The sequence below is a fragment of the Telmatherina bonti genome, assembly GCF_933228915.1.
Source record: "Telmatherina bonti genome assembly, chromosome: 18".
Lineage (NCBI taxonomy): Eukaryota > Metazoa > Chordata > Actinopteri > Atheriniformes > Telmatherinidae > Telmatherina > Telmatherina bonti.
In genome coordinates, this window is record NC_136616.1 from 32686607 (window position 1) to 32737754 (window position 51148).

Sequence of the window (51148 nt, forward strand, 5' to 3'; positions counted from 1 at the left end):
CAAGCCAGATCACAGGGGCTGACGTCTACGGGGCTCATCAGCATCAAGGAGACGAGGACGACGGATCAGCTTCGCATTTCATTCACACAGAGCAGCTCAGAGATAAATGAAGAGAAATGAGTCGTCTCGTCTCTGTTGGTTTCCAGAGTTACGGCTCTGTGACGTCTCACGCCGACCGCCACCCGCCTCTCCTTCTGATAACGTCTGCTGTTGATTCACAGATCTATTTCGGGCCCTGCTCCCTGCCCAGTCGCCCCCCATTGTTGACATCCCACCACACATGAAACACGTGACTCATGCGTGACACACGTCTGCTGCTGTTCACACACCACACACAGAAAGGAAAAACCCGCCAGATCTGGATCACTGCTCTGATCTGTCGGCGTCTAAAAACTATTAAAAAGACATCAGTGAGCCTGTTGCTCTGCATGACGTGTGTATTCATGATGATTAACGCTCACACACACACAAACTATGCTGCTGAGTAAAACACACACCAGAGGATCGAAAACTCTACAAAAAAGACAACATTTCCTCCGGTTTGAGAAGTTGCCCAGTATTACAACCATTTGGTTCAGATCGCTGCCGTTCATCCTCTTTTCTAACCTCATAAGACATCGAAGCAGCTTGAAACGTTGCAGATCTGATCATCATTACAACTCTACAACTGTAGCTCAGGAGGAAGAGTGCCTGACTATGTGCCGAAGTGTCCTTCGGCAAGACACTGAACCTTAAGTTGTCCCCCGATGTGCCTATTGGGCTATGAGTGTGTATGTAAGTCGCTTTGGATAAAAGCGTCTGCTAAAATAGGACTTCAGCTGTGTTATTAGACCTTCCTACCATCATCCAGCCGCCGCACAGCTTAGACTCCTGTTCTGAATGAAAAGCTGAATGAGACGAAAAACAGATATTAAATCTATATTCATCCATTTTCTTCTGGTTATCCATGGTTGGGTTGCATTGGCAGCAGGTAGCGAGATCCAGACACCCCTCTTCCCAGCGGCACACTCCAACATCTCCTGGGGTATCTTATGATGTTCCCAGGCTAGAAGAGATATATAACCCTCACAGCACGTCTAGGTTTTGTACTAGGGTCTCTTCCCAGACAGAAGTATCCAGAGAAACTTCCAAACAGAGGGTACATAAAGCTCAGATGCCACCCTGCGATGGACTGGTGACCTGTCCAGGTTGTACACTTTCCCTCACCTTCTGATTGCTGGGATGAACTCCAGTCCCAGTGACCCTAAGGTGGATTAAGGCGGGACAGAAAATGAATGAATAATCAGATACCTGAAGCACCTCAGAGGAGGAGCTCCATCCACACCGAACCCTCTACACATGTATGAGCAGCTGATCACTCAGGATGAGCCTGGCCCCTCCTGGACGATGCTCATCAGCTGATTGATCTTATTCTTTTTTTTTTTCCAGTATCTTAACCTTATTGGCACGAGAGAGGGTTGGACCACAGACACACCAGTTTCTTGGCCCAGTTCACCCCAACGGACTGGTGCTTCGCCATCATTACTGCTAAAAAAGACCCCATCCATCTGTGAGAAAAAGGTACCGTCATGATCCTGAGGGCATTAGATCCTGGTAGGAGCTCCCAAGGCAAGGCGGTCTCAGGGAATCAGACAATGAGCGATTGGTAGAACTCGGCGAAACAATCACTAAATGGTTCGGAAACATCGGGAAAAGGTCATCTACAGCCTCTTCCTGGAACTGGGCCTGGGAGAGGAGCTTACCAGTCAGCACCTGATGGTTGAAACTGGCACCTGGGGCCTGAAGAAGCCACAAGCTGCCACCTCCAAGCGAGCTCAACACCTGCAGGGAGGGATTTCGAGGTTGGGTGCAATACAAAATGGGAAGCAAGCAAAGGTGGGGGGGCCTGAGCGTGCTGATTCCCAGTGCCTGACTGGTAAAATACAGAATTTGAAGGTTAAATTTGACTGAAAGTTGCCTTATTGTTGCAAATGAAAAGAAACAACAGCACCGTAAGCCTTCGCAGTGAGACTGAGAGGTCCTTTGTCATGACTGAAAACAGCAACATGATAGAAACAGAACCGGCTCCAATCTTTCATGAGTAATGAACAAAAACAGCATAAAATTCCTTTTCTACTCGGTTCATTATTACATCCATGTCATTTGTTGATTTAAGGACATAAATTAAACACAGAAAAACAGAAATAATGTGAAATTGGCAGCATTAATTGACTTTCTTGGATGCAATGAAAGAAACTGCCCCAGCAGACGGGTACAGGTTACAGTTTGTTCTGTCCTCTGGAACCGTCTGAACCTGCAGGACACTCTTCGTCTCTGCCGCCGCTAAGCTTTATTTATTTTTTTTATTTCCAACTCTGCTGCAATGACCCAGTTTCGCCCTCAGGGATCAATAAAACATCATCTCCTCTCTTTATCAGCGCCGTGTCGTCGGACGAAGGCAACAAAAGTCCTGGTGACAGTCAGGACGGAAGGCAGACGGGACGAAGATGGATGATTTCTGTTTTCCTGCTTCTGTGTTTGTCTCCATATCGATGTTGATCAGGATACTTAATACCTTTTAATGAGATTGAAGAAGCGTTTGCGCTCAGATGCTGTAGGAACTTGTGAAATAAATAACATTTTCATCGATTTCGTTTAGTCTCTGTTGAGCAGCTGCTGGAGTAAAAATCTCAGAACAAAAACACTGATTTAGCCGTTTCTCAAATGGTTTATTATCAGACATATCCAGGTTTTAAACACACACACTCACACACACTGACCCGTTCAGCTGCTTGTTTACACACATATCTAATCAGCCAATCACAGGGCAGCAAATCAACACATCTAGTCACGTAGACATGATGAAGACGACTCGCTGAAGCTCAAACTGAGCATCAGAACAAGGAAGAGAGGAGTGATGAATGCAGCATGGTCATCTTCGTAGTATATCTCTCAGTACACACAACCATCTGTAGTGTTTACAGGGAAGGTCTCAAGAAGAGAAATCCAGTTTTGATATCAGAGGATAAACCAACAGGAAGTCCAGTAAGCACTGGTTCCAACCAAGACATGCAGAACATCGTCTCTGAACACGCAACACGTCCAGCCTGGAAGCAGATGGTCTCCAGCAGCAGAAGACCACAGCGGGTTCCTCCTGTCAGTAAGAACAGGAAACTGAGGCTACAGTTCACACAGACTCACCAGAACTGGACAATAGAAGATGGAGAAACTGGTCTGATGAGTCTCCAGTTCAGCTCCACATTCACATGGTAGGATCAGAATCTGCTGGAAACATCATGACAACATGGATCCATCCTGATTGGATCAACGCTTCAGGCTGCTGCTGGTCCACGTTGGGCTCCTCATGACCAACATGACACGGTACTTAGGGATTTATTGTTGCTGACCATGTCCATCCCTTTCTGAGCACAGTGTAGCATCTTCTGATGGAAACTTCCAGCAGGATGATGCACCATGTCACAAAGCTCACATCATCTCCACCATGACGATGAGTTCACTGTCCTCCAACGGCTCCACAGTCACCAGATCTACATCCAGCAGAGCAGCTTTGGGATATTCTCATCATGATGTGAAGCTACTGTGTGATGCTTCACGTCAACATGGAGGAAAATCTCTGAGGGATGTTTTAACACCTTGTTGAATCCATGAACCAAGAATTAAGGCCGTTGTGGAGGACAAAAGGAGTGCAGCCCAACTTTATTTTGGCCTTGTGGAAGTAAAAGCTTCATAATAAAGTTGACTGGTGAAACAAGAGAGATGATGGTGGTTTAATGACATCTTTCTACCATTAATGGATCAGAACAAAATGATCCTAAAAGCCGAGAAGCTTGTAAAATTTCTGATTCATTCATAGCATATTTCTGCGTCTACAGACAAATTCATTGATCGTTTATTAATTCTACAGAAATAAAGGAACATTTCACCTTTTTCTTGGCTGAAACACTGAAACTCCTGATCCCAGAGAACCCAGTAATCCTTCCTGACCCCCCCCACTGCCTCCCGCTCAGCCCATAATGAGTTGCGTTATCAGTACGTGAATGTTCTTCACCCTTCCCCACATCAGTCTGTCGCTTATTACATCTTACCAGAAGCCAAATTACTGGGCTTATTAGAGAAACTGCAGAAGCTCAGCTGCTGGGACATTTTGTGATGGTTGTCATCAGTCTAACAACGTGGTGCTTAGAGCCCGGCAGAGGATGAGGCACAGCAACAGAGATCACAGACAAGCCTGAACGTCACTGAAGAAATTAACTTAAAACTGCCACGAAGCTGACAGGAAGCGAGGCGGTCTCTTAGCAACGGTTTAGAGTATTCACACCTCACCGGCTAAGCTATCCAGTCCTCCATCCATCCACTTCTACGACCGCTCATTTCGGTTCAGGTTTAGGTGGAAGTTTCCCAACAATCAGCATGAGATGCAGGACACACCTGGACAGGTGGCCGGTCCATCGCAGCGCCAACACACGCAGACAAAGAGTCACTCACACTCGCTTGTAGGGAGAATACAGAGGGCTCAACTGACCGCACATGCATGATGAAGCCGGGATGCACGAGGGAACCCTCAAAAAACACGCGGAAAACATGCAAACTTTGCTCAGGAAAGTTACAGTTCGATACATCGTGCGTCTTTCAGACCGACATGAAGAACGGAAATCCCGATCCAGATACCAGGGTTGTGACGATACGCTTTTTGTCCCGATTCGATTCCGATTTTTTAGGTGTCGATTCAATTTAAATTGTGATTCTCACAATTCTTTGATATTGTTAATTTTTGTAGATTAAAAACAAAATAAATGTATAAAAAATTTTTTTTTACTCTTCATTTTTCTTGATTTCAATGAGGAAAAAAACAACCCAGTAGCCAGATGATCATTCTGCTGCTATAATGCCCAAGAAGAAAAGTAAAAAGATCAACAAAAACAATAAAAATGACAAACATTTTAGAATGGATTATTTTTATTTATTTGAAAAAAAAAAAAAAACTATTTTAAATTGTGAAGCAAAAAAAATCCCGATTTTCAATCTTTCGATTAGATTTTCTAACCCCTACCGGATACACTCGCTAACTATCACAACGGCTGCTGCGCTGGAGTTTTCCTGAAAAAAACACTTGTCTGCCTTCTGTAACAACCTAGGAGAGACTCACAGCAACAACTGTATGTTCCTTTTAACCTGTAGTCATGACAACAGGATGCTTGTCCGTCCTGCTGAGACGCTGACAGTCGAGTCACAAGCAGCAAAACGGCAAAGCTGTAATCAGCTTCTTATAGCAGATGTAAAATCCCAGCTGTGTGCGATCTTCTGCTTGTAGTAACATGCTATATGGCATTTGTCTTCATTTGGACATCTTTTTGGACATATTTAGTCTCATGTAGGGACAGATATCCCCACCATTCTCATCCACTTCTGCTGTATGGGAAGGTTTGGGCCAGATCTTTGCACCTCCATTGCTGTTTTGTTACAATAAACTGATAAGCCACCGTTGCATTAAAAATGCTAACAGTTACTATGGCGATGTGTTGTGTATGAATGCTTCTGCTCCATGTCTCTGCAGTGTTTGCCAAAGAACACGAAGATTCATTACCAACTGCGGATCTTTACCAGGGCTGGATTAAAAGTGCACAGGCCCCTGGGGCCAGAGTGTTCCAGGGGCCCCCTTCCCCACCGCAACATTGTGAAAATTGTGAATGATACACTGTGAAACGACATTTCTAACATCTCTCAGCCAGTGGTACCAATAGCAACAGACTGGACACTGTGGTGTAACTATCTGGCCTTTATGTACATTTTGTTTTATGTCCAAACTGCTGGTGTATGCCCTACTTGGGCCCCAAGTGGGCGTGGGTCCCTTGGCCTGTGCCCATACGGCCCACTGGGTAATCCGGCCTTGTCCTTTACTCACCAATGTGCACCTTGCTCTACGGTTAGCTAAGGTTAGCTGGACGCTACGGTTAGCAGGACGCTACGGTTAGCTGGACGCTACAGTTATCTGGACGCTACAGTTAGCAGGACGCTACAGTTAGCAGGATGCTACGATTAGCTGGATGCTACAGTTAGCTGGACGCTACGGTTAGCTGGACCCTACTGTTAGCTGGACGCTGGATGTGCTCGACTTCTCGGTGTTTATTAACAAAACAAGTCTGGGTTTTGTTGCCTCCTTTTTATCTCGTCTTTTAGCGTGGAACTCAGGAAGACACGATGTGTGACGTGTGGATGCTCTGCACCATGTTGTCCCCAGGCATTTAGCTTTCCAACAGCTTGCATGAGGATTCTCCTTCAGTCTGAACTTCGCTTTGCTACGCTAAAGGAGTTTAAAACTCCACCTTGTCTGTGTTTACATGTTTTATGTGAGCATCTTTTAACGTTGTAAATGTTACAGTAAACATGTGTTGTTTACTGTTTTGATGCTGTGACCGTCTTGGCCAGATGATCCCAAAGGGACCAACCAGTAAGCTGCTCGATTAAGACAAAAATTATAATCACGATTATTTTGACTTGAGATCTCAATTATTTAACACAATTATCCAGTATTTTTAAACAACGCTGCACGTCGTGGTGTTCTAGACTCCGTGTCGTGCATTATAACCGTCTAATGTACGGTTCCGAATAGTTTAATCCGCTTTTACCGCTTATATAGGAACTATTTTATGTTGGCTTCGATGTACGTTTTATGCCAAACAACCGCTGTCAGGCTGCAGCGCGTTTCTCTCATTCACCTGTTAAAAGACGGCTGATCTGAACCAGCTGATTAACACGTTGCTATGGTAACGCCCCGTAACGGAGGGATACTACAGTGTTTAACTCGCCGAAATATGTATAGGAAAATAAAGCAGCCAGTTGTCAGTGACAATGGTATAAACTATGTTTAGGTGAACTTCCACAACCTACTGCAGTTATTCTACATTGACCTGCAGCCGGAGCCGACTGAGACTGGCCGCCTGGGAGTGCTTTAGGACGGGAGAGGCTCCCGCTGCTCCTTCCTTACAGTAACTGCAGAACAATATGTGCCTTCAAGTCAGTCGCCAAAACACCAGAAAAGTCTCTAATAACTCCAGTAAAAGTTGCTAGATTTGTCGCTTTAAACAAAAAAAGTCTCCAGATTTAGCAAGAAAGTTGTCAAGTTGGCAACAGTGTCTGAATGAAAGCAAAGCGGCTGTGGGAGGAGTTTACAGCACAGCGCTGCAACGCCAGAGACGCTCGATTAGCAGCTGAAGACAGCAGGAGAGGAAACTGCAGAGAGAAAAATAATCACACCCTTTTATTTTTATGATCGTTGAAAGCCCACATCATAACTAAGATTAAAATCCGATTAAAATCTCTACCAACCAGGCTAAAGGCTAAGTTCATAAAAGTTACATGATGGTTGCTGGTGGCGACTTCAAAGCCTCTGCTTTAGTCAACATTGAAAGGCTCAACTGGACACAATTTCCATTAAAACATCACCAACAGAAGCAGTTTGGTCTCATCTCAGAGTGACTCTCCATCCAGCAGCATCAGGAGAAGTGAGACTGGATGGAGGCCAAGCGGACAGACGTCAGGTCAGCTCCATGCAGCCCGTCTCTGCCTTCATCTCACGTACAGACACAACGTCAACAAGACGCGCCGACCGCTCGCAGGACGCCTCCTTTATCTCTCTTGTTGTTCTGCTCTGAATCAAAAAGGCCTCCAAAGCATCAACGTCCGCTGCTGATCGCCGTTATTCCCAAGCAGCCGCCTGGTGGAAGGACGCTCCGGGCAAAAAGCTCTGAGTCGGTTAAAAGGTTGGAACGGGGGGGCGATGGAGGGATGCATTCACCGATGAAAAGCATCAAAGGGAATGTAAAAGGAAAAGGGACAGAAGAACAGACAACAGGAAGCAGAATGATAAAAGGGCGCTGAAAGAGGATGGAAACGGAGCGGAGGGACGGGAAGTTGGAGACGTTTCTAGAGAAGTTAAAGGAAACAAAAAGAACAGAAAGATGGATTGATTGTAGGATGACAAAGAGATGGATGAGAGGAGGAAAGACAGGAAAAGAGGAGGGATGTAGGTACAACCAGAGTGGATGGAGAGATGAGAAAACAGATGAATGATGAAAGGATGCAAAAGAAGCGACGATGGAGGTGAAAGAGGCAGAAGAAAGCGAAGAAAGAGAAGGATGAAGATAAACGTGGGATGACTGATGAAGAGGAGATCAGAGAAGAGGGAGATGAAGGATGGAGAGATGCTTCGGGTGGTGATGGATGGATGATAAACGGAAAGGAAGAAGAGATGTGATGGAGGGACGTATGTGTGGAGAGAGAGATGAAAGATAAAGGATAAGAGGAAGGGAGGTGAAGAAGGAATGAATGTTTACCAACATGAAGACACAATGATGGAGGGATGATCAGGGAGGAAAAGAAGAAAAAAGAGTGGAATATGAAGGTATAGTCTAAAGAAGGTAGAAAGAAGGTGAAGAAAGGAAGGGAAGGATGGAGGGATGGCTGCACAGGGGCACGGAGGAAGACAGGTGAAGATGGAGGGATTTGGAAAAGTATGAAGAAGAACGATGGAAGAAAAACTGAAGAACGAGAAGATAAGAAGATAAAGGGATGATGATGGATGAAAAGCAGAGAAAAGGGCAAGAAGTACCGGTTAAAGGAAAAGAAGGGAAGGACGCAAAGAGTGGAGGAAAAGAAGAGGAGAAGATGTTGGGCTGAGGATGGATGATGGATGGATGAACGGATGGATGGATGGATGGATGGATGGACGGATGAACAGATGGATGGATGGATGGATGAACGGATGGATGGATGGACGGATGGATGGATGAACGGATGGATGGATGGACGGATGGATGGATGAACGGATGGATGGATGGATGGATGGACGGATGGATGGATGGAGAAGTAAAAGGCTGAAAAGATAAACATGAAGTAGATGAGATGGAGGGATGGAAACACCCTCCATCTCATGGAGGATGGAGAGATGAAAAGAAGGACGACTGACGGAAGGACGGAACGGGCCGATTATTAGAGGTGGAAAATCAAATCTGAAAAATCAAATATCGGGATTTTTTGCTTTAAATCTTAAAATAAATATTTTTGTTTAAAATATCGATTATATATATATAATCGATATTTATATATATATATATATATATATATATATATATATTTTATTTTTATTTTATTTTTTTTAAATGAATAAAAATAATCCACAATAAAATTTTAGTCATTTTTACCGTTTTTATTCGGGCTGTGACGAAATGCTTTTGTTCCGATTCGATTCCGATTTTTTCGATTTAAATTGCGATTCTCACAATTCTTTGATATTGCTGATTTTTGTAGATTAAAAACAAAATAAATGTATAAAACTTTTTTTTTTTGGTTGTCATTTTAAAAAAAAATTTCAATGAGGAAAAAACAACTCAATAAGTCAGAGCGTCATTCTGCTGCTTTAACGCCCAATAAGACGAGTAAAAAGATCAATAAAAACAATAAAAATGACAAAAATTTTATATTGGATTATTTTTATCTATTTGAAAAAAAAAATTTCTTTAAAGAAAAAAAATCGATTTTAGAAAAATAACGAACAAATAAAGTTTATTTACCTTTTTTTTGTTTGTTTTCAGTCAACAAAAATCAGCAATCATCAAAGGATCGTGAGAATCGCAATTTAATTTGAATCGGCACCAAAAAAATCGGAATCAAATCGGGATAAAAACACATCGAAGCCCAATTGATTAGACTCATTAGAAGAAGAAAAGGTGAATAGAGGGATGGAGAAATGGAGGGACTATTCTTCACTGACATCAAACTGAGATGGCGGTAGAGATGACGGAGGGATGGAAAGTTGAAAAATAAAGGAAACAATAAAGAGATTAAATTTTGTTTTATTAAAATGACAAACAGAAGGAAATGAAGAGATCAAAAGTTGAAAAAGAGGAAGTTAGTGGATGAATAAGATACAGGATGGATGGACGAAAAGAAAACAAAAACACGAGGAACATTGAGGGAGAGATGAAAAGGGGAAACTGGACATGATGGAGAGATAAGTACAATGACAACCGGAAGGATGATGAGCTGCATGTGATGAGAAGATGGAGGGATGATGGAGGAATGTGTAGGAGGATGGAGGGAATTCCCTGTTGCGTGTGGCAACAGCCAATCAGCTCTGCAGACTTCCAGCTCATACAGTTACATAATATTACATCCCAACTGTGTGTGTTTGGGGGGGGGGGGGGTATACCCTGCTTTTCCAAACCAGCCAGAAACAAGCGAGAAAAATGTCAATATTTCACCATAAATCTCATTTCCACGCCACGTTTTAGTCCAATAAAAACAGAACATGATGTAACTCATGACAAACTTAATGAAATGTAAAGAAATCTACAGAAATAATAGTTCAAATCTTTACATTTACTGAAACAAAACAAAACATTTCATGTGTAAAAAGGAACCCAGTGTTTCCCTTCACGACTTTTCAGTGGTTCTTACATTTTCCATCCACATTGAACGTCTCACAAGTCTGAAAAACCTAATATAATAATAGCAGTAAAACAAAAAAAACAAAAAAAACAATTTACAGGACGTCACATAAGAATAAAATAAAAGACAATGAAAGCAGAGGTGTTTGTTCTTACCTGGGTGGCTTTATGGAACTGCTTTTTCAACCCCGCGACAGACATCTCTTCGGATGCGGAGGCAAAAACAAACCGGGAAAAAAACAACAATTAAACTGTAAAATACAACAACTTCACGCGGACAGGTGGTTTAATAAAAACAACCGGGTTTAAACCCAAAAATATGGCGGTAAATCCTTCGGTAAGCGGTCACCAAACGTCGGTCTGGTCCGTTTATTGAGATGAAACTGGTGGAAAGAGTAGTCGGTGACTGGCGGACCAAACCCAGCTGGATCTATTTTCAGACAGGAGAGGAGGGACGGAGATCGTCTACTCATACGATGCGTCACTCGAGCGCGAGAAGAAAATACAACGTGCTGCGACCTTTTTCCTACTTGGTGGCAAAAGAATGACGACTATTACCTTAAACAGGAAAAGAAAAACAGCTTACTTCGCAGAGTATGTGGTCTATTATTATACTTGGAGCGAAAACATCACAGTTACAGTTTTAACAAAAATGTTCTTATCAGCTTGTTATTAAAAAAAGAAAAACAACCATGTTATTATTTTAACATCTAGACTAAACTGGGCTCAGAGGCGATTCTAGGATCAGAGGTTTAGGGGGCTGAGCACACACACACACACACACACACACACACAATTATATATATATATATATATATATATATATATATATATATATATATATATATATATATATATATATATATATATATATATATATATATATATATATAATCATCTCAATGATGATTCATGTGATACTTGACCCCTAATTGATTATCGATTGATGAACATTAGTTTACTGTTAATTCATCAAATGTTGACAAATTTGACGTATTATTTATTTACCTGATACTTTTTTCTTTTTATTTAATGCAAGACACAAAGAAGTTTACTTGGGTGAACATGGACGTGTAAAAGCACTTGAAGTGACTATAAGGGTTTTTAAATGAAGGCATTAATGATACTAGTAAATATGGAAATGATTTATATCAAATACATAGCTGCTTTAGAAACAACAAAACAATAAATAAACATACAGTTAACCTTTATTAATAGTCACTGAAAGAGCTTTTACACTTCCATGTTCACCCAAGTGAACTTCTTTGAGTGTCTTACATAATATAAAAATGAAAGAAAAATATCAGTAGCAGGGAATTAAACTATATATCTCTATCCAAACTGACAAATATGTCAAAATATTGAATGTTCATCAATTGATAATGAATTAGGGGTCAACTGGGGGGGGGGGGGGGGGGGGGGGGGTGTTAAAATGACTTAATAAACCCGGTAATGTATAGTTTCTACACTTTTATAGTTTGTTTTTTATTTTCAAAAACGCATACACTAAAAAAAAAAAAAAAAAAATAGCTATTCAGATTTTACGGGTGTTTTGCTTCAGCACCTCCAAAAAGTGCTAAAAACGCCTATGACTGGGTCACTGTAAGAATTTGAACAGTCACAGCACGATTCACATTAAAGAGAAAAAAGTTAATTGATACTTTTTCTTCAAATGAAATTTTCAAAGAAAGTAAGAGTTAATCTTGTTAAATAGCTGCTCATTTCTCAAAACTATCCCTCAAAGCAAAGTTCTCCAATATAAATCGCTGGACTTACAGCATGGAGGGTTGTAAGAGTAAAAATCTTCATTTAGCTGACACTCACAGTCCCCTGTGTGACTTTGGAGTGATGGTATTTAGAATCAGAGGCGATTCCCGAGGACTCGACTCGTGACTCGTGGAGACAGAACCTTTTCTGCAGTAGCCCCCAAACTATGGAACAGTCTCCCTCTTTCAGTGAGGTCTGCTGGGACTTTAAGTGGTTTTAAATCTCTTTTGAAAACTCATCTTTTGGCTTTTAACTCCGGAGAGCAGGAGCACTAGGTCTTATCTGTCTTATTTAGTCTTTATTTTAGTGCTTTTAATGTTGATTTATTTTATTTTTGTTACTTTGAGGTATGTGAAAGTGATCTACAAATAAAGTTTGATTGATTGATTGATTCCAGGGACTTGCAGGCAAACTGAACCGCAGACCCCTCCAACTAGCATTTTGGCCCTTTTAGAGTATTTCAAAAGGTTTTTTTTTTTTTTTTTTTTTTTTTTTTTTTTAAAATTGGATTAACATCTTAAAATGCAGATTTTGAGCACTGGAGCAATATGATTAATGGTGATTTCAAGACAAAATATGAGATTATGTACTGAAAGCTGCATTATGAATCTTTAGCATTACATTTAAAGTGGTAAATTTCAGATTTAAACTCACAGTTTTCATTTGATTTTACTGATTGTTTTTTATTTTCAGCCAACTGACATCTTTTCTTATTTCTTTTGTTTGACCGAAAGCTTATCAGTGTTTTGATAAACCTGCTCTCACCTGTTGTTTCAGAAGATGCACCACTGAGACCAAGAGGCGGGAATGGGACCCATTTGGGGCAGAGGTGTCCAAAGTGGGTCCTTGAGGGCCGCTGTCCTGCAGGTTGGTATTCCAATACACCTGACTCACATTAATCAGATCCAACAGTCAATAAAGTTCTGCACAATGACTGATTAGTTTGGGTCAGGTGTGTTGGAGCAAGGATACATGGAAAACCTTCAGAATTGTGGCCCTTGAGGACCGGAGCTGGACACCCATGGTTTAGGGAGTTTTCCACTAGCAGACCACTGTTATTGTGCACAGAAGGTCCCTTATGGCAAGGGTGTCAAACTCCAGCCCTCCAGGGCCGGTATCCAGCAGGTTTTTGGTTGTTTCCCTCTACCAACGCAGCTGATTTGAATCAAATGGATCCAGCAGCTTCTTGTCAACCTATTTTTAAGTTTTAGTCAGGTGTGTTGGAGCATGGAGACAACAAAACCTTCAGGATATTGGTCCTCGAGGACTGGAGACACCTGTGCCCAATGGCTTTGGGCCCCAGGTATTTGCCTGTTATGTCTGTTGGCAAGCTGCTCAGAATGACCAAAACTAGGAACATTGAGGAGCTACACATACAGCGGTTTGACTTAGTTCCTGAAAAAATGGGCAGAGTGAGAGCTCATGTCCCTGTAAAGGTTTCTAAATTACACCTTTTATCTATTTTTTTTTTTTTTTTTTTTTTTTTTTGCCAAAACAAAAACACGAGCTGGTTTTGTATATTTGTAAATCTAGAAAAAAAAAAAAACCTTTTTAAAGAAAAAACAATTATTCAGAAGTTTTTGTTTTTTTTTTAAAATTATTTTAACCCTACGTCGTTAAAACAGAGACGATCTTTGTTAAGGGAAGCGCCTCACGCTTTCTGTGACGCCATCGCGCTACCTTCCTCCATCCACGAGCAACCCCGCGACGCCCCAAATCACGACAGAGACGTCGGCTTTCAGGGGCTGGTGTTGGTTTCAGACAAAATCATATTTACTGATAAACACCAGAATTAGGCACATTATTGATAAAGTTAAGTCTTTAATCAGGTATCGATGAGAAACAGAATCTGAATGAAAGAGAAAAGAAGGACAGATTGTTGGGGGGGGGGGGGGGAGGGGGATGTCTGTGTTTCAGTACCACGGACAGCTCATTCGGGGTCTAATGCTGCATTCAAGTACAGATGGGACATTGGAAGTTTCGTTAAGGCAAAGACAAAAAGCGAAGAAAAAAAATAAATGTTTAGTTTTGCGTGTATTTGGGTCAAATGTAGGAAATATTCAATGGAAAATTTCTGAAAGGAGAATCAGTTAAAACTAAACTTTGACTAAATACAGCTACACAGGCTTGTGTCTTAATAAAGACTGTGGCGTTGTACAGATTCAGCTGTGATGTTTTTTGCACTCCTTTCTAAATAATGAGGTAAATGGCATGTGCGAAAGAAAGCATCATGGTAGGTAATTTTTTGAGTTTTGAATTAATAAGTATTATTTCATTTATCTGAATAACTTATATTATTATATTTGGATTGCCTTAGACAATCCAAATATTTAAAAAAAAAAAAAAAAAAGTGTAAAATAAATAAATAAATCTTGTATTCTTTTGGACACTGAGCCTTGAGGGAAATTTCTAAATTTAAACTTGATATGAGTATTGCACCCCCACTGCCTACCTGCTTTGTTGTCAGCCCCAAGATTAGGTGTTCCAAAGAAATGTTCAATAAAAAAACAAAAAAACAAAAACAAAACAGGATTAAACACGTTTTAAACTTGAGTACTTGAGGGAAATTTATTAATTTAAAGTCGTCCTGAAAGCGTCACAAAAAACTAAAAACAAAACGTGGATCAATGCTGCCATCTAGTGGTTGATTTAGGTATTGTAGTTGTATTAAATACCGGCGTTTAAACGGGATTAAAGAGTTTGTTAAAGAGCTAAAGTCTTGAGGCAAATTTTATTTTTACACATATTGAGAAAACAAGGAAATATATGTAGCAATTTATTAAAATGTTTCATATCACTGACAATACATCAAATAATAAAACAAACAAATTAATAAATTAATTGGAAATGCAGTATGAAAGGCTTTTTTCTTTGCCAAATATTGTTTTATAAGGTAAAATTTGGGATTATTGCTTCTATTTTCTCTTTTTCAGTGCAGGTCAGAAGTAAACATTTGCTTGAACTGTAAAATGATGAGCTTTCTGCTGGACAGACAAGTTAATTAAATCCAACAGTGAATTTTATTTTGGGGTTATGTTAGGAACAAGGCAGGTAGTCCAGCAGAGTTGGATCATTTACTGTTACTTGCTGCATAAAATGGCTGAGATGCTAATTTGTTAGCTTGCAGTGGAAAAGCTCTGTTGCAACAGCTTGCAGTTGCTTTTACTCTTCACAGAAGTCACACCAGCAGGCCACCGTATGCTTGTATTTCAGCCTATTTGCCAAGAGGAGGTTGGGGATGAAGGCCATTCACACGATTTAATATGACATTAGCTGTTAGCAGTATTTGGTACCAAATACACAGAGGACATCCCTACAACTTATCGGCATCAGTATCAAAACAGAATCATGTTTCGTTTTCCATCTCGTCACCTGACGGGACACTCCAACTTATTGACATTTTCGCGTTTATGACCCTCCCTGGCCTCGGTAGTGGTAATGTGTTTAAACGGCGAGGCGCCAGAGAGCACTACTCAGCTGATTGCATTCAGGAAACAAATCACTACATGGGAGTAATGGTTACACACTGGGGCTTTTTAAAGATTACATGAGAATTTATGTGCTGTAGCCATGTGTCTTCGAAAACTTAATGATCTGAACTTTATTAAATTAATCTAATTATTCTTTTCCTTTTATGTGATACTGAAAACATAAAGCGAACAAGTATATTTTGCTTCTTTGGTAACAGCGATCTGCAGGGTCATCTCACCACATGGTTCCTGCCCTACCATGTCTCTGTTGCATTCAGGAAAACTGGGGCTTTCCAATTGCTTCTTACTATCATAATACGGGATATTTATGGGAAAATATAGGTAAAAAATAGACGTTTCCAGGTCAAAACTGGGTATTGACAGGTATCATAAGTGAAATCAAAATATCCAGATAATCTAATTATATTCTCATTATTTGGCAGTAAAAGTATCAAAAGAGGGTCTTCTCACTGGAATACTTAACGGCTCCACTTTTTTTCTTTTTGTTTTATTTAATTCAGACAGAATGGTCCATATATATAAAAGGAACCTCATCATCAAACATAGATACACAGATAACACACAAATTAGTCCATTCATTCATTCATTCATTCATTCATTTTCTGAACCGCTTAATCCAATTCAGGGTCGCGGGGAAGCTGGAGCCTATCCCAGCTGGCTTTGGGCGACAGGCAGGATACACCCTGGACAGCTCGCCAGTCCATCGCAGGGCAAATTAGTCCATGTGACTGTTAAACAGTTTCTCTATCCAATGTTTCCTCAGATCAGAGGTATAGCGACAACAGCTCAGTTGAGGGTTCAATAAAGCCTGTATGATGGAGTTTTCTGACTCCTCCAGCCACCGCATGAGTTTAAGAATTAAATGTCTGAGCAGTGCCTCACAAGTTGGAATGTGATTCTCTAAAGGCAACAGCCTGGCACTGTGACACCTGGGCATCCCCATCACCAGCCTAAATGTGCCATTATAAGCTACATTCAATCTATGAGTACTACCACGGCCGGTGGAGGTGAGGTGTGGACCCAATTGCAGAGAAGCAGACAGATATACAGAGTCGAGGATGGTTTTATTGAGCCGCAGGAACCCAGGACACTGGGCATACAAGGGAGTGACTAACAGGTGAAACAAATATACTAAATGAACCCAGGTGAACTAAATCAACAGGACCAAAAGCTAAACAAGACATAAGGGAGCTAAACAGGAAAAACTACAAAATAAAAAAGGAAAACCAAGACATGAAAAGTCCAAACCATGATAGAATAGTGCATTGCATGTAGTGACACCACAAAGGGGCAGTGTACAAAGGGGTACCAAAGGCTCTAAACAGGGCACATTTCACATGAGAGGAGCACTTGCTAAACTTTCAGACCAGCATATTTGCCAGCACACAGTTGACAATATTGTCTCTGAATGTCTCTGTCATCACACCAGTCCTGAGTAACAAAATGGCCAAGATATTCAACGTCATGCAGCATTTGAGAGGTTTATCTCACAAATAAAAGTCGGAGAGTATCATGTTCTTATCTTCTTTGCTTCTTACAATCATCATGTTACTCTTTGTGGGATTATACATTACGTTGTGATTGACGTCAAAGTCAGTCACAATGTAATGTAGCACTGTATGGGCTGATTATCACCAAATCGTCTGCATACATGAGATTCCATACCATACCACACTATACCATACCATACCAAACAACCACTGGTCCATTCAGTTGATTGTCATCTTAAATTCTGTTTATGGCACATCGGAAAAATTGAAACTCTCAGCATACATAACAGCAATCTGCGTGTCATATTTTTGTCAAACAGATTTGCTTTGTCAAGGGAGACATCTCATGTATATAGCTGCCCTTGATAATCTGAATATTTTTATGATATTTCTTTTCTTTTTTTTTTTTTTTGTCATTATCAGCCTTGATATGGCCGTGCTGGACCTGGCAGGGGAAGAGAAAAAAAAAAAGTTGAAGGAAACGAAAGAGAGAGAGAAAAAATGTAATGTGTAATGTGTATAAGCTGGTAGTGTCATAGTATTCGAATAACAATATAAAATACTACAGTACTGCAACACAACAAGACATAAGTAGCAAAGTGACAATATGCAAAGCAGTCAAAATAAATAAATGAATTAATAAAATAACAATTACAATACCAACCGTTATCAAACACACCTGCAGAGAGTCATCAGCAACCTTTAGTTGGAAGCAGATGGGAGGATGAGCGCTTTGTGGGTGTGCATGGGTGAGTGTTCAACCTGTGATCATACAATCAAAGATCAGCTGAGTGCTTGTAGGGGAGCACGACCACGACCCGAGGTGTGGAGGAGGAACCAAAGGCCCGCAGGGCCCAGCAAGCCCACCGAACACAGAGCGCAGCCCGGCAAAACAGAGAGAGCCTCCGTCTTCCGAGCCCAGAGCAGTGGAAGGGTGAGATGGACCAGGAGAGCGGCATGGTGACTTTCAGCTTCAACAGCAGCAACACGTGTGGTGCGGTGATCACGGTGGGTCCTCTCCTCAACATCTTTACTCTCAGCAGAAACACACAGAACAAACCAGCTCATTTCTTTACATGTGAACGTTTTGCCCTGCAGGCCAACGACAACCAAGTCACCTACATGAACGCCATTTCGGCTCAGAATGGCTCTTCTGAAGTCATCACTCGCCAAGATCAGTTCTACATCGGCTTCTCCTGCGTCCATGTCCAGCCAGAGATGAAGACGGTGGCCTTCAGGATCAAAGACAGGTGTGTTCTTGCTGGTAGTTTTTTTATTTATTTATTTATTTATTATTTTATTTTATTTATTTATTTAGTTCAATAAATCAAAACACATTTTAAAGTCTAAAACACATCTTCAAATTGAACTTAAATGTAAAAAAGGAGCAGCAGAAGAAAAGTCTTATAATACCTGCCCCCTTTCACCTAGATCAAAAAGTATCTAAACAAATCAACAAAAAAGTAAATAAAATGGAAAAAAAAAAACGTAAAGATCTTAATCCGGCATAAGACATCCCATGGACCAAACCTTTATTCCACCCCACCATTTTCTCATGACTTCCAGTAATACAACTCATCTTAAATCATATTTTACAACATTGGATGTAGTCTAATTTGGACATTATTCACAATATCTGTTTAATAAAACTTTTGGTGTTAATTCATTCACTTCTTGGTAGAAATTGTTCCACAAACTGACGCCTTTCACTGAGAAACATTGCACCTTTAATGTCACCCTAAAGTATGATTTCGTGAAAATTCCAACATTTTTACAAAAATTATGACTCTTTTCTTTTAAATCTTTTTTTAATTTTCTGGTAACTGGTTTTGATTTGCTTTAAGCAAACAAGTAAAATATAAGTTTATTTTGTACTAAAAATGGATTTGACGATTCTCTGTAATTACTCCCAGTAATGATCTTAATGTCCCTTTATGTAGAATATAAAATGGCTGTGCCAATGTTTTAGATGTACTTCCCCATACTTCTAATACAATAAATCACATACGGAATGAACAATGCAATAGACAAATCTCTATTATTGACTGAACCTTTAATTTTATGAAACACTGGAATTGTTTTGAAAGTTTTAGTTTTTAGGTGATTTATATGAGTTTTTCAATTTAACTTTTTTTTAAATCAATTATTACACGAAGGAACTTTGTTTCCTTTACTCATTGAATCTCAAACCCATCTAATATAATTGATACCTTGACACATTTCTCTCTGTTGGTGTAAACGGTAAAATTGTCATGGAGACGTGGAGGTGATATGGGCCCAGACGCAGGTTGGTGAGACAGGAGGCAGAGGAAATGCTAGAATGGTCTTGAATAAACTGAGGAACACAGAGAAAGGCTAAATACAATGAACTGGCAAATGGGAACTGAAACCAAGGAGTGAAAATACTCACAAGATTGTGGTCCTAATTAAATCCAACAGAGCAATCTGAACTCATTCATGCAGTGAAAGAACAGTGCCATCAAAGGCATTAGCAGTCTCACTCATGGTGCAACCTGAAACAAAATCAGCAAGGAATGCTGGGAAATTCCATCCACCAATGCAGGGTTAACTGCTGCATCCGCTGAGCCCACCCCGATGATCCACCTGAAGGGTCTGAGAGCTGGGAAAGATCCCGTGACGGGTCCTCTGGCTTTGGTACACTGTCAGATGGGGCCAGTGGTCAGTAAGTGGCCTGGAGAACAACCATCTTTTTTTTTATTAACTGAACTCTATACACCACATCCGAAAGCTTCTCAACGACAGTGCATGGTCCAACCCAGTGGCTCATCAGTTTAAGAGACAGGCCTCTTTTCCATCTCTGGACTGTAGAGAAACACATGTACCCCAGTATAATCCTCTCCTCTACAACGAGTGTCTTAGGCTTGTTTCTGTTTCAACCCAGCCTCAGCAAGAGCCTGTCTGGTAAGATCATACACTTTTTGGGTTGTCCTTGGAGCTGATAAAGGTAGTCCAAGCCAGGTTCACCTCCCACCTCTGGTTCAGGGGGAGAATCAAACACCAAGTCCACAGGGGTGCGAAGCCTACGTCCAAACATGAAGACTGCTGAGGGGGGAATTTGTAGACTCTTGAACCACCGTCCTATATGCCCACAGGACCAGAGGCAGGTGCATATTCCAATCTTGTTGCTTTTGCCTGGTCAGAATGGCAAGTTGTGTGGTTGGAGTGTGATTAAACCGCTCAACAAGTCTATCACTTTGGGGTGCAATGGTGTCTTACGGGGTTTCTTGATGCGCAGCCATCGACAGACAAGGCTAAAAACCTGGGCCTCAAAGTTCTGTCCTTGGTCACTGTGCAGTTCCTCTGGAACACCAATGCGGTAGAACATTTTATTTACCAGGCACTTAGTAATGGCACTTTGATCAGGGAACACTTAGGCTTTAGGCCACTTGGTAAAATGGTCCATACTTACCAATATGTAGCAAAGGAAAGGGCCCTAGAACATCAACAGCTGCATGTTCTACTGGCCCCCCCACCTGATACTGCTGCAAGGGGGCATGTGAGCGCCTGGTTGGCCCCTTCTGGGCAGTGAAGATATCGCAGCAATGCTCCACATCTTGACAGCCTCCTGGCCAGTGAAATCATGATCAAAGGCGCTGAACAGTCTTGGTAACTCCTAAATGGCTACCCCCTACTGAGCCATGAACAAGTTGGAGAACTTGTGGCCTAACAGTGCATGTCAGGAAAAGATGGAATACTTCTCCGTGTACCCCAGGGGTCTCTCAGTGGTGATAGAGTAGGCCACCACGGCTGACAAGGCTGGACCATTGTAAGTATAGAGTCTTGGTTTCTGTGTCCAACACTGTAACTGCTGGCCTAACAGGTCATTGGCCCTTTTGCATACTCCCTTGCATGGGGCAGAGGACAGAGTCATCACTCTGGTACTGCTGCAGTTGCACTGAACCAATGTCCTCAACAATGTGGGAAACAGATGGTGCTGGGGAACCACCTATGCCACTTTCCTGAGGATTGTCATTGTCAGTTGTGCCGTTACGCAGGGCTGCCACCACTGGAGTCACTGTGTCCCACTCTTCTACATTCTGGCAGTGTTGACACTCCAGGCCATCGAGACAGTACAGCTGCATTGTGATGATGGCAACCAGCTTGGTGGTGGATTTCAAATTCATAGTCCTGTAGTGTCTCTAACCACAGAGCCAGCTGCCCTTAAGAGTCTTTAAAGTTGAGAAGCCAAGTGAGGGAAGCATGGTCAGTGCTTAAGAGGAAATTTTCCCCATAGATGGAAGGACGGAAGTGACAAAGGGCCAGGACAACAGCCAGCAGTCAGCTGCTTTGTGAATCTGAAGTGTGTTTGTGTGTGTTGTCTGTAGCTCTGTTGTCCAGGATGTCACATCTGGAGAGTTACACACTAACCACAAAGGCCTACACCGACGCCCACCACACACAAGCTGTGGAGTCTGACACCGACGTGGTGCTGAACCAGAGGATCTGGGTGGTGCTGGAGACAGAGGGGTTGGATTCAGAGCTGATTGCCATGGTGACGGTCTCCTGCTGGGCAACTGCCCAGGAATCGCCCAACAGCACTCCCAGATACAACCTGATCCAGAACAGGTGAGACACACTCAGAGGTGGCAGCAGCTTTCTGGGATTCATTCACAGATGTGTTTTCTGATGGTTGCTATGGGAGACTGAGAACAGTCGGCTCTTGTTTGTGAGCAGTTGTGCCAACCCTGCTGACCAGACAGTGATGGTGGAGGGAAACGGGGAGGGAACCTCCAACTACTTCTTCTTCAACATGTTCCAGTTCACTGGGAGCAATGGAGATGTCTACCTGCACTGCAAACTGAATCTGTGTGTCAGAGAAGGGAACAGCTTCTATGAACAGGAACAGGACTATGAATTTGAAATCCACCACCAAGCTGGTTGCCATCATCACAATGCAGCTGTACTGTCTCGATGGCCTGGAGTATCAACACTGCCAGAATGTAGAAGAGTGGGACACAGTGACTCCAGTGGTGGCAGCCCTGCGTAACGGCACAACTGACAATGACAATCCTCAGGAAAGTGGCATAGGTGGTTCCCCAGCACCATCTGTTTCCCACATTGTTGAGGACATTGGTTCAGTGCAACTGCAGCAGTACCAGAGTGATGACTCTGTCCTCTGCCCCATGCAAGGGAGTATGCAAAAGGGCCAATGACCTATTAGGCCAGCAGTTACAGTGTTGGACACAGAAACCAAGACTCTATACTCACAGTGGTCCAGCCATGTCAGCCATGGTGGCCTACTCTGTCACTGCTGAGAGACCCCTGGGGGACACAGTGTAGTCTTCCAGCTTTTGCTGACATGCACTCTCAGGCCATAAGTTCTCCAACTTGTTCAGTAGGGGCTAGCCATTTTTAAGTTTCCAAGACTGTTCAGGGCCTTTGATCATAATTTCACTGGCCAGGATGCTGTCAAGATGTGGAGCATTACATACATTGCTGTGACATCTGCGCTGCCTAGAACGAGCCAACCAGGCGCTCACATGCCCCCTTGCAGCAGTGTCAGGTGGGGACCCCAGTGGAACATGCAGCTATTGATGTTCTAGGGCCCTTTACTTTGCTACATATTGGTAACTATGGATCATTTTACGAAGTGGCCTGAAGCCTAAGCGTTCCCTGAGCAGAGTGCCATCACTAAGTGCCTGGTGAATGAAATGTTCTGAGGCTTTGGTGTTCCAGAGGAACTGCACAGTGACAAAGGACAGAACTTTGAAGCCCAGGTTTTCAAGTCACGTCTGTCTATGTCTGGGCATTAAGAAAACTCATAAGACACCATTTCAGCCACCTGTATACTTCAGTATCAAGGTAAAATGAGTCAAATGTGTTTTTAAGCAATATTTAGGTTTTTAAGAGGGTCTTTTTGAACTCGACAGTAAACAAAACACTCGGGTTGGAAACTCAGAGTAATCACAACAGAAAATAAAGGCAAATCTTTCATTTTATTCATATTTTAGATGTTAAACAGTTAAACAAGAAAACAGAAAAGCAGCATATTTGAGTTTGACCTGTACTGTAACAAACACTCATCACAAAAACAAGATACAATGGAAAAAACTAAAATCACATTAAAGGTTCACTCTGGGTTTTTCCTCAGAGGAAGGATGGAACGTGTCAGTGTATCAGTAAATATCTCTGCAGGGCTGCAGGGTCACTTCAGACTTTCTTACATCCCCTTACAAAAGCCTTTATCCATGATTGGGTTGGTTTCTCACATTTTCAATGGCTTCATCTTGATGCAGATGAAAGTCAGTTCCAAATAATTTGCTCTGATCACTGTAAGCATGAAGAAGCTGTGAATTCCCATTGTACATAAATCCCACAATCTGAGCTGCAGAGACAAACTCATCCACATCTTCTTTTTAATGAAGTTTAGTATTAAAAGACATAAATCAAAGCATCAGAAATCCCATAAAATACAACTACAAAAGTAAAAGTAATCAGATTACATTCCTTCATATATGTTTTCACCCTGAGAACAGAAGACTGATTATGAGATCAAGTTAGAACCTTTAAATGGCTTCATAGCTGCAGACTGCATCTGTAAATCACTACATCTGAGCATTAAGTTTTTAATACAGGATTTACTGCAGATGCTTGGATCCAGTGGTTTCTGGGAGGTTTGGGAATACTTCCAGCCATGCTGGGAGATGCAGTCATACATGATACAGCGGTTATACCTGTTTACACACCTGAGCTTTCAATAACATGTAGATTATTCATTTAGCTATACTGAAAATCAGCTGTAACCCTCACACACCATCACCATGTCACCAGTAAAACAGAGAAAAGACCAAACAGGTAGGTCCCATCTTCACAAATCTTCCACCAAAGCAGCAACTGGTTCCATCTGTGTGACTTAATGGGAACCACCTGAGAAAATAATCAGATGAAAATGTGAGTGATTAATCTTGTATAAATCCTCCTCTGATAAATCTCTTTGGTTCTTTTCAGCCAATCAGCTCAAACTTCGTCATTCTACTTGTTCGCCATTTTCCTCCCTGATCTCTGACTGTCAGGCTACTAAGTGACGTTCACAACGTTTCATCTACTTTTTACTGTATAGTTTCTGTTGAAACTGTTCCTGTTTACATAAATATGCTGATCATATACTACGGCAGAGTCTTACCTAATTAATCCAGGCCATGCTGATGAAGGCTGAGGCGCCACGTTTATATTTGGGCCTGACAGATCTGCGTCCTCTTTTAGCTCCAGCAGGACAGTGCTACAAGTTCGAAACAAAGAGACGACATTCAGACTTTAGAAGAGCGACACTAATTCTACAAGTTTAAGGGCTCTAACTCAATGCAGACCTTCAGGCTGGATGTTGTGTGTTTTTATAGATTTTATCAGGGTTTTAATGATCAACTGTTGCTAATTAGGTAACAAGGACAGTTCAGTCTCTTATATAATGAGTGTTAAAAAGTCATGTTGAGTAAAGCTTCCAGCAAGGCGTACCGGGATGCAGCTGTTCCCTTCTCTGACACACAGATTCAGTTTGCAGTGCAGGTAGACGTCTCCATTGCTCCCAGTGAACTGGAACATGTTGAAGGAGAAGTAGTTGGAGGTTCCCTCCCCGTTTCCCTCCACCATCACTGTCTGGTCAGCAGGGTTGGCACAACTGCTCACAAACAAGAGCCGACTGTTCTCAGTCTCCCATAGCAACCATCAGAAAACACATCTGTGAATGAATCCCAGAAAGCTGCTGCCACCTCTGAGTGTGTCTCACCTGTTCTGGATCAGGTTGTATCTGGGAGTGCTGTTGGGCGATTCCTGGGCAGTTGCCCAGCAGGAGACCGTCACCATGGCAATCAGCTCTGAATCCAACCCCTCTGTCTCCAGCACCACCCAGATCCTCTGGTTCAGCACCACGTCGGTGTCAGACTCCACAGCTTGTGTGCGGAGGGCGTCGGTGTAGGCCTTCATGGTTACATTGTAATTAAACTCTCCAGATGTGACGTGCTGGACCACAGAGCTACAGACAACACACACACACACACACACACACACTTGAGCTTCACAAAGCAGCTGAAAGGTTTCCCAACACAGTAACAATGAAGCTACCAGCAAGAACACACCTGTCTTTGATCCTGAAGGCCACCGTCTTCATCTCTGGCTGGACATGGACGCAGGAGAAGCCGATGTAGACCTGATCTTGGCGAGTGATGACTTCAGAAGAGCCATTCTGAGCCGAAATGGCGTTCATGTAGGTGACTTGGCTGTTGTTGGCCTGCAGGGCAAAACGTTCACATGTAAAGAAATGAGCTGGTTTGTTCTGTGTGTTTCTGCAGAGAGTAAAGATGTTGAGGAGAGGACCCACCGTGATCACCGCACCACACGTGTTGCTGCTGTTGAAGCTGAAAGTCACCATGCCGCTCTCCTGGTCCATCTCACCCTTGCAGGTGTCATTATTGAGGTGTAAGAGAGAGAAGTCAATGTTTTTTTCCCTCAGGAGACAACCCACCAGACTGACTGATGCAGAGTTCTGTGTGCAGACAGCTGGATCACCTGAAAATGACAATAATGAGGAAAAGAAATGGTTAAATGTTTTCCTGCGATCACTCAGTCCTGTCATGTTGCCGTCATGTTGCTGTGTCGTACCCAGACTGCCAGACTGTCTGTAACTGGAGGCGAAAACAGCTCTACAGAGGCAGTCAGTGTTGCCCCTGATCTCACCACAAAACTCATGATCACTGCAGACGTGGTCCTGACAAAAGGCCTCAGGAGGAGCTGCAGGGAGACAGATTGGTCAAGTAGTTTCAAAACACATGAGCTACAGAAAGAAGTGAACTTAAATGAAGTTGCTCAGGTCTTACAGCACTCAGCCTCTGACCACCAGCTCTCCAGGGTGGCGTTCCTCAGGCTGCAGGCTCTGGCGTAGGCCCACAGGAACTGACACCTGAGTCCATCCACTGCAGGATATTTGCACAAAGTCCCACTGCAGGCTGTAATGTAGGGAGCTGGATCCACCACGGTGTTGCAGGAGGAGAAGGGCTGCTCCTGCAGGAGGTTGCAGCTGTTCCACACACAAAGACAGCATGATCCAGTCACTGATACGCTCCTTCATGTTTACCATCTGTGATGATGTCATGTAACATGACTGATATGATGTAATATGTGCAATATAACATCAGCAGATGTTTCCTGCTGTTTGGATGAATCTGCTCACCGTTCAGTCATCATGGTGCAGTTGATGGTTCTGTCAGCAGCTTCAGTGTACGGGGCCTCACAGCTGCAGGAGACAAACACACACATTCAGGACGACAGTTGTGCTCTGGATTCATCCAGCACACGTGATGTTTCTGAAAGTCATTCATCAAGCAGCAGCAGAGGAAAGAGTCAGTCTGGAGGAGGAGTTACCTGGAGGAGATGTCCTCAGAGAGCTTTGCGCTTAGAAAGCTGCTGGAGTTTCCACACAGACCATTCAGAGATGATCCAGCAGGTGCTGAAATGGTTCAGGACAGGAAACCATCGATGTTTAAACTGGTTCAACCCAGCAGTTCGCTGAAGAACAGAATACATGTCCACAAGGAGACTTTGTGTACCTTCCATGTGGATCTGTGCTGTGTCTCCATCAAAGAACAGAGAAGCAGAGCGTCCATCGACGGTCACTGTGACCGTGACTCCGGTTTGGTCCTTGGAGAGCAGGACACCATTAACCTCCTGGACCGAGCTGTTGAGGGTCAGCGGTGACCTGTTCACCTGAGTCACAGCGGAGACAAGATGGAGGAAATACTGAGTGCAACGTGTCAAACACAGCAGCATCGTCTGCTCACTTCATCAATGTGTTTAGGCAGCTTACCAGAACTCTGCCGCCTTGTTTCAGGAGAACGACAATTTCTTGCCCCTCCAGTCGCAGAGTCACACTGTCCAACATGCTCACATCTGTTCGACGGCGTTCACGGAAACTGGCCAGAATCTGAAGGTCTGAAAGCCACGAATCCGACACCAAAATGTAGGAACAGCGATCTTCTATGAAGTCAGCTTTGCTGTAGAAGTCAATGACAGCAGGACCCGTCACAGTGCAGGAGTTGGACACCACACAGCTGACAGAGGACACACACACAGACAGACAGCATCGTTAGCTGCTGATCAGCAGGGGGCGCCGCTTTGTTAGAGATAAATCACTGAGGACAGAACCGTGAACCTCACGGTGGAGCTGGTGGAAACATCACTGATGACAAAGTTTATAAACTTCATTAAGTTGAGATGATCTGCAGCAGGAGGCCGTTTGCATTCTATTCATATCTGATTCAAAGTCTCTGTTTGGGAGAATCTGCTCACCGTTCATTCATCATCATGCAGTTGACGGTGCTGTCAGTAGGTTCAGTGTTTGGGATCACACAGCTGCAGGAGACAAACACACACATGCAGGATCACTGCTCTGAATGATTTGTACAGATAATATATCTGAAAGTCAGTCATCAAGCAGCAGCAAGGTAAGAGTCAGTCTGGAGGAGTTTCCTGGCTGAGATGTCCTCAGAAGTCGTTATATTTGGGAAAAAAAACTGACCTGCTGGTAGGAGGCAGCAGTGCTGTTGGCTCACTGGACTCATTTCACCGCCTCCTCATGAAACATCTTCATGTTATTTTTCATTCTAACCTGAACTTTGGCCAGCAGGTCAGTCAGTCATCCTGTTTAGGTTTGATGGTTGAGGCTTATTAGTAAAGTCAGGCTTTGTCTTCTTCGTGATGTCCCACAAAGGGACATTGAGGCTTTTATCTTTTCTAGACTGGACCAACTCTCCTTATCCTAGGATTAACCAGTCTCTCTTCCACTGTCTTCAACTGGTCCAACATTCAGCTTCCAGCCTGTTAATGGGGATTAGACGGTGGGAGCACATCATCCCAGCACTGCGTTGGTTTTAAAAGTCGACTATTGGCTTTTAAATGTGTAAATGTGTATCTGTCTGAGCTCCTGCATTGTCACCGTCCTTGTAGAGCCCTGATATGTGAAGACCACAAACTGTTGGTAGTTTACAGGACTTGACTCAAGACTCGGGGAGACAGATGCTTTTCTGCAGCAGCCTCTAAACTCTGGAACGGTCTCCATCTTTCTGGGAGGTCTGCCAGAATCCTGAATGAGTTTAAACCGCTTAAAAACGGTCATATTTTTGGTTTAGGGTTGTGTCATCTGGTATGTTTAGTTTTGGTTTCCTGTTTTTTTTGAGAGCTTCTTTCCCTCTGTTGTATCCTGCGTTGCTTCCTGTTCATCAGCTCATCATCTCTTCCTCCTCAGTGTGTTTACACTCATACATGTTCAGTCTCCTTTGTCAGATCATCCTGGTCTTCTGTACATTGATAGTTTTATTTATTGTGAATGCGATTCATCGCATTGACACTATTGAGTTCCTTTTTTCCTCTTCATTCTTTATTACTGTGAATGCCCATCGGTTTTCGAAATCCTGTTCTTTTTATCTTATTATATATTATTCCGCTAAATTTTGGCATGCTACTACTACGGCACCATTCAAGTCACTTCAATCATTCAGATCTTAAACTGGACAGCTCCTTCAGGAAATGTGTGCTGCAATTTTTGTCATTTCAAATCTTTTTAGTTTTTGAAATATTTAGCATTTTGTAAAAATAAATTCAGCCTTGTGATTGGATGAAAGTCCTTCAAACCAAATGCGGATTGGACGTTGACAAAATTCAGCTCGGCGATTGGTCGGTTTTTGCATAAAACAGCTTCAACAGGGGTTCAGAGATCTGCACTGTTTTGCAGAGTCTGGTTCGTCTCAGTCTTGGAAACGCTATTCCTCCTTCACCTTTTGCCTCACTTCAACCATTCAAGTATCAAACTCTTCAGCCCATTCAGGAGATATGTGCTCTGATCTTTTGATCTTTGGAACATGTAAACTTTAAGTGATTCAAGTTTTTGTCAGTTTTTTCTAAATCCATTCCTGTGACTGGACAAAATGGAATTCAGCTCAACGATTGGTCCATTTTGTGCACCCGTACACAGGTATGCTTTGGTATACAAGGCACGGGTTCAAATCCCACATCAAACACTGTGCATCATGATGGTATGCCAGTTGTTGCACACAGAGTACTGCGTCCTGTTCCATCAAAGTGCTTAGCTTTAGCTTTAACATTAGCTGCAGGCTGTGCAGCTAAAGTGTGGACTGTCTGTACAAATAAGATAATGTCTTTCTTGAAAAGTTGTATAATTAACACAAAATGTTCATTCAAATTAAAAAGATAAACTGTGTCGATATTTCAATGTTAAAATCTTGTGAAAATGCTTTGAAGGAAACAAAGTTGCTCATGTTGAACAATAAAGTCTTTAACTGATTACACAGGCAGTTTCAAATGGTTTTCTGCAAGGATTTTCTTCAATGATAAATGCAGTTTAACTACTGACTTCAGAATTGTAGCTGTTTCTACAAACTATTTCAACTATCTTTGACTTATTGACAGTAGTTCAACCATTCACACAAAACTTTAACATTTCCCATCTTTTAGCAATACTGCTGATTGCACACAGGTGGCAAAGGCACTCCCATCCCGGTGGCATAAGATATTGATGCTTCTGCTCAGGGAGTAAGTAGGTGCTGTGGTGGTATAGTGATAAAATTAACTGCATTTCATTCAGAAGGTTGTGGGTCAAACCCAGATACTGGATCATGATAAATCCTGTCAGATGGTTGTATTTCTTCTCCTAATGCTTATGCTGACAAAAACGAACTAATAAATATTGTGTGCTACTTCACCCATTTAAACCTAAAGCTCCTTTGCTGATTTCATACAGCAGGAAGTTTAAACCTTCCTATCCCTATTCCAATGGGAAAAACCTTTCATGCTTCTGCCACAGTGCAGTGGAGAGTGGTGTGCTGCGTTTCAAAATGCTTATGCAATTGCATATCATTCATTCAGTATAAAAGGGCTTTCACAGTTGCTCTTCTGCAGGAAGAGCGTTTTTCTAGTTATTTTTATTCCGCCAAATTTCAGCAGTAAACTCCTCTTTAATCGTTTGTGCCACTTCCTCAATTCAAATCTTAAACTCTCCGGTACATTAAGGAGAGTGAAGCTATGACTTTTGTCACGGCAAACTTTTGTAGATTTTGAGATGTTTAGCATTTTGTCAAAAATAATTACAGGCTTGTGATTGGCTGAAAGCCCCTCAAACCAAATGCGGATTGGACACTGGAAAAATTCAGCTCAGCCATTGGTCAGATTTTGCATAATGAGCTGGAAATTGCTCCGACATGGATCAGAGCTCTGCACCAGTTACCAGTGGCCGGTACATGGCAGCCAAATGAATATTGACAACTTCCATTTTATTACTGATTTGGCAGAGTTTCACAACAGCCATGTACACATAGAGAGCTCAGACTTTTTCCATTTTTTTTTTTTTTTTAAAAAAGGGGGCGTAACCTTGTAACATCAAGTCAACTCAGTACTTCTACCCTTTGCCACTTTATCCATTCAAATATTCAACTATTAACCTCATTCTGGACATATGTGTGGCCTTTTCACTTTTCTTTTCTGAAAAAATATCAAGTCAGCTCAGTACCTTTTAAGAGTACCTGTTAACAGTGCCTAAAAAAAGAAGTGTTCACAGGTTCAAATCCTGATACTGCATCATGTAAAATAACAGCACTTCTCCAAATGGTTCTATTTATGCTCAGAAAATCATGGTTTCGAGCTTCTACATCTGTTGTGCTACTTCACCCATTGAAATATTAAACTCAGGCTTTTTTTGTGTGTAGTGCAACCAGCAACGTCTGTTTTATTGCTAACTAAATCACCATAGTTAGTATCAGCTAAGGCTTTTTTAATTTTTTTTTTTTTTTTTTTTTTTTTTTTTTTACAAAGGAGGGCCTGTAAAATGAAGTCAGCTCAGTACCTCGTTGTAGTACCTATCAATCGCACCTAAAATAAACATTTACATTATTGCCACTAGATGGCACTCCAAGAACAGAAAGTAAAAAAAGTATTTTCAGTCTATGGTGCTTTTCATTTGACCAAAAGGTTAATGGCTTCTTCTTCTTCTTCTTCTTCTTCACATCAGCTTAATTCAACCTTTCCCTTTTAGCAATCCTGCTGATTACACGCTGATGGAAATTCTAAAAAAGCATTTTTATGCCAATAGCCAAACTCTTCAGTCGTTGTGCCAGTACCTTGAACATCCTCTTCTCAACAGAAAGTTTTACCTTTTTCCCCACATTTATATCTGAGCAAAATTATGACCTAGTGGTAATGAGAATGGGCCATCGCGTTGGATGTTGTGGATTTGAATCCAAAAAGTAACATTTCACCAAATATATCTGCACAGTACAACTTATCACCTCCTTCCACATTTTATTCTTCAAGAAATTTTTCCTCTTTCTCTCTGCAATTTTCATCACTTCAAAAATGTTTTCTTTGGATTTCTTTTAATATTTTAGACTGTAAGACTGTAAAAAATGCAGCACATCTACGAGCTGCTGGAATGTGCTGCCACTAATTTCAGTGACATCTTCAGCTTTTTTGCATTATACATCATTAATTACACATTATCGCATTTGCACTTGCTGTCATGTATTAACAGCAAAAATTCTACTTTGGATTAAAACTGTTGTTCCAGTATTTAACCTATTTTCTTATTTTCTATTCAGCATTTTGGGTCCTTACATCCCACAAGTCCCGACAGAAACTCATCTTATTAACTCCAGAGAGCACCATCACCAGTCTGGCTTTGCACTGTCTTTGGTCTTTTCTTAGTTTTTTTTTTACTGTTTTATGCTTTTCTTTGATCATTCTTAGTATTTTCTATTTACCTGTGCGGCACTTTGGTCACATTTTCTGTCTGTGAATGTGTTTTAGAAATAAAGGGTACCTTTTTCAGGTCTGATTAATTTACTGTTATTAATTGAGAGTATAAAGTGAAGATATTTACCTGCCGTTACCATCACAACGTTCCCCGTCATTACACTGTGAGAATGTGATGGATCTGTGCAGACTGCATGAGACGTTCATGCAGGTTTCATCGTCAACATGTGTTGTATTCGGAGAAAAGCCTTTACCTGAGAAGCACAGCAGGGTTTTTATTGGTTTATAAACTTTCTGATCACTTTACAGTTAATTAGATAAAACAAAAGTTCAATTTTACGGGTTTTCAGAGTTTGAAGAGATTTCTGAAGATTTACTGACCTGAGAACCTGCATCCACTGATATCAATTAATGAGTCTGTTTGAGCAGGAGAAACAACTGCAGCTGTTGCGTATGTGCCCTCAACATAAACGTCAACTCTCTGGACAGAAAGACGATCAATGCATCAGACATATTTCAGAGTTTACATCACACACATGGTTCAACCTGTAATCTTAAAACCATCAGAAATTTGAACAAGCACACACACACACACACACACACACTCACCTCTGTAGGATTTTGGTCATTTGGATCTGAAGCTACAGGTTTGTGATTAAAGTACAGAGCAGACTGATTTCTCAAATTAACTAAAGTAACACGAAGCTGTGATGAGAGAAAAGATAGACTGTCATTAGAAAAATGTTTGATGTGATAAAAAAAGCTTTGTTTTATTTCTTTTCATTACATTTGAAAATATTTAATCAATTTTCTGTCTCTTTACACACTTAATGTTCCACAATGAAAAATACTTACGAATCTGTTATGATTTATTATGAAATCATGCCAACAAATTTCTGGGTTTGTAATTGTCGGAACAAGATTCATCACATCAGTTCCCTGACCAGATCCAATATTTAAATCATATGAAGCAGAACCATCATCAGCTGGAGGGCCAAGAAGACAGTCGTCTGGGGCTGAAGTGTTGTAAAACCCGTTGAAACAGATCACAAAGTTTTCACTGGTGAAGTTCACCTGGTAAATATCAAACACAATTCACATTAAAATAATCAATTTTCTAATAAAATGTAAACATGTTTTTCATTTATTGATCCTCCACCTGCAGGACTGTTATTTTCACAGCTGATGCAAACTGAAGAGTCATTCAAATGCATGAAACATGTAACGCTGAACAGCGATGCAGGTTTTCTTAGGATCATGTATTCATGCAGAGGAGTTCAGTTCACACAGCTGTGTGTTTTTACACTATTTATCATGTCATCCATAGATTTTGTACATAATGGAGGGACAAGTGTGTTTAAATGTTCCAGTTTGAGCATCCATTTCATTTTAAGTGAGATGTAGCTCTCATAAAGGACATTGTAGCTCAACCTGGGAAAAGAAGCAGAATAAAGGATGAAGACCAACATGTGCAGCGTATATAATCTGCCGTAGCTCTGTGCATCTCACTGCAGTTACATATAAACTTCTACATTATTCTAATGCTGCTCAAATGAATGTCCAGCAACATGAAACACTGACTGCTGTGAAAAAGGTTTATTATCAGTTCATATGTTTCATGAAACGTTCATCCCTCAAGTTCAGATTTCATTAGTTCACGTAGTTCTGTTGGTTTTTTTCTCATGTGAGACGAATGAGTTCAGATATGGATCATATTAATAACCCTAAACTGAGCGTTAAACATGCTCTGATTTCATTCAGAGACAAAACATTCATCCTGACAGCAGATGAAAGACACAAAAGAAATTCTCAGTGATTTAGTTTCATCCTACTTACGTAGAGCTGGTTGTAGACTTTCTGGTAAAACGTGATGGGACACGAGCTGATGTTGAACTCTTTATTTTCATTAAAAGTCTCAGAAGCATCTGCAGAGATGGAGACACATTAGAGGTCTGATCTCACACATCATGTTTTATGGTATTTTATGTAAAAAAAAAAAAAAAAGCATCAGATTTGTGTGTATTCTGACCATCATCTGATGCATTGTGTTCATGCAGAAAACAACTCAAACATTTTACATGAAACAAACTATTTATGCAGTTTACAACAAAGCAATAAAAAAACACCCACCTCATTAAAGTCATTTTCACACACAAGAAAGCACATGTATGTGCACTTTTCCCACTCCCAACCCATGAACTGCAATCCCTCGATACTTTACTCTCTATCATACCGTCATACTTTATTTAAGTAAACAATTTTATTGCTTGTGAAATAAAATTGATATTTTTGCTTAAGTTAAGGATGTGAAGGTTTCTGTCTCTGGTGATTGTGGGTGTGGCTTACCACCCAGTGAGATGAGAGCCAACAGGTAGAGCAGGTGGAGGAGCATGTTGGAAGGGATCCAATCAGCCGTCAGAAAGCTGGAAGACACAAAGCTGATTGGACAAAATCTCTCACATGCATTCTCATCATTTTTTTCCTGCAGGAGAAGAACAAAGCTGTGACGGATTGCTTGTTTAAGTTTTTAGTTTTATTTAAGATTTAATGAAAACAAACAAAAAAACAAAACAAAAACAAAACAGGAAGACATGATGATGCTCAACCTTGAACTTTGATGTCTGACATGTGATGTTATTTTCATCTTGTGACTGTTCTGATCTGATGTCAACCTTCATACAAGCAACATGATCCGGATAAAAAGACTCAGATGGTGTCATCTTCGGCATTTTGTTTTATTCCAGCTGTATAATAGAAATATGTCTTGACCTTTTATTGGTTATTTGATTATGTGTGTAAGAGGAGCAAAATATCTGATTTCTTTATTCTGAATGTGTGAACTTTATGATCTTTATGAAGTTGAATGCAAAAGCAGCAAAGTGAACCACTTGTCTCACCTTCTGCAGCTCTGATGAAGATGATGAAGAGGATGAAGGCTTCTGTTCAGGAAGCTCTCTGAAGATCTCGCAGCAGCTGGACAGATGTGTCTTGTGCCGTCTCTGGAGGACGCCGCTCTGACTCTCTGTCTCTGTTCGTCCCTTTTTATGTGGGATGGGATGTGATGGGAACCTCCCTCTGCTTTATTGAATGTAGAATATTGAATATTGCCATCCAGCCAATAATCTCTGACGTGTCTGTACCAAGTAGAACCAGTTCAACAAATGTTCACACTTCAACACAGATAATTAAGCATCAAAGAAAACCGCAGGATGATAAAAATGTTAGTGGACCTGAAGCGAAGCTGCAGGGCTGTTAGTCACAATGAATCACTTCGATTTGCACCTTGAGGTTTATGAGTACTGAGTGATCCAGCAGGTCCAGTTCCTGCATTGCAGCCTGCTGATGTCTCATTGGTCCCTGCTGCCAGACCCCCAAAGAGTCCCTGTTCTACTATTTCTCTGTCTTGTTGAGCTTTTAAGTTGGACTTTGCTTTTTCACCCAGGTTTTTTTGGCCAAATTCCCTCTGAAAGGGGTAGCAGTCACTTGTTTTAGTTTGAAGACGCAATATTTAACTTTTTGACCTTAAAATTCTGCGTCCCACACTTGTTTGGTGACACAGTGACATCTATCATGTATACAACTCTTACATTCAGGACGCGATGTGACGTTTGGCTTCACGGTGTAACAAGGAACTGGCTGCTGTGAACACACGTCACTGATTTAGCAAAGAAACGCAAGAAAATTAAGAGCGACAAAGAAACAAAACAAAAGTCATCGTAAGATCGACGTCTGCTGGCTGGAGAGAGCTAACGGGTCAGGTACGACACTGCTGCTTAAATCAGAGTGAACTAAACATTTTCCAACAGATGAATGACCAGAATCTACTTATTTCACACACAGTCATTCACCTCAGTGTTCACACAGGTTGCACACAAACAAGCGCAGGATTCTCATGCGGTTCAACAGTCATCAGTTACATCAGTGATGAAGAGGAAATTGGCAACTAAACTGGGTGTCATACAGGTACATGGGTCGCCGGGGGCAGCTGCTGTTCTTAAGTAAACCATGAAAAGTTTTTCTTATCTGCCATCTGCAGTTACAGCAGTGCCAAACATTTTTGTCAAAGTTAAAAACAGATCATCATGTGACACACTGTTACTGAAACACCCAAGAAACACTCATCATTATATCATTTCTTAGCAACAGAGTTTGCAGATGTCCCATCAGTCCTTGCTACACTTGTCCTGATGTCTACAAGTGTCCTACCAGACCCCCAAAGAGTCAAGAGAGAGGAATTTATTTTTGCACTTAGTTGTCTTCGCCAAATTCCCTCTGAAAGGGGTTACAGTTTCGTCATTTATTTCTACCCTCTAGAGAGACTTCATCGTCTTTCTCAGAGACCTGAACAGTCTGCACAACATCCGGACTGTCCTCCAAAGAGCAGTAAGGCCCATCTCACCCTTCTAGTCTTCTCGTATTGCATTTTATTATTATTGTTCATTGTTCAAGCCATGCTGTGTAAGAACAACAGTCCCCAAACAAGTTTTCAGTGAGAACATAGAGAAACAGCCAACTGACCGCACATCACCACACATCAGCAGAAACATTTCATGGTGTAGGTGTCATGAAATGCAGTCGGCTGGCTGTTGAGTACGCAGAAATTACATTGACATGCCTACCAACTGGACAAGAGACAAAAAGAAGGTTAGGTAAGGCACAGGCTATTGGATAGTTAATTGGAGTGGAGAGTTTTAACGCAGCTTACATCTGGATGTAAGCTGTGTTTAACCTTTTCTGGCAACTGGGGGGAGGGGGGGGTTAGCCACAGAACCACTTCTTTTTTTAGTTGTTACAGCCCAACGCAAAGGCTGCAACAAACAAGGGAAGCAGGCACACAGTGTTTCCATATAAAGATAAACCTTTAGGAAGTGATGTAGATCCCTGCGATACGAGTATGAATCCTTTCGCTTCAGAACCAGACTCTTCATTATTGACAGATTTTCTTCCACAACACGAGACAACCTGTCCAGGAAGTACCGTGCCTCTTGTACCATGATTGCTGGGATAGGCCCCAGTTTCCCAGTCACCTTTAACTGGAACAAGCAGTTAAGAATATGGATGGATGGATATGTAATCAAACCAAACCAAAAGACAACATAAGGTGCCACACCTGCACACAGCCAGGTTATCTAACAACCCAGGCCTGGAAGACACACTGAGCTCATACTTGTGGTTGCTTAAATCACTGGCAGAGTATAACCAGGCCCCGGTGTGGCTCAATGCCCCTGGAAACACTTAGAACAACAAAGTGGTGGTGGTGGGTCGTCACATTGTGTGGTGGAATCAGATCTATAACAGTGTGGGAGCCATAAATGTTTATGATTTCATAAGTATGTTGGTGTGTGCCGCTTGATTGGCACTTGGGTAGTGTATGTGTCACTTTGGGTGTGTATTCCATGGTTACAAATAGTTGTGCTCAAGGATCTTGAAACATGTGAGGGTGGGGTGAGTTTGAGAGGGAAATTTTTTGTTGACAACAGTTATACAAGTCATGCACCATGTTTTCTACGTGTACAAATAATACTAAATGGATTATACCTATGGTCATCAGCTATGGGTTGTGACTGAAAGAACAAGATCTCGCATACAGGCACCTGAAATGAGTTTCCTCCTCAAGGTGGCCGGGCTTTCCCTTCGAGATAGGGTGAGAGCACATCCCTGTGGAAGGAGACCCAAGACACACTGGAGGGATTATATCTCTTGGCTGGCCTGGGAACGCGTTGGTATCCTCCCGCAGGGGCGTGCCCGGAACACCTCATCAGGGAGGCGTCCAGGAGGCATCCTGACCAGATGCCCGAGCCACCTCAACTAGCTCCTCTCGATGTGGAGGAGCAGCGGCTCTATCTAAGCCCCTCCCAGATGACCGAGCTGCCAAATAAATACTGCGGAGGAAACTCATTTCAGCTGCCTGTATACAAGATCTCATTCTTTCGGTCACAACCCACAGCTCAAGACCATAGCTGAGGGTAGGAACATAGATTGACTGGTAAATTACTGCAGATGCCACCTGTCTATCTCACGCTCCATCCTTCCCTCACTCGTGAGCAAGACCCCAAGATATTTAAACTCTTCCCATTGGAGGATCAGAGAAATGTCTCATTTACCAAATGGGATGAAGTTATACTTCATTGTAGAGACTGTGATGGTGAAGCTGGAGGGCACTTTGATGAACTCAACCAGATATGTTTTCCTGTCAGCAACTTAACTCTCCCAGAGCCAACAATGCATCTACTATAGGTTTATCATTTTAATGTTAGTTTACAGACAACTGCAAGACCACTGGTGTAACTGCCAGTACATTCATTCATTTCCCATGCTGCTTATTCAATCCAAGATTGAGGGATACTGGAGCCCATTCCAGTAATTAGCAGGTGATAGACAGGTACACTCTGGACAGTTCACCAGTCCATCACAGGGCCACACAGAGAGACAACCAACCACTCACACACACTCTTAAGGACTTTAGAGTGACCAGTTAATCTACAGGTTAGTTGGTTTCTCCAACCAAAGAAAGCCGGTGTACCCAGAGAAAACCAAAAATCAAACCAAAAACTACACAAACAGACCCATGCATGGATCATCTGGCTGCAGGCAGGTGATGTGTTACTCATAACCAGTCCACATTCCTGCATGTACAACAATCAAGCAGAGTCAAACAACTATTTCTTCTCAGAAAGTACTGAAATCTTCCTGCTGGACGACAATAATTTCCATTAAATGTATTTTGCTCCAATATTTCCATGTCTCTACCCTTCTGACTTCAGCAATGCATCAAGAGGGGCCAGGCAGAAATGTGACGGGGGTATCATGCGTGCACACCATGCTTCAGACCATTTCTTGTTGTTGTTGGCAAGTGTTTTCTTTATAGAACCGGGTTGTTTGTTGAGCCAGCCATAATTTTGGATGTGTTAGATCACTGCATGGAACTCAGCTTTTAGTTTTATACTCGTAGTGTATCATTGTGGGCCGATAGTGGGCTGGTTTCATTGGTTAACAACAAAAATGATGTATTTATGAAGAAAGAAACCCTAAATTTAAAGAATGCATAATTTTCTTTTGTAAACAGTGTGTTGAATGCCATAACCAGAAGGCAATTGTGCTTATGGCCCCAAATCGGTGCTTGAAGCGACTCCTGCTTCCAGAAAGCTGGACTCAAGACTACAACAGGGAATTTCAGCTTGTGTACACATACATTAACTTACTAGCATTAGTATTTTCATGTGAACAAACATAGGTATGAGCAACTTCAAGTGGTGATCAAACATTGTCATTCATACATACTAATAGACATCACCAGCTCAGTGCAACATTGACAAAACTTCATCTTATGAAGGGATTTCATGACATAAAATGACTTATACTGGAATTGTATTGGTGCACTTTAGAATTTTGAATGGAAACATTTTTCTGAAAACTTTTGACATATTTTAATGCCTTCATATGATTTCATGTGGGAGAATTTGCTTCCTGTCAGTCACCTGAATCTGTGTGCTTCAAAAACTCAGATCTTTAGCTGGAAAACTGTTGCTCAAGGCGCCTTTAAAATAGTCCAAGTAAATCAGTATATTCAGAATTAAAACAACCTAAGTAGTTGTTAATAATAATCTGTCTTTAACACAGCTTACTTCTGATTGTGCAGCTTCCTTCTTGCCACTAGATGGAGCCACACACCATGATGTGACAATGAAAGTTTTTAAGTGACAGCAAGTAAAAACTTGTTCAAATAAAATCCATTACAAATATCTGTAAATTTAAAAAATAACAATTAAAAAGTTAAGAGCTAGCAAAGCAGAAATGGATCCATATCAGAAGAAATGATCATTGTGTTGATTAATGAGAACAATCTATAAATATATATTTAAAGGAGAGGTGAAGCATCTTCAAGAGCTAAGACCAGTTGCTTTTATTAAACGCATAAAGATCAACAGTGAGCCGGTTGTTGCTACCCATTCATTTCAAAATGGTAATCTTCAAACTATTAAGAGGAGAAAACAATCAAGGCAGTTGACAACCTTCCCAGGAGTGGATTTTCCTGGACAGTCAGAAACTGTTCAATGCTCAAAGAAACAAAAACCCATGAACTACAGCTCAGACTACAAAGGTCTTGGTCATGATGTGTGTTACGTAATGCATCAAATGAGGAAAAGATGGTTTGGAGGTATTAAAAAAAAGGTTTTCTGGCCACCAACTTGATGAAAAACACAAAGCTTTAAGCCAAAGGTTCAGGCATCAAAAACAGATCTGCAGATCCTGAGGACTCTGAAGCCAATAGGAAATCCAGCTGACCCTCCATGTCAGCTCTCTTACATAGAACAAAGACCTTCCTAAGTTCCCATCTGGACCAACCACATGTCAGAGACATATAACACAACCCATGTACATGCAGACACAGCAAAGTACTTTAAACATGCACTCTTTTTTTAATAGGAAGGGCGCCCTTTACAACTGGAACCGTGAGACTTTACTGCGCTACTTTTACTCACACATACAAATGTACTATAGCTTCATCCTTGCATGCAAATGCAAATTCACTTTATATTGTGCCAATCATCACATTCAGTCCAGAAAAACAGGCACAGATTTAACAAACAGCTCAAACATTTTCACACATAGAATTATGCCAATCTAACAGTATCAGATTAATCATCCTGTTGAATGTTTAACATCAAGCAATAGTTTTTTACCTGTTTTACAAGAACATTGTACACTACTTTATGGGACTTTCCAGGAACACAATAAACCAAAATAATATACTGTAATTGTATAAATATGACATAAAAAATAAGATTTTTTTTCCCCCCTATTGCATCAATGCATGTAATGTTTTAACAGTTCAATGATTGTAAGGAAAATGCATTTGTAGGATGAGCAGAAGAATTAGTGAGCTGGATGATTGAAATGTGAATAAATGGGCCAGATGGCAATTTAACATTTGATTCATTTAACAAAATGAGACCTCAGTAGCATTTGGAAGAACTCCACACAGCCACAACATCCTGGCACCTCCTCTTTACACTGGTGGGATGACACCCGTTTCTTCAAACCGCATTTGTTGCAATTCAGCCAGTGTGGTTGTGTTGGTCACTCTGTTGCAAAGAGCACGCCCAAGCTGATCCCACAAGTGTTTGGTGGAGTTGCGGTCAGTACTCCAAGCAGGCCTTTACATCCCCTCTATTCCCAAATGTTTCCTCTGACAAACCCCACTCTGTGGAGGCGATAGATGGGAGTGTTTTATCTCAGACTGTGGAGTTGTTTATTTGCCGCCACTTGCAGAGTCTCGTCTTAATTTCTGTCTGCATGGAAATAATCTTTGTTTTACCCACAGGTTTTACCAAGGAGGGAGATGCTACTCCACACCATCACACTGACTCCACTAAAAGCTGTTATCCTATCAGTGAAGCAATCACCACTTTGTTGGTATTTTTGGCAATATTTTCATGAGTGCAAACTACATGCTTCATTATACACTGGTACCATTTAAAAGAGAAATGAATACATTTTCCTACAGTAAAACATTTAATGAAAGAGCTGAGAAAAAAACAAAGAAGAAGAAAAAAAATAAATAAATAACACAACCCATGTAGGGCTGGGTGACATGACCAAAATCTCATATCCCGATATATGTTATTTTATATCTCCATAACGATATACATAATGATATAAAACTATTTGTATAATTCATTGTTAGTCATCATTTATGTGTCAGATGTACTTAGCAATGGCAGCAGTGATCTCATTCCATCGGGGGGAACTATGGTTGTATGACGTTTCACTGGGAAAAGCCTGTTGCAGCATTTGCGTCTGGAGTTTATTATGAGCTTTCACCACAACTTGACACTGCTTTTGTGGTCTTTGCTCATTGACTCTATTCTTTAATCTGTATTCTTTGTCCTGATTCTTGCACAGGTGATAAAATGAATTAGTTGTGTCGAAGTCCGTTGTTGAGACTGTGAGATAGTCTGTTGCTGGTTCTACGTCGGCCTTTTTATAACCAAACCGCATCCATGCAACAGAAATTTCTTCTCTTTTAGGAACAAGCTCAACGGTTTGGGTTGGCTGGTCATCTATAAGTGAATTATCCTGCTCTGAAACATGCCTGTTACCATTTCCCTCCATGTTTTTTATGTATTGCAGCTTGCATGCTATAAAGCGCATCTTGTCATAAAGTACTGCAGTAAAGCACCTTATCGTGGCGTAAACGATAGAGCCTCACATGAAACGATAGACATTGTATATCATCCAAACAATATATACCGTCATGTCACCCAGTCTTACACCCATGTTCGGAGCTGCGAGGTCATAGACCCTTGACAGAAAACAGACAGCTGAACATAGTGAATGTATCTAAGTTGGTCATTATGCCAGTGGATTGTTGACAATCAGACATTACAGTCAGCTGTTAAAGGTTGAAGTTCATCAAAATCAGGAGAACGTAAGTCAGCTCAAGTTGATATATCATCTCTGGAAACAAAGAACCAACTTGTCTGACCAGAAACAAATCCCAGCATCCTGTCAGTCCCCACCCAACAGCTGAGCTTTGATTCTTCTCTGCTGTCAGATGCTTTTAGCTAACGGCATGCAGCAGCCCAACCCGAGGCAGGTGTTGCCCCTCTGACCTGGAAGGGGTCATGAGATGGACCAGTAACTCCTGTTAAGCTGTGAAAATAGACAGAAGAAAGACAGAAGACCAGTCAGCCAGCGGCCAGATTAATTGTCCTTTAACAAAATCCATGAGAATATCTGGCAAACAAAAGGAAATATCCTCAACTTATCTCTTTTAGACTTTACACACAAGAAAAGTGCAAAACCATAATCAGGAACTTTAAGAATGACAGATTTTAAACATTTACACTGTATAACCATTTTTTAAAAATCACACACAAATAATAAGTCTTTTCAACTATACATTCAGTGCACATATCAAACATAACTTATTGGGTTACCTTCCTTGTTACATACATTAATAGCATGTCACATAAACACGTGTTCTGACTGCATTCTCACTACGTTACACACTTCCATTTCGTCAAAGCACATATATCTGTAGAGATGGGATATTTGAAACGGAAGCACCGAAGCCTGTTTCCTTCAAATCAGACGGACTTTGTCAAAACGCTGCATTGAAGCCAAAGTGAAATCTATACCGTCTTGTGACCGATGACGTGTGACTCTTCATATGCTCCAATGGAAATGACTTAACTGATTCAAGCGGTACTGGTGCCGCGTCATCTATCAGAATGAGAAACGCCCCATGTTCCCTCCTGCTCGCTGCTTTAAAGGCTAAGAGAACATGAAAATAAAGAGAGAAAACTTTAACTATGGAGACTTCCAGGGGAAGAAAACAATCACGTGTTTGGAAAAACTTCCACCTTGTGTCCCCCACAAAGGAAGGAGGATAATAATATGGCCAAAGATTAAATAGTATTAGATTACATAGTACTTAGTATAATTGCAAATGTAGTATTGTATTTACTATTATATGGTATTGCTATATAAGATGGATGAATGGATTGTTTTAACCAGGGAGATACATAGGCAGAAATGATGAATGAATTGAATGAATGCGTGCAGGGCCAGATTAAAAGTGCACAGGCCCCTGGGCCCAGAGTGTTACAGGGCCCCCCTTCCCCACCGCAACATTGTGAAAATTGTGAATGAAACACTGTGAAACGACATTTCTAACATCTCTCAGCCAATGGTACCAATACCAACACACTATTGGTAGTGGTGTAACTATCTGGCTTTTCTGTACATTTTGTTTCATGTCCAAACTGTTGGTGTTTGCCCTACGTGGGTGCCACATGGGACTGTGCCCTTAATTCCCAATGGATAGTCTAACCTTGAATGTGTGGATAGCGGTCAACAAAATTATGGCGACCACCCCACCCTTGGTCTCTCACCTGCTTCCCAAGTGAGTATGTGCCTTTATACACCTCTGTGCATGCACACGCCCAATCAAACACAAACCCCGACCTCTGCCACACACGCCCCACACACACTAATGCACCGTGCACCTCCTACTCATCTATGTCTCCTACAACCATATATCCCAACAAACTAATTTTGACAAACCTGTCTCTTATCTTATTTCACAGCACACACACTGTATCTAAATCATGTTAGAAAATCTAATGAATAACAGGACAACACATTGAGCCATAACTAACACACTAAGAAGACAGAATGCTACGAAACTTATAGAGATGACGACCCCTCACAATAAAGACAGCTGCAAGACTGAATGAACCGTTTGGGTTGGAAGTTAAATCAAGTTGGAGAAATTAATAGATCTGTGCCTGTAATACCCATAGCTGACCACCAGATGTCACTGGTATGGTCTATTTTATAAGGCTTTGAAGTTTTTTCAGTTCAATCAGAAGCCTCGAAAGCTTCTCTATATATTTCCTTTCTCAGCACTTCTTTAAGTATTTTTGTCATGAACAAACTCATAATTGACAAGTATAACCCACCTGTTTAGATGGAATTCTTCTGCTGTTGCCTCTTATGAGTGTTGAGCACCGCAGAACGCCATGCGCCCTCTGGTGGTGACTACATGCAACAACTTAAAGTGGAACTATTATGTGCATTTCAGGCTAATTTATTTTTATTTCTGAGACCAGAAGGGCTGGGATTGATCAAGTTATTGTCACAAATCGCTTTATTTACCTCAGACCGACCCTCTCCGTAGGCTGTCAAATCAGCCTGTGGGAAAAACGAGTGGATTTAGACTCTTCCGCATTAAACCCCGCCACCGCGCTACATCGGGAGCGTGCACCGCAACTGCTTTTGCCGTCATTGTAACATCTCATAAACAGAAGGATTAGGCTAATATTAACTCAATAAAAAAAACAAAAAATACAATGTCAACACATAGCATACAGCCCTACATGTTGGAACCTGAATCAGACCCTGAAAACGAAGTGGAAAACAGCAACCCACAGCAACAAATGCAGCAGGATGTCTCTCTTTGGTAAACTCACCAGCCATCGTTGGAAATAACTTTATCCCACGTTTTCCACCCACCTGATGTATTTGTACATGTCCTTGTTAACCAGTAGAAGGTAACCAATCACCGAACCTTATCCCCCGGGACGTCACAAGGATTTCCAAGTAGAAAAAACCCTCTAAAATGACGCGTTTTTTGTCATCATGGAAACCGAATGGAGAGCATGCCGGAAATCAAACTCAAAGAGATGATAAAGGAGGTGATAGAAAACAGTCTGATGAGGATTCAACACTCTAACACTGTAGAAAGCTAAAAAAACTCCAAATACCGTAATAGCACCCCTTTAAAGGCAAAACAACAGTAAAACAACTAGGTTTTCTCTCAACGTCTCCATGCAATAAGGGAATATTAAATAAGAAAAATATTGTGATGATCTATTTCAGCTTCTTTAAAAAAAAAAAAAAAAAACCATTTTTTTCTTCAGCTTTCGGCAGCTGAAACATTTCAGAGGGAGCTGGGAAACTTGGGTGGACATATCACAACAGTGCATCATCTGTACTCTCCTGTTATGTCATGGATAAAATACATTTAATGCACGACATTTCAGTGTCATGCACCTTTATGGGCGGTTTACTGATGTAAATCATGAACAGAAGGCACAGCCTATTAGTTTCAGATGAAGCTGGCATTTATCAATCGAAGAAATGTAAATAATTTACAATATAATTTCAAATTTCTTATGAGCTCAAGAAACAGCTTAAGAAAATTCCTGTAAAATTTTGTTGGATGAGATACGGTTTAATTTTGATCAGACCAAAGTGGAGATTTTTTGTCATACTGCACAGTTGCATGTTTGGCTTTCTCGGCATGTCATACCGATTGTCTAGCCCGGCGGTGGAGCGCTGATGCTGCGGGCTTGACCTTTTAAAACCTGGGGTGCCTGCACCAAACAGTTTCTAATTCTTTATCAGAGTTACTTTTGCAGAAATGATGGAGGTTTAGAGCTGCAGCTCATACGTATGGGCATAATAATTCTCAACATTTTTAATTTAGACAAGTCCAAAGCTTTTGTCTGCGTCTTCATTTATGTTTCATGAGTAAAACATATTTTATATATCTTAAAAATATCTCTTTCGTAGGTTTATTTGGATACCTGGTCCTAGTGGACCAGCCTGTGGCTGAAACCTAAAAAACTGCCCAGAGGTTGAAGGGTCAAAGACGCTCTTCAACGCAGCAACAGAGAGGTTTTAGACTAGATCATAAATGCTGAGAACAGCAGAAGAGTTTGGAGTTTTCCATCAGAGGTCAGATGGAAGACTGCCTCATTGATTGGCATTAAGAACAGCTGAAGAGCTGCAACCAGATCATCCATCCAGTTTCAATCTGATTCACAGAGCAGCTGCAGGACAGAAAAACCTGCGCATGCACAAAAACACAAGTCAATGTCTTCAGTTCAACAATTTTTTAATTTTTTTTTTTTTAGAGTTTCACAGAGACTTCAGAACATTAACAACTTTTATGTTGTGATGAACTAGTGCAATTTTTAACGCAAAGCAGAGGTAGTCAACTGTCTAAAGTAAATGCCCAAATAAAAAAATACCCCATCTTAACTCAGTTATGAAACAGTAAATGTCCAAATAAAAACAACATTTAAAGACGGTTGATGTTAAGGGAGTGGAGATCTGATATGCTGCCACCAGTCAGGGTGTGCCTTATCACACCCCAGAAAACATGTGTGGGCTCAGTTCAGCTGCTATAAATGATTCGCCCACCCCTCCCTTTATTTAAAGCGCATAAACGGACGCCAGCTTCCTCTGATATACGCTCGCAGCAACGGGCTGCTTTCCAAGCGCAGCGACACGAGGACGACCGCATGAAACTGCCACTGAAAGAGCGCGCATGAACGAGGTGGTCTGATGCAGAGCGCGTACTGGAGTGGCCTTGCAAACGTGCAGACGGATGCAGAAAATAATCCATCAGCGTTTCTACGTAACATTTCTGTATTTAGCTGAACAGTTGGGGTATCGCTGTGCATGCAAGCTGATGTTTCCCCATTTCTGGCTGTACAGTCGGACCACCTGCAGACCTGAAATAAAACCATCAATGTTTCAGATCATTTATTTATTCTGAAAAATGTTACTTCAAGCCAAATGAAGTTGTTCAGCATCGTATTGAGATTTATTCTTATTGTTGGGAGACGCGACAGAAATCAAAGAATTACTACAGTTTCACATTTTTTCTCAAAATCTACGCAGTTCTTCCACATCCTACAGGAAATAATTTCTCCTGCACTCCGAGTTTATCTAGATTAGAAGTCAACTGAGAAAATCCTCAAATGTTCCGTCTCTGATGGCCTAACATGAACGAACGAGTCCAATATAAACTCTTATTAACTCCTAAAGAAATGAACTGGCATCAATCAGTCCTTAACAATACATTCACAGTGCAAATTACATTATTATGAACACAAATAACCAAATACGACCTGTTTTTTTTAAATGACAGCAGCATAAAACTGGACCTGGTAAACATTTCGCTCTGAAGCAGCCGCCAATTCTAAACCAAGATCAATGAAGAGAACTATCCATCATCTGACTCGTCCAAAGCAAACATGTCAGTAACTAATCTGAGTTTGGAAGTGAATAAATAAAAATAAAAGAAAAAACAGTGAAACTGACAAATCTACAACATAAAGCTGTTCTTCTCTACTAAAACATTTTTTAACAAAATCATAAAAAACAACTTAAGTGCCACTATTGTCCACAGAAAATAAAAAACAATAAATTGAAGATATAAAAGTTCCTTCTCCAGATGGATATGTTAAAGTGATACAAAAAGACTTCATGACTTTAAGCTGATGGGATTCCTCCAGCGTTGAGCTGCAGCCACACGCAGACCTTCAGGAAAACACAAGTAGGACAATTTTACTTTATAGAAGAGAATTAGAATAAACTTTATTCATACGAAAATGATTCAGTTTCATTTACGACACATTTCTGGAAAAAAAAAGCTAAATGTGGAGACAATTTAAAAAAAAAAACAAAAAATTAAATTACATTAAAAGAAATTAAATCTAGTGTGACAATAATCTAGTATTCAGAGCAACACAGCGCCGTGGTCAATCAGACTGTACTTTAATCACCGTATATTATTATCCTACACGTTGCGTATTTTAGTGCACATTTAATTGTTTTCTTAGTAAATCTGAAACTGAGGACTGAATGTCATGCTGTAACATGTGTAGATGTCTGCTGCTACAATCCTTAAAGGTAAATAGAGAGAAACAAAAAAGAAAAGACTGGAGGAGTTTTTAAAAAGGATAAAAAATAAAAAAAAAACAAGTATTCAAATAAATTTGAAATAAATTCCTAAACTGTGAGCAGCATGTTGCATCTGCAGTAAAAAACCTTTCAACCCTGCAGGCGTCAGATGCCTGACGAAGAGGAGAGCTGGACTTCAGCTCGGGCTTACCTGCCGTGATTGACAGGACTCTGATTGGCCCGTCAGCTCTCCTTTCGGCGGCTTCAGCGTCTCCATGTGGCTGCCGCAGCTGCTGGATCGGAATTCCTGAACTGACAGCAGAGATTCAGCAGAAAATGGTCTGCATTAGCACACGGCAGCTGCTGAGCCAAGTGGGCTGCAGGACGTAGCTTCAGTCTGCGGAGAGACGAAGCGACAAGCAGAACTTTTAATTCCCCAAACGTCTCATTTAAAAGAAGCTGCAGCATGTTTAGCTCACGACTGACTGACGTTTCTTTTTTGACGCTGCTGCTGAAGGAAACAGGCGAGAAATGTGAGGAGTAGAGTGATGAAAACCCCGAGTGGGATCCAAAGAGCCAACCTGGACCGAGACCCTGATGAGACCAGTAAAGAATCAGTAAAAATCCAGCAAACACACACAAAATAGACAAAAGTTCCCAATTCCCACCGGAACTCGTCTCTTCTTGTGAACGTGGAGCGGACAGATCGGTGGGCAGCGGGGACGTCTCGGTTGCCAGGGCCTTAAAGTCTGAAAGGACAGAAAAACTGCTTGATGCGTGTTTTTAGACTGGAAAGAGACTAAAAAGACAGTTTTTGTTGGTTTACTTACCGACAACAAGCCGAACATGCGCTTCCTTGAACAGCGACGGAGCAAAGCATTTGTACGTCGCCTCATCTCCCCACGTCACATTCCTGATCTTCAGGGACATGTCCCCACGTTTGAGACCGTCTCTGAACAGTGACGTCCTCCCGATGTACGACACAATCATCATGTCGCGGAGTTCCACCCCCACCCTGTACAGGAACACAACATCCGCTCGGCTCTCCTTCTCTGACGGTCCTGGCTGCAGGTCCAGTCTGGACCACTCCACCGTCCTGTCCTGGATGTCCAACTCGGGGTCCAGGCGACACGGCAAAGTGACGTCCTCACCAGGAACAGCGACGACTGGCTCATCAGAGCCGATCAGCTGATAACTTTCTGGAAACAAAAGCAAGCTTTAATCTTAATTTCTGTACATTCAGACACTTTATTTTTCCATTTTACTAGAATTCACACTGCTGTGAAGTTTCTAATTATTCTGGGAAGTAATGAAACATTTCCAGCCTGCGTGGTGCCATTGGAGCAGATCTGCAACCGTCACAACTAAAACAGTCTTTATTACCTTCAGATCAGCTAAATGAAACTCATTCAGAGTTTCTAAAGAAAAAAGTCAACTTATAACTTATATCTACTTTGTATATTAGCTATTTTCACATACTACAATTTTATTTTTAGGTTTTAAAATAAAAAAACAAGACTTTTGCAACAGGAGCACCAATTAATCTTTATCTAAGGAATCTAGCTATTTTATGAAACATTTTAAAACCCGCATTTGTTATTATATCAAATGGTACATTTAAAAAAAAAAAAACAAAAAAACAACATTTGCTGGTTCTTTATTTCTTCTAGTTAATGTCATAAGAAGCCACTAAGGGAGGTCCAAAGAGCCGTGGATTGCAGACCTCCCAAAAGAAATCTAAAAGTAAAACCTGTCTGGAATATTTAAAGCCAACATGGAAATCTTCATAATTTTCCCAGTGATGTGAGGAAGTCAGATACTTTCCAACTGAAATGATAAACACTGCTAATAACAGATAAACAATTAGTCTCTCTCTAATATGATGCCATTAATTGATGGTAATTTTCCTAATCAAAACCAAAACCACTCTTTGCCCCTTCAAAGTAAAAATAAATTAATTAATTAATTAAAATTACACAACTGTGCAGTGTAAAATAATTTATATTTTTAAGGTAATTAGAATAATGAATAAAACTACATGGTAAAGTAAGTAGTCATGAGTATCTTGGTGAATCACCAAGTACCAAACTGCTGAATAACGATGATCAGATATCTTACATTGGTCATTTTGGTCATTTTCATAAGTTTTTAATGATTATCAGACCGTTTTATAGCGAAATTGACTAAATAAAACCCCTATAATTGCCAAATGAATACCAACTGAATGAATGAATGAATGAATGAATTCGACACAGTTTACCTGGGAATCTTAATGTTAATAATATTTCACACTGTCCGGCACTTTATCATAACAACTTTAACGAGAGGCGTTGAGAAGCATGAACGGCAACGTCACCTGTCGACGTCGTACGTAAACACGTTGTAAAAGTAAACGTAGAATAATGGAGGTGAGTTTACCTGGATTAGGTGTCCCGAGACAGCCGTAAACCCAGCATAAGATGAGGTAGAAAGCAATCCCGACCACGCTTCTTGCCATGCGGATGTTGAAACTGCACTACTACTACTGCTGCACTACTACTACTGCTGCCCCCGCGACCCGACTACTACTACGTGCGTGTTTCCTCTTTAAGCTGGTGACCACACCCACGTGATTCCCAGCCTATGACTGCGTTCGCTCGTCACCAAGGTAACCAGAGACGTAAACAGTAATGACGCATTGGGTTTCTACCTCGTGAAGCAGCTGACAGAGAGCTAACGCGATTCCACAGATTAAAACAGAGTTGTTTGATGAGGAAAATTATTTATCAGCTGGATAAATACTGACAGACTGTGCGCGTGACTTTCTGAGACTTTTTATTAAATGTTTGTCAACACGGAACATGTCAGAAAACAGTATATTCACGAGGAAAGTCCTCACATGTCTGGAATAATAATTCCATTAATTATGGGAAGATTTCAGCCGAAACATAAAGGAATTTTATTTTTTTTCCTTGCCATGAATAGGTTTTTCTTCAGTAGT

At 41.2% G+C, this 51148-nt stretch overlaps 2 protein-coding genes across 2 annotated transcripts in view; both read right to left on the minus strand.

Annotated features, from left to right (window-relative positions):
* Nucleotides 1–10646, minus strand: part of LOC306769506 (endophilin-A1-like) — a gene marked incomplete at both ends in the record, with an annotated part of 70618 nt that extends 59972 nt beyond the window's left edge. The window contains one exon of the mRNA XM_079258132.1: nucleotides 10602–10646. Within this exon, the coding sequence (XP_079114258.1) occupies nucleotides 10602–10646 (45 nt within the window). The remainder of the gene's footprint in view (nucleotides 1–10601) is intronic.
* Nucleotides 10647–46532: 35886 nt separating this feature from the next.
* Nucleotides 46533–50712, minus strand: LOC306769395 (butyrophilin subfamily 3 member A1-like). Its single transcript, XM_079257979.1, has 6 exons — nucleotides 50587–50712; nucleotides 48999–49367; nucleotides 48837–48917; nucleotides 48659–48762; nucleotides 48380–48565; nucleotides 46533–47805 (listed from the first exon to the last, which is right to left on the minus strand). Exons 1-5 carry the CDS (start codon nucleotides 50663–50665, stop codon nucleotides 48515–48517), a joined length of 684 nt encoding a protein of 227 aa, XP_079114105.1. The 5' UTR covers nucleotides 50666–50712; the 3' UTR covers nucleotides 46533–47805; nucleotides 48380–48514.
* Between the last annotated feature and the right edge of the window lie 436 nt (nucleotides 50713–51148).

Bases quoted from the DNA above. Each gene is read 5' to 3' on its own strand.
- LOC306769395 (XM_079257979.1), bottom strand. From the start codon at position 50,665: ATGGCAAGAAGCGTGGTCGGGATTGCTTTCTACCTCATCTTATGCTGG. The intron at 48,918-48,998 runs GTAAGTAAACCA...CTGTCCTTTCAG, and splicing joins GCATGTTCGGCTTGTTGTCG to ACTTTAAGGCCCTGGCAACC. The intron at 48,566-48,658 runs GTCAGTCAGTCG...GTCTCTCCGCAG, and splicing joins AGCAGCGTCAAAAAAGAAAC to ACTGAAGCTACGTCCTGCAG.